This window comes from Mastigoproctus giganteus, chromosome 9 (assembly GCF_048544385.1).
Source record: "Mastigoproctus giganteus isolate SK-2022 chromosome 9, ASM4854438v1, whole genome shotgun sequence".
NCBI classification, from domain to species: domain Eukaryota; kingdom Metazoa; phylum Arthropoda; class Arachnida; order Uropygi; family Thelyphonidae; genus Mastigoproctus; species Mastigoproctus giganteus.
The window spans coordinates 204,197,891-204,258,838 of NC_143583.1; the positions used below are offsets into that span (position 1 = coordinate 204,197,891).

The 60,948-nt window shown below is 37.2% G+C and overlaps 1 long non-coding RNA gene across 1 annotated transcript; it reads left to right on the forward strand.

The window, feature by feature from the left end:
• The first annotated feature begins 15,623 nt into the window (after positions 1 to 15,623).
• Positions 15,624 to 55,998, forward strand: LOC150081049 (uncharacterized). Its single transcript, XR_016547356.1, has 4 exons — positions 15,624 to 15,707; positions 26,382 to 26,477; positions 36,761 to 36,824; positions 55,806 to 55,998. It is a non-coding gene; the product is annotated as an uncharacterized LOC150081049 (long non-coding RNA).
• Positions 55,999 to 60,948: the final 4,950 nt, after the last annotated feature.

The following is a 60,948-nucleotide window of genomic DNA, read 5'->3' on the forward strand; positions in this document are numbered from 1 at the left end:
TATGTCAGTCTGCGCAGATAGCGCAGTGGTATCGTCACCAACCTCCCCATGCTGGGTGGAAAAGGTCCGGGTTCAAATCCCGTCGATGACGCGAGGAACTTTTTATGGGCTTTTTTCACTCTGTGGCTGAGTTAGTCAGTTTCAAGCATAGTTAGAATGGTTTTTTTCCCAGCTAAACTGGCAAATCGACCAGAGAACACATACAATTTATTGACACATGGGTAGTTGAAAATGAATTTCTTTTTGACCCTAATATTTAGTTTAGTTTAGTGCGCGTGGACACCATTAACAGACAGCTATCTGGCTCTAACAGCAAGACTGAACCCTTCGACGTCCTGTCATCAGCTATCTCCTAAGGTTGCTGCGACCACATGTGAAAACATTTCCAACCGAACTGTGTTAAGAAAGCTCAATTCAACTGAACTCTACTCAAAGAAGCCAGTGTTATGTATCCCATTAACCCCCGGGTTCCAATCCCGTCGATGGCGCGAGAAACTTTAATGGGCTTTTTTCACTCCGTGGCTGAGTTAATCGGTCTCAAGCATAGATAACAAGGTTTTTCCCCAAGAAACGGGTTTTTTCGTCCAGCAAAACAGGCAAATCGACCAGAGAACATACACAATTTTCAGACATAAGACACAGCACGGCAGATGAATTTAATTATTCGGGTGGCTTAAATATAATAGTTTGTGTTTTTTTTTTGTGCAAAAAGGATAGGTGGCACAGGATCAGGGTATATCTGCCAGGGGCAAAGGTTGATGACGTTGTAGACCAGATATAATCTTTTTAGGGCACAAAAGGTGATATTGTTGTACACGTTACCGCTAATGATACTAAGAGTAGGAGACCAGCGGAATTACTAAACAAGTACAGGTCACTGTTGAAAAAAAGCCGTGAATTCGGGTTGAATTTGAAAGTGTTTGCAATTCTGTCCAGACACGATAGGAGGGAGTATATGATGAGAACCTTGTCGATCAATTTGACTCTGGAGAGTTTGTGCAAGGTTCAAGGGGTAGAATTTTTCTCAGCCTGGTCTGTGCTTGTTAACAGGAGAAAACGCTTCTACAGGGATGGGATACACTTAAATAGAAAGGGTGCAAGAATATTTGCTGATGCCATCGAGGGCGTGTTAGGTGGGTCGGAAAACTGCTAGCTTCGGGGGATACACGGACTAATAGATTAACAGTAGCTGCTGGCAGAGGTGAAAGTTTCTTGCACTGCTTCTATTGGAATGAGCAGCAGCCTGGAAAACAAGATGCAGGGGATTTCAGAGACTGCTGGGAGTCACTGTGGTACAAGTAAACACATGGGCTGTGTTAGGGTAGTTAAGAATAGGAACAGGTTCATGTAGACCAATGCTAGAAGTTTAGTAAATAAATTTGATGAATTTGGGGTGTTGTTCAAAACATCAAAGGCAGATATTGTTCGGATATCAGAGACGTGGTGTCACACAGGTATAAGGAATGCAGAAATAGAATTTGGGGAGTACAATGTGTACAAGAAGGATAGATAGTATAGGAAGGGAGGAGGAGGGGTTATGCAATTAGTTAAGAAACATAAAATCCAAGGAAGTACAGCCAGTAGACAGGGCTGGATAGTGCAGTGTCGAGTCAGTTTGGTGTGACATAAGCATTGGGAAAGCAAAAACGAGGGTAGGAGTTTGTTATAGGCCTAATGACTCTGATGAGTACAATGAACATTTATACAGAGAAATAGCGTTAGCCAGTAAACCAGAGTCTCTTATAATGGGGGAATTTAACTTCCCAGATATAGACTGGAACTCGCACACTATCAAGGCTTTTGTGGATTTAATGGATGATTTGTTTTCTACAGCAGCATTTTAGAGAGGCAACAAGGAGTAACACTCTTGATCTGATTATCACAGATAAAGGAACCACTAGATGGCAGTGATCAGAGTGTGCTGAAGTGGGATTTACTCAAAGAGGTAACTACCATCAGGGGTAAAGGGAAGGGTTTTTGCTTTCGTAAAGGCGACTACGGTGGTCTGAGACAGTATTTAAATTCTATACGGTGGGACCAACTAATGATGTTACCAACAGCAAATTCAAAATGGGAAGCATTCAAAGAATTTATCTTGGCAGCTACTAGGCTTTACATACCAACTAAGAAATATTGTTCAAGATTTAGGCCTAAATGGATGTCAGATGAACTAATGAGACATATGGCAGAGAAGAAAAATGCATGGGATACATATAAATTAATTGGTGACACGGAAGCCTATGATAGATATAAGCTAGTCCGTAACTAAGTCACAAAGGAGGTTAGGCAGATTATGAGAAATCTTTGGCAAAGGATGCAAAGAAAAACAGCAAAGAGTTCTTTACTTATGTAAACTCTAGAAGGAAGGGGATGAATCAGATTGGTCAACTGGATATCGATGGTTCAACTGTGGATGATCCTGCACAGGTAGCTAACAAACTAAATGAGTATTTTGCATCTACATTCACACATGAGGAGTTATTCAATGAGGGGAGTGCCAGAAGTTTATCAAACTAACAGGGAACTAAGTGATTTTGTAATAACTCAGAGCAAAGTGAAGGAGAAATTGTTGAAGATAAACATAAGAAAGGCACCTGGGGTGGATGGGATCTATCCAATTATATTAAAGGATGCAGCAAAGGAAGTATGCAAACCCTTAGCCATAATTATGAGAGCTTCCTTGGACTCAGGGGAGGTACCCATGGACTGGAGATGTGCAAATGTGATCCCAATTCACAAAGGAGGATTAAAGGGCGACACAAGTAATTATAGACCTGTTAGTTTAACTTCTGTTTCAGGGAAATTAATGGAGGTACTGGTTAAAGAAGCACTGCAGGATCATCTAGAAAAGACTTCAGTTATAGCTCGGACACAGCATGCTTTTGTTAAGGGAAAGTCTTATCTGACCAATTTGATTGGATACTATGTTGTGGTTACAAAGGAACTGTATGCACGGAATAACTTTGATATTATATATTTAAATCTTAGAAAGGTTTTTTGAAAATGTTGCACATGGAAGGCTGCTGCACAAATTGGAGCAGTGTGGAATTGGAGGCAAATTTCTGCTATCGATCTTCATGGACTAATGTTATTATTGTAGTCCTGCAGGGTTCAGGGTTGGGTACATTATTGTTTTCTCTATTTATTAATGATATTGATGATGGTATATCAGGCTTAATGTCCAAGTTTGTAGACGATACGAAGGTTGGCAGGGTTGTTAAGGACACTAATGACAGTATGCTGCTGCAACAGGATCTAGAAAAGTTGAGCACATAGGCCGAGAGGTGGCAAATGAAGTTTAACATTGACAAATGTAAAGTACTACATATGGGAAGCAGTAACCCTATAGTAACGTATCAACTGTGTGGTACTACACTGACAGTGATAGAGAATGTAAAGGACCTGGGGGAAATTGTGCAGACAGATATGAAATTTTCTGAACAGTGCAGACAGTCCGCAAGAGGAACTCATGGTCTTGTCAATGATATACAGGAATTTTTCTAGAAGGGATAAGGAGGTGATTATACGGTGGGACAATGTCATAAGGCAATGGTCAGGCCAAACTTTGACTACTATATACAGGTCTGGGGGCCTCATTTTAGGAAGGATGTAGAATTGCTGGAGCGAGTGCAGAAAACGGCAACAAGGTTCGTGAATGGAACAAAGGGTTGCTGTTATGAAGAAAGGCTTAAGTTTTGCAAATTACAGTACCTGAAGACTACTCACGTTCGAAGTGATCTGATTGAGGTGTATAAAGCCTTGAATGGTTTTAGCATACTCAATGCTGATGGGATTCTTCCTCTTGCTCAGAATAATCGCCTGAGAGGGTGAAAATTCAAATTGAGGAAAGACAGCTGTAGGGTAGATGTGCGGAAGTTTGCCTTTAACCAGCGTGTGGTTGAAATGCCTGAACAAATTTCCATCTTTTGTTGTAGAAGTTGATAGCTTAAATAGATTCAAGGCAGAACTAGACAAACATTTGGAGCTAGTGGGTGGGTGAAATTAGAAAATTTTTTTTTTTTTTTGGCTGATGCTATATAAACTTTTTTTATTGCATCATGTGCCTTTACTAATGCTAATGCTAAATCATGGGATACTTTCCCAGTAAATAGAATGCCAAAGATGCTCTACAGCGGTCATGTCCGGTGAATGAGGACATGGTGGTAAAATCTACGGAATGCGCTTCGAACTATGATCTATTCATCACAGCTCTCTGGGGAGACGTATTATTCTGCTGGAAGGGTCCAATACCCTGTAGGTGCATGATAACCATGAAAGGATGCAGATGGTATGCAATGATGGACATGTAACCGGGAACGTTCAGCGATGCGTCTGGAGTCACTAGAGGTCCAACGTGTGCCAGTTGAACACACTCCAGCTCATTACCCACCGTCCACCTGCCTGAACCTTCCGTGTTGATGACGGGTGCATAGCTTTGGCGGTATCCGCCAGATATGCATCCTCCTGTCCGCTCGAAATAACTGGAAGCGGGACTCATTGGACGAGGAGACCCGCCTCCAATCAACCTAAGGTCCAATGCCGATGCTCTTTCGCTCAGTTGAGGCGAAAAAACATCGTTGACCAAATTTGAGTCCTGCGTCGTGGTGTTAGCAATAAGACACTGGTGCGTCGGTGGCTCCTGTATCGTTAATGGCACCTCCCTCGTTGAAGTTGGCAGTGATTTGTGCCACTGTCGCTCTCCGGTTGGCTGAAGCAGTGCGATACAGAAGTCGACGGCCACGTTCATCCACCACCTCTCTTCGCCCGCAGCGGTGTCCTCGATGACCTGTTATTCCGAAAATATCGTATTGTCGATACACCCTTGATACTGTCGATCGAGGAGAGTGCAATTCCTGTACCACCTCCACGATAGAGTAACCCGTGCGTTGGGCACCCAATATCATCCCTCTTTCAAAGTCGGTTAACTCACGATGTTTATCTATGCTGACGTCGAATTACCGTCTATATGAATGCAGTGATGCAATGTACCTATATACCTGCTATGCGGTGGGTTCATCCACTAGCTAGAGCGTTGACAGCGTCGCGTTGCCCAGGAGCCAGGAGTATCATGAATTTTGTCCTTTCAGTGTATATCCCATTTGTGTGGGCTCCAAACATGAGGCACCAGCTTCGACAAGCCTCCTGTACTTCATGGTTAATTGGTTATAAACCACTGGCTTTCTTGTATAGAATCCACTTGAATTTAGCCTTCTTAACACAGTCCGATCGGTTCTGTTTTCACCTGTGGCCGCAGCTACCGCAAGAGACAGTTGATGACAGAACATCTTAGGGTCCCGTCTTGCTGTTATAGCTATATAAAAATTAAATTTTCTGTTTATACTCCGGCACGACAACCAAGTCAATAGAGTTTACAATAAATCGTCAATACAAATATTTATCGTATTTAGTATTTACGGGCTTGAACCCCGGTCCACTCAAGGAACGCGTGCTATACACACTCGCTCCTGACCACTCGGCTACGTCATAGCAGTCTGTTCTGATTGTATCCCTCTGGCGACCTTGGCCAGCCCTTCTTGTAAGTTTGTGTCCTTAAATTTCTTCCATAGTGCCGAGAGACTACACTGCATAACACTTTAAGGCAACATGCCACCTCCGCCTCGACTGCCAGGCTTCAAGTCGTTTAACGGTTCGTTATCTCAAAGCATCATCTAAACGGCGATAACTTACTATCCTGAGTACTGTAGATGTGGCTATCCCACTGAGCTAACCAAAAAAAAAAAAAAAAAAAAAAATGGGAATAAAGTGATTGGTCGTAACCGTTGTTCTTATAGTCATGTATAATTTGCATAACGTGCGGCTCCATAAGGTTGTAGATTGATTTGTATTGGATACTCGGAATTTGCATTCCAAGATGCCTATTACTTCAAATATTCACCTTCATCGATACTGTTAGCAATAAAATATTTATGAAAAACCATTTTGTTTTGTTAAGTATACCTAAAAATATATGCCCCTCGGCCTTCGAAGAGAGTCTGTGCGGTAGCACAGTGTTATCGTCACTTCCTCCCTACACCGTCTGGAAAAGGCACGGGTTCGAATCCCGTCAATAACACGAGGAACTTTTATGGTCTTTTTTTACTCTATGGCTGAATTAGTCGGTTTCAGGCATAAACAGCAATGTTTTTGCCCCTGGAAACTTTTCGTACAGCAAAACAGGCAAATCGACCATTGAACACACGCAATTTACGGACCACAATGCACGGCAAATGAATTTAATTATTTGGGTGGCCAAAAAATAATAGTAGGAAATAATAGCAGGAAGTCTATTAACACAGTCGCGATCGACTGTGTTAATAGACTTCCTGCGTGGAATGATTATAGAGTGCTACATAAGCAATCGGTCTTTATCTGATTGTCATGTTTCCATGTCACTGAAGAGCCCTAGGTCGACAATTTGTGATTTTATTTGATAACGAAACTGGACTGGTTTTTAAACCGTCTCGAAATGACCTGGAAAACTTCCAAAGCTGGTGGAACAGGACAAGAGAGCCTTGCAAAGAATCGTCTCGTGGGTATGCAGGTCATCTTAATCGCAGCTCACACACATACCCTCAATGAGACGATTGCGACACATTTTGCAAATTTCAGTGTCTGGAGACTAGGCACCTGCGAGGTGATCTGATTGTGGTGTATAAGGTCTTGAATGGGTTGAGCAGGCTCAATACTGATGGGATTCGTCCTCTTGCTCAAATTGCAAACTTGAGGGGCATAAATTCAAATTGAGGAAGGACAGTTGTAGAATTGATGTTCGGAAATTTGCCTTTAGTCAGCGGGTGGTTGATTGCTGGAAAAAACTTCCACCTGTTGTGGAAGTTGATTGCTTAAATAAATTCAAGGAAGAACTGGATAAATCTTTAGAGCGAATGGTTGTGTGAAATGTGGCCATGTGGTTTTGTAAAGGGCTGCACCTAAAATGTCTGCTCAACTCCGACTCGTATCTCTTTGGAAAAAAAGTATCACTACAAATGGGCCAGATATGTGTGTGACGTAGGTTTGTGTGAATTATGTGTGTGTTCTGTTGTTATGTCTGGCCGCTTGGGTACCCAGAAGCATCAATCACCTGGAGAGAGAGATGATTCTGGGTACTCTTCCACCCCACGGAAAGGTGGGCCAGTCCCAGTAATACATGTACTGTCTCAAAAGAGACTCTGACCCACTTGACGTTGCCAGCAGGTGGGCCAGAATCCTCTGGGGGCCCATTCCAGAGGGACAGACAAAATATAGAGAAAAAAAAACTACCCGTGATGCAGGTTATGGAAAAAAAAATAATAATAATAATGATAAAAAATATAAAAAGGTAATAATAAAATAAAAAGATAATAATAAAATAAAATAATAATAAAAAATAAATAAATAAAACAAAAATAAATAATAATAATAATAATAATAATAATAAAAAAATAATAAATAAATAAAACAAAAATAAATAATAATAATAATAATAATAAAATAATAAATAAATAAATAAAAATAAAATAAAAAAATAATAAATAATTTAGTAAAAAAATAAAAATAAGTCTGAAGTGGCTGACTCCACAGAAAACGCAAGGAAAAAAAATTTTTAAAAATAATAAAATAAATAAATAAAAAATTAAAAATAATAATAAAAAAATAAATAAAAAATAAAATAAAATAAAATTTACCCGAGAGAGAGAGAGAGAATATTGGCATAGGTACACTAGAGAGAGAGAAAAAAAAACAGAAAAATACAAGAAATAATTAAATAAAAAGAAAAAAATATACATTGTATATATAAAATAAAATAACATAGCTACACTTGAGGGAGAAAATAAATATAATAAAAAATAAAGGAAGAAACAGAGGGAAAAAAAACCTTTATCTAATTCACTTCAGACACAATGCCAGGGGTGTTGACCGCTCTATATGATCGCATCTTCGAGCAAAGACGTCCGTAGCAAAGTTGTGAAGAGCAGATAAACGTTCAGGAGTTAGGAGTAACTTGTCTAATTGATTTTAAAATATTGGGATGGTGTATATTAAAACCTTGCCTCAAATCTTCGTACAGAATACAATGCAAATGAATACACAGAAATACAATGCAAAAACGTACAGAAATATGTTTTTGCATTGTATTTCTGTGTTTTGCATTGTAAAACAACGTACAGAAATACAATGCAATGAATGCAAAATAGGATGACCTGCGAGATTTCTTTTCTTCTTTTCCTTGGTCGGATTACTCTTTCAAAACTTCTGATGTCAACGTTTGCTCAGATCGTCTCAATGAAATTATTCTTGCAGGAATGGAATCCTTTATCCAACACTCCACTTTAAAATCTCATTCTTTATCTAAACCTTGGTTTTCTAATAAATGTGCTAAGGCTGGTCAAGAGAAGCATGTTGCATATCGTAATTGGCTTGTTTCTAATTCTTCAGTTTCATTTTCTGCCTAGACCAAAGCTCGCAATAATTGTAAAGCAGTTATTAAACAGTCAAAACTAGAGTTTGAACAGGCTAAGAGTAGAAAACTTGCTTCTTGCCCTAATGGTAGCCGAGCATTCTGGTCCCTTTGCCAAAGCCGAAACTTTTGCCCATCTCTGCTCCCACCTCTGTCCAAACCAGATGGTTCTGTTGTCACTTCAGCCAAAGATAAAGCTGACCTGCTAGCATCACATTTTTCTTCCAACTCATATATTAATGATCTTGGTAAAACATCTCCCACCATTCCCAACACGCTCCAATCCTGTGGTCTTCCGTCAAAAGGATGTCAGAAGGATTTTGACGAATCTTGATGCTAAGAAAGCTCCAGGTCCCGATGGTATTTCTCCACTTGTTCTCAAAACTTCTGCTCCCGAACTTACTCCGATTCTTTGCCGCCTTTTCTCACTTTGTTATTCCAAAGATGTTTTTCCTTCTGCTTGGAAATTTGCTCATATCCAGCCAGTAACTAAAAAGGGTGACAAATCGCTCCCAACCAATTATCGTCCCATTGCAATTACTTCTACACTTTCTAAAGTAATGGATAAATCAATTAACCGCCAACTCTTGAACTACCTAGAAACCTTCCGTCTGATCAACGATCGCCAGTATCGATTCCGTCAGTGTCACTCCACTGGTGATGTTCTGGCTTATGTTACCCATTTATGGACTAATTCAATGGAAAGGTTCAGTGAAATTCAAGTAGTTGCTCTTGACATCTTAAAGGCTTTCGATCGTGTTTGGCATAAAGGTCTTCTAAACAAGCTTCCATCTTATGGTTTGCCAACTGTTTTTAGTAATTGGTTATCCAGTTTTCTCTCTGATCGCTCACTGAGGGTGATGGTAGATGGCTCTCTGTCTTCTAACTTCTCCACTAATGCCGGTGTCCCCCAAGGTTCAGTTCTTTCCCCCCCCCACTCTTTTCCTCTTGTATATTAATGACTTTCTTCCATTGACTGGAAATTCTATCCATAGTTTTGCCGATGATAGCACTTTCCATTTTGAGAAACCTTGCCCTGTTCAATCAGCTTCAAGTTCTCGAAAATCTGCTACCAATTCCTTAAATGCCGATCTTCAGGTAATTCTCCAGTGGGGCAAAGACAACTTAGTTGATTTCAACCGTTCTAAAATTCAGTCTTGTCTTATATCTCCTTGTTTGTTTTTGTTGTTTGTTATTTGGTTTTTAGGAGCATTAGCAACCAAGGCCATATTACTCCGGGAAATGCGGTGGCCATTCCTTGACCTTTCCGCATCCTCCGTATTTGGTGGTGACGGGCTCGAACCCCGGTCTAATCAAGAAGCGTGTGCTACGCACTGCTGCTGCTCCTTCCCACCTGGCTACGGAGGCGCCCTTATATCTCACAAAAGGGATTCTTCTGCTCCTATGCTTATCTTTAGTGACACTCCGATTTCTAGGCAAAATGATATATCTCTTTTGGGATTACCCTGACTTCTAATCTCTCTTGGCACAAGCACATTACACATATTGCTTCCTCTGCATCTAGAAAACTTGGTTTTCTCTTTCGCTCTCGGCATTACTTTTCTTCCGGAAAGCTGCTCACTCTGTATAAATTGCAAAAATCTGCCCTGACATGGAATATTGTTCCCACATCTGGAGTGGTGCCCCCAAAACCTATCTCAGGCTTCTTGATTCCATTCAGAAGAGGGCAGTTAGGTTAATTAATGATTCATCTCTAACAGAGTCTCTCCACTCGCTGTCTCATAGACGTACTGTTTCTGCTGCATGCCTCTTCTACAGATACTTACATGGGCACTGTTCTTCTGAATTGGCTTCTATAATTCCCGTTCTCTCTTTCAAAACAGTCCGAACACGTGCCGCCACCAGCCAACATCCATTTACTGTCCAACTTCAAACTCACAGAACCAACTTTTCATCTTCCTCGTTTATTCTTTCAACTGTCGTTTTCTTGAACAATCTTCCTTCATACGTATTTCCTGAAAATTACAGTCTACAGAAGTTCAAGTGCAATGTCAACAAATATCTTCTTTCGTTTCTCAACCTCCAACCCAAGAACGGTACTAAGTACTATAGGTTCTAATACCTCTCGTGTCTGGGGTTTACATAAAAAAAAAAAAAAGAATGCAGTCAAAAAGGAGGTGCCTCTAGTTTTCCTTAGCTCCACAGTAGCACAGGTCAGTCGTGCAGAGGCCTAGTTGGTGCAGTTTTTCATTAAGAGAACCATGTCCTGTAACCAGGAAGGAAGTCTCCATGGTGAATGAAAGCCAGGATTGGAAAGAATTAGAGGATATAAAGGTGGCATCAGGAAGGAATCTTCTAGTAACCACCCCAAGCTGGGATGTATCCCAGCGGGTCTGCCATATGGAACTCAATCTGTCTCTCATCTTGACCAAGCCAACTCGGTGAAATCAGGCACCAGCTGCATATATGACGATCGCCAGGAAGACTGCTTTATAGTAGAGACGAAGTGTCCTCTTGGAAAGGCCCCAGTCATTCCTGGAGATACGAATAATGGAGCCAGAGAGCTTCTTGACTTTTGATCTGAGATGGGTGAGGTGTGACAGGAAGCTCAGTTTGTGGTCAATTACCACTCCGAGAATGGTAGCTTTAGTAACTATGGGTAGCGGGATTCCAGAGATTTTAACCTATGGTGGATGCCTGAGGTCTAGCTTGTGCTTAAAAAAGCATCATTGTGGATTTACTTGGGTTAATGTGGAGTTTGTTCAAGCTGCCTAGGAGGAGAGATCAGACAAGACCAGATTGGCTTTCTGTTCAATGGCGCTTCTAGATTTTCCAGACAGAACGATCGTAAGGTCATCGGCAAAGGCTACAACTTTGGTGTTCTCAAAAGAGTGGGAGAGCCAATCCTGTAGAACCATGTTCCACACCATAGGCCCCGAGAATTTTCCCGAGTTTTGCCAAGAGTGTAATGGGACGGAAGGGGCGAGGATCTGAAGGTGGCTTATTTAGTTTCTCTATCAGGCGCAGAAGAGCAGTTTTCGAGACCTTGGAAAAGCAACCGCCCTGGAGGCATTTATTATACAACAGGAGAAGGTATAGCAGTCTTAGTTTAAACAGACGAAAGATGAAGATATACTCTATCAGGTCTAGGCCAGGGCATTTGTTGGGGTTTAATTTCTGTAATACTGCCGTCTGCTCTTCCAGGGTGAAAGGATCCGTTGTACTTTCCGTGGTGTAGCTTAGATTTGCTTTTCTCATTGCTGTATGCTCTGGGAGATCCTTAGAAACGTCATCTGAAGGAAAGAACTTGTCAAGGATTAGGTTGGCAGTTGGAGGTTTCCTGGGAGTTAGCCTGTACAGTGTTGAAAATTTCAGTGGTGACGGTTTCATCTCGTGATTTTATATACTAAACCCCAGGGTTTGCAGTTCCCAGTTTCCGTAACAAAGCTCACCCAGGTTGCTTTCTTCCTGGCTGCTATGGCTTTAGTATAATCGTTTTTCTTTTGGATGTAGTCACTGTAGAGCCGCTCAACTTCTGGGGGCGACAGTCCCGGTGCCGCTGATAGTAGTGACCTGCTCGCAGTGCCAATCTCCGAGGTCTATTGAGATCATTGGTCCACCAAGTGGAGACAACAGGTCGGAATATTTTCTTTTTGGCAGATATATAGGATGCTTTGAGAATTGCTTGCTGGAGAGCAGTTACCAGTTCATTGTCTTGCGTGGATTCATATAGATTTGGCTCACTTTCGGGGAAGTCTCCTTTAATAGAACATTCAAAGGATTGCTAGTCAATATTTCTGGTGGAGTACCTCACAAGTGCAGGCAGTCTTATCTGGTTGTCATTTTTCAGTGGGGTAAATTTATGAGGAAAAGTATGACTCTTTGGTCGCTGAAGGTACAGTCTGGGATAACCTTCCAGTCGGAGACCAGAGAGCCAAGGTCCCTAGTGGAGATGGTGACTTTGATGATCGATTCACCTGTAGAGCTGCTATATGTGGTGTAAAAATTGGGTTGATTTTGTTTAGTTAGGATTCTATTCAGGACAAGGTAGAAATGTTTTTTTTTGGGATGATGCTTACTTTCTTACATCATATGCCTCTACTAATAATAATTTCAACACTTGTACAGGGCGAAGATACTACAGTATGTGGCTGTCCACGATTAATTAATGAACCCAGCTGAAACCAGGGTTCATTATGTGGGTTGCAGAGTTTGGAAACTAGACACCTTAGAGGAGATTCGATTGAGGTGTTTAAGGCTCTGAGAGGCATCAGTAAAATGAATGAGGACAAAATTTTCAAGATTATAAATAATGCTAGAACTAGGGGACATAAATTCAAGTTACGGGGGGAAATGTTTAGATTGGACTGCAGGAAGTTTTATTTTAGCCAGCGAATTATAAATTACTGGAATAAGTTGCCTTCATGGGTGGTAGAGGCCGACGGTTTGAGGAAATTCAAAGGTCATCTGGATAGTACTTTCGGGTAAGGGAAGCGCATAGGATGATAGGTTTAATTTCCTTTTTATTTATATATATTTTTTATTTATTAATTATTATTATTTAGTTATTTATTTTATTTATTTGTTTATTTTTTGTTTTTATCATTGTTTTTTTCGGGTTTTTTTTTTTTTTTTTTGGCTGGTGCAGCATAAGCCATAGGCTTTCTTGCACCATGCGGCCGTTACTAATACTAATACTAATACTAACCAGAAGTTGTCCAGCTTTGTGGAAGCCCATTTGTCCTTAGACCTTAGGCCAATGGAACGTTGTGCTTTCAAGTGTCGAGTCATGGTACATGGCCTACCAGTCTGACAGTGGACCTGGGTGTGGTTGATGCTCGGAGAAAGCTATTTTCTGGACTGTGTTGTCCCAACAAGGAAGTTTGGGGGAGGCAGCATGATGGGTTTCCGGCTGTTTTTCATAGGTTTTCCTGATAACATTAATTGTTTTGGACAAACATTAATGCTGAGGTCTATATCTAAGTCCTGGACAATATTGTGTTACCTGCCTTGTGGCAGCACATTGGGGAAGGCTCATAGTTGTATCACTAGGACGATGATCTATGTCATGATGTTCACGTTATGATGACTGGTTGAGGACATGGTAAATTGAATTTAAATTGCACACATAGAACAAGTGACTAATGGAATGAACGCATTCAGCGTATACTTTTTTAAATTGAGAAGTGTGACTGATCACTTAGCTGATTGTGCATGAATACCAGTCACGTATGATTAACATTTAATTGTCTACATAAGTTATCATCCCTTTGTATGAGGCAATGGTCAGACCACGCCTTGAGTATTGTGTACAGGTCTGGAGGCCTCATTTTAGGAAGAATATAGAGTTGCTTGAGCGTGTACAGAGAAGGGAAGCAAGACTGGTGAGGGAACAAAAGGGTTCTGTTACCAAGAAAGGGTTAAGTTCTGCAAATTGCAGCATCTGGAGACACGGCACCTGCGAGGTGATCTGATTGAGGTGTATAAGGCCTTGAACGGGTTGAGCACTTTGCGTTCTGATGGGATCTTTCCGCTTGCTGAGATTACGAACCTGAGGGGGGGGGCATAAATTCAAATTGAGGAAAGACAGTTCTAGAATAGATGTGCGGAAATTTTCCTTTAGCCTGCGGGTGGTTATTCCATCCGTCGTTATGGAAATTGATAGCTTAAATAAATTTAAGGAAGAACTGGACAAAATTTTAGAGGGAATGGATGTTGAATTTTTTTTTTTTTTGCATGACATGCCTCCATTACTACTACCACTATTACCACATCATATGAGTGATTTGTTGGAGATATGCAGAGCCATAAGCCGGATGGAAGAGAGTGAATCTCGGGTGGTAACAGGAAAGGTTTTGGATATCTATCTAAAGGTCACTATTCTATTGTGAAAATAGTTCTAGGAAACAAGTCGTCTCCTGAAGAGTGAAATGCAGCTGGCGTAGTTCACCCAGTCCCAGAGCGAAAAGACCCTCAAATTTCCGTGGAGTGGAGATTCAATTCACACAATCAATACTCATTGTATGCTTTTCCTAAATATTGTCTCGCACCCTGACTGAAACTTGAACCCAGCCCTGCACAGCAAGAGTCTGTTGAATGTAATGAATTTGTAAATCTCCTCACCCCCTCAAGAACAGCTACCAAGAAGGCTCAGCATGACACTAAAGGGGAAATTTTACAGAATGGAATGATTATCAGAATGATACATGAAGAATACAGTTAACATGACATTACCAGCGTATGTCGAACTGGAACAGTATTACGGCATCCATTCTGAGCAGTGCTCGAAGGAATTTGCTATAGCATAAGTTTTACAAAAGGTCAGCCCAAAAAAAAATTTTTTTCCCATTTCACCCATCCATTTGCTACAAATGTTTGTCTAGTTCTGCCTTGAATTTATTTAAGCTGTCAACTTCTGACAACGACAACGGCAGATGGAAGTTTGTTCCAGCAATCAACCACCCGCTGGCTAAAGGCAAAATTCCTGACATCTATTCTACAACTGTCTTTCCTCAATTTTAATTTATGTCCCTCAGGCTATTAATCTGGGCAAGAGGAGGAATCCCATCAGTATTGAGCTTGCTCAAACCATTCAAGGCCGTATACACCTCAATCAGATCACCTCGCAGGTGCCTAATCTCCAGACACTGCAATTTGCAAAACTTGTACCTTTCTACACCCTAATCGGTTATATTTATTGACACTGGTGAATAAATATTTCTGTTGATAAAAAAAACTAACGAATATTTGATAAAAATGTATTTTTTAATTAATTAATTATTTATTTATTTGTTATTATTATTATTATTATTATTATTATTATTATTATTATTATTATTATTATTATTATTATTTTGCATTTGTAGAATTTAGATTAGTTTTTATTCCTGGAATGTAAATTTATTTGCCTTTTTGGTATTTTTATTTTTTAATTATTGCAAGGTTTATTAAAAAAATACGAACATAAATTAATTCCATTTGATTTTTCAGATTTTGGTTAGTAATAAATATTATTTTCACCCTTACCACTAGAGGATGTTCATTCGCTGTACTTACTTTCTACACATAGAGAAGTAAGGTACTACTCTGTATTTAAACTGCGATAAGTGTAGTTTATTTTGTACATTTTTGTTGCATAAATAAAAGATACGATAGCTCTGTTTAATTCTTTTTAGTTATATTTTTTCCAGCAATCGATTGCATTTTTTCCTGAACATCAGAAGATGTTCATTTGTTGTGTTTATATTTTTTATGCATAAATATTCGAACTACGATAGATTGGTATCTTGTGTGTATATCACGATGTGAGGTAGGTGCGAAATTGAGTTTTGATTTCGCAGAACATATAAGAGAATCTGTAAACTTGTATTACGATAAAGAACGTTTCATTCATGCTTCAAAGAATTTTTGGAGGGTTAAACTTTATACGAAAGGTCTGATAAAAGAGTTTTAAGCTTTTATTTACCCCCAGAGTAGTAACGTACGTGGACGCAGGAATGTACATCGCGTGATTGAGCGAAAAAAAAAAAAAAAAAAAGGCAATCCATTGGTAACCTGGTTGTATCAGCCGCAGTAGAGAGTCTTAGTTTGAAACTCCTCTTAAATATCCTTGGTGTTATGTAGAGTATATACGGCAATGAAAAAAAAAAAAAAAACAAGTTTTCAAAACTGTTTTACGATCTTTACATGTTTTTTTTTTTTTTTAATCTCAAAAATGATGATATTAGAACTTGTCACCGTCGGTTGAAGACTGAGAAATTAGAAAACACGTAATGACATATTGGAATTTCTGTGGATTGCAATTTCCACAAAATATGTACAAAGGTGTGTTTCTAAAAAACAAGTAAAGATATAAATGAGAAATAGGAAAATTTAGTTCAGTGAGTTGGCAGTTAGAAACTGTGAATGGGTGTTAACTAGTTGAGCATATGTTTTGAAAAGATGAAATTTGATCTTAATTCAGAAGAAGAGTGTCCATAGAAATATTTGTAGAAAAGGCATGTAGAAGAAACTGTAAATGTCTGTGTGATAAGGAGTAAAGTGAGTTTGTTAGTGAGGAATCATTAATTAACCCGACTGCCCTTTTTTGCAAGAGGTGTGTGTTCTGGGGGAGGGGATTTCTGACGTACAAAGTGATTGGAAGAAAAGTAATGCCAAGGGTGAATGAGAAAACCTAGTTTTTCTGAGTGTTTTCAAAGATGCACATATAGTAGTCTGTTTTTTTGTGAAAAATGGAACTATTTTAAAAGGATTGAAAGTAAGTTTTCTCTGCTCCGTTGGAGAATTTCCAGAAGATTGGCATTTAAGAAATTAGTGGTGAATATTTAAAGAGTTGAAGGTATTTGTGCAGAGCAAAGTTTGCCAAACTGAAAGGTGGAATGTAATATACTACTAGCAACAGAACTATGGAAAAGATTTCTGGCAAGTAGAAGAAGGGCATTAATATATATTGATGAATTGAACAGGTACTTTACGTTGATCTTTACAAAAATGGTGTAGTTCCAAAGTTGCTAACATAAATTCTGTATATATACCTGGGATGTCATTAAGGTAAGGTATACAGGGTGTTTCAGTTAAACGTTTCAGAACTTCTAAGAGGGGTAGGGTACATCCTGACAACTCGAAATCATATAGCAATGTGGGGTCGGAAATGCTTTCCTGAAGCGGTGTTGTACACAGAAGCACCAAAGAAAGAAAAGAGACCGTAAGTGAGAAATCGTTTTAATAATACATGAAAAGAAGCAAAAGGTACATGGATTAAAGTAAGTGTTCGAAGTTTCTTCCACGGGCTACAATGCACGCCTCACATCTCCGACGCATGGACATCCGAACATTCGGGAATACTCCAGGCGAATTTCGAATTTCTTCGGCAGCTACTGCGATTCTTGCAACCAGCTCCTCAGCATTGTCAACAGGGGTGTCATAAACTAGCGATTTCATATGACCCCAGAAATAAAAATCAAGACATGATAGGTCGGGTGACCGAGCAGGCCAACGCACGGGACCACCACGTCCGATCCACTGTTGACCAAATGTGACATCCAGGTAGTTACGAACATCTCCGCTATAATGGGCAGGGGCTCCATCGTGTTGGAACCACATTGTCTGTTGCGTCGATGCAGAAATCTGTTCATCTCAAAAGTTGTGGCAATACTTGCTGCAGAAAGATCAAGTAGATAGGTCCGGTTAGACGACACGGTAACAGGTAAGGTCCGATGAGGTGATCTCCCATAATACCGGCCCATACATTGACTGAAAATCGAATCTGTGTTGCACGACGTCGTATTGCATGCGGGTTCTCGACCGCCCAGATATGGTCGTTATGCGTGTTGAAAATTCCTTCCCTTGTGAAGGATGCCTCATCGGAAAACAACACTTCAGCAGGAAAAAGGGGATTTGTAGCACATTTTCCAAGGTACCACTGTGCGAAAGCAATACGAGGTTGAAGAAACTTCGAACACTTACTTTAATCCATGTACCTTTTGCTTCTTTTCATGTATTATTAAAACGATTTCTCACTTACGGTCTCTTTTCTTTTTATGGTGCTTCTGTGTACAACACCGCTTCAGGAAAGCATTTCCGACCCCACATTGCTATATGATTTCGAGTTGTCAGGATGTACCCTACCCCTCTTAGAAGTTCTGAAACGTTTAACTGAAACACCCTGTATAAATAACAAACAAAACAGATCAGGAGAAGGCAGATACTTCGATTAGGAAAAATGGAGGGTGAGAATGAGAGACAATGTGTCTGGCTCAACAGAACTAAAAAAAAAAAAAAAAAAACACTATTACACACTCAAAAATTTCATTTTGAGGATATACTTTAGCAATTTGAGTGAAAATGCCATAATGTACAATCCTTAAATCATGTTTAAGTTTAAACTTCAGCAGTTTGAATTTGATAAGCAGTCATTAGGTTATTGCAGAACTGTCAAAGATTTAACTTTGAAATTATTTATTTAGACTTTAAGTCTCATATTTTATGATAGTTGCCTAACAATTATTCTAATGATATCTTTCTGATTATACTGAAATACACTGTGCTGCCACTTTATTAGGTACACCTACCTAGTAGTGTGTTGAACCTCCTTTAGCCTTCAAAACAGCCTGAATTCGTCTAGGCATGGATTGAACAAGATGCTAAAAACGTTGTGCAGGAATGGAGTACCATGCAGACATGAGGTGTAGGCCTGCAGCGAACAGCCCTTTCCAGCTCATCCCAAAGATGTTCAATAGGATTGAGATCCACGGACTTGAACGGGCCACTGCAGCAAAGAAAAGTCATTGTCATGTTCCTGGAACCATTCCATAGTGATTCGAGCTTTGTGCACCGGTGCATTATCTTGCTGGAAGTAACCATCTGACTGAGGATAAACTGTCAACATGAACTGATGCACTTGGTCAGCAACGATGTTTAGGTACGATGTGGCATTCAGACGTGAATCTATGGGTATCAATGGACCCAACGTGTGCCAAGAAAACATTTCCCACACCATAACAATGCCTCCCCACCACCTTGCACAGTAGTCATAAGACATTACGGATCCATGTTGTTTTCACCAAATTCTGAGCCTTCCATCAACATGATGCACCAGGAACTTTGACTCATCAGACCAAGCAACTGTTTTCCAATCCTTGATAGTCCAGTGCTGGTGTTGCTGTGCCCACAGGAGGTGTGCTCTCTTGTTCTTCATTGATAACAAAGGTACATGATGTAGCCATCAGCTGTTGTAGCCCATTTGCAACAAAGTGCGACTAGTGGTCCATTGCAATATTTTGTTCTGCACACCAAGGTTGTATTCTGACGTGATGTGCTACATTGCGGCCCATCTGTTTGCTTGCACAATTCTAGCCATCCTCCTCTGACCTCTCTCAACAAGTGATTTTCTTCCACAGGAGTGCCATTGAGAGGATGTTTTCTGTTCATTGCACCATTCTCAATACACCCTTGAGACTGTGGTGCGTGAAAAGTTCAAGAGAACTGCCATTTCAGAGATGCTTTGTCCTGCACCTACTATACCATGCCACGTTCAAAGTCCATTAGATCACTCCCATTCTTGCTACGGATTGTACGCTTAACTGATACTAGAAAGGTTGTTCTTCTGCATTTATATCCACAATTGTGGTCATGTGACTGCAACATTGTGGGACAAACCATTTGTGTGCACAGCAGGGGTGTACCTAATAAACTGGCAGTACAATGTATGTAGTTAAGGAGGCCAAGGAACCCTTATTTGCAATAATGAAAGTTCTTGGGTGAAGATTATAAACTGGCAAATCTCTCTCTCTCCCCCCCTCTTTCTCCTGTAGATAACAGGGGATATGAGAGTAATCTGTGGAACTATAAGTCTGTAAGCCTATGGTGCAGTAAGAGAAAGTATGAAAAATATGATTAAAGATGCCATGCAGGTAAAAATAATATTATAACAGAGTCACAGTGCAATTTTGTAAAGTTCATATCTTTATAAACCAGTAAACTGGAAAAGCTCTCTTTCCCCAGAGATAACAGGGGATATGAGTAATCTGTGTAACTATAGGCCTGTAAGCCCTATAGTGCAGCAAGAAAAAATATGAAAAATATAATTAAGAATTCAGTGTTGTTGTTGTTGTTTGGTTTTTAGGAGCATTAGCAACTAAGGCCATATTGCTCCGGTGCGGTGGTCATTCCCTGACCTTTCCGCATCCTCCGTATTTGGTGGTGACGGGCTCGAACCCCGGTCTAATCAAGAAGCGTGTGCTACGCACTGCTGCTCCTTCCCACCTGGCTACGGAGGCGCCTAATTCAGTGCAGTTAATAATAATATTATAGTAGTCACAACGTTTTTTTTTTTTTTTTTTTTATGAAAACCCCAAACACGAAAGGTATCAAAACCTATAGTACTTAGTACCGTGCATGGGTTGAAGGAGAAGTATGGGGGAGGGGGGGGTGCTGGAAACTTTGCTCTAGAGACTAAACATGGGTTTCACCACTTCAAGCCTCCAATAAGCAAAGTGGTGGTATTTCACCGGTTGATGAAAGTCATCAACCACCTGGTTCTGTAAAGGTATGATCTTGACAAAATCACTTAAATTGTAACTTTGATATAATTTATATTGTTTTTATGAAAGCTTTTAACATAACTCTACATACAATATATGTTTTTGTGCATAAGTTAGAGAAGTATGCTATTTTGGGAGATTTCTGCAGTGGATAAAAAGATAGTTAACTGGTAGAAGACAGAGTGGTTATAAAAGGACAATGCTCTGAGTATACAAGTGTTACAAGTTAGGATATTGACTGTCACAGAAGGTGGCAGCATTAGAGCCATTCTTGGCATCCCAACTAATTTCCAGCCCTATACTGACAATTTAAAACTCTATATCATATTGTCTGATTCAACACAGGTGCCATATGTTATGCAACTGACCAAACAAATAACCCAGCAACTTGAAAATTATCTAGCCTCAACTGGTCTTGAAGTAAACCAAACGAAGACTGCCCAAAATCTGTCACCTGGAAAGGGCTCCACACCAAAATCATGGTAAAAAATTAATGGTGCAACTATTATAAAATTTACATCTCGTGCAGCTTTAGGCCTGATGTGGGATGAAGGTCAAACCTTCAGCCAGCATTTGCAATATGGGCCATTCAACAGGTGTTATTTGGCAAGCACAGTGCACAGCTAATCAAAATGTATTCTTCTGAACCAGTTCCACTTTTTTCATGTACCATGTGGTTATCTGCATCAAAATATATTTTAGCAAATTAATGAGCCCAAAATATTAGTTCCTGAAATGGTTCAACAAGCTCTCATGCGTAATGAATACTTTATTTCAAGGCTGGTAATATGTGTAAAGCTCGAAGTAACTCCTTGGAAACAGCAGATAGTGGCTGTCAATGTAATAACACTAGCTAGACTTATCAGTGGAAGACTTGATGTATCCAACATAATGGAAGTTACTGAAAGGCAACGGATTCATTGAAGAAATCATTCTGATCTGAACTGTAGCATAGACTGGATTAGGTAGGGTACCTGTAGGTTATCTGCAATGTGGGTTGGGTCTTAGGTAAATTTGGTTCAGGTGGATCAGGTGCATTTCTAGTTTTTGAATGTAAGATTTCTTACATTCAAATTCGAGTAGAAGTAACCCGAGAGAAAAGTACCAACTGTGTGGTACTACACGTAAGGTGGTAGAAAATGAAAAAGACCTGAGAGTAATTGTGCAATCAGATATGAAGTTTTCTGAGTAATGCAGACAGGCTGCCAGGGCAGGTCATGGGGTTTTGTCAATGATATATAGGAATTTTGCTAGCAGGGAAAAGGAGGTGATTGTCCCTCTGTATAAGGCAATGGTCAGGCCACACCTTGAGTACTGCGTACAGGTCTGGAGGCCTCATTTTAGGAAGGATGTAGATTTGCTTGAGCATGTACAGAGAAGGGCAACAAGATTGGTGAGGGGAATGAAGGGATCCTCTTACCAAGAGAAGCTTAAGTTCTGCAAATTGCAGTGGCTGGAGACTAGGCACCTGCACGGTGATCCGATTGAGGTGTATAAGGCCTTGAATGGGTTGAGCACGCTGAATTCTGATGGGATCCTTCCACTTGTTCAGATTATGAACCTAAGGGGGTATAAATTCAAATTAAGAAAAGACATGTAGAATAGATGTGCGGAAATTTGCCTTTAGCCAGCGGGTGGTTAATTGCTGGAACAAATTTCCATCTGTCGTTGTGGAAGTTGATAGGTTGAATAAATTTAAGGAGGAATTGGACAGGCATTTGGAGGGAATTGTGTGATTTTTTTTTTGGCTGATGCTGCATAAGCTCATACACTTGTTTTCTTACATCACATGCCACTACTACTACTACAACCAAAAATTAATATATTAACTCGTAATAACTGTTTTTATTATTATTTTTTTCTAAGTAACACTATTTGACAAATTATCAATATTTGTATTGTGTAATTTGAATTATACACAAAATTACTCCACTACTGATATTTATAAATTGTGTACATTAAATTAAAAAGTACAAATAGTTTTCTAGATTTATGACTATTTTTTATCTCCCCCTCTCACCCAGTTTTGCATTTCCTGATGTGATAAGTAGGAAAAAAAATGTAATTTTTTGATTTCTGAATTCTCTGATTATTATGTTATTGTTGTTACTATTATTATATAGTGCATCAGTATCCAAAGCCATATTGTGCTTCTAATTATGAAGTTTGCACTCAGTGCTGTAGAATTAGAAATTAAACTGACACTAAAAATTAAAATTTTTAGTACAAAACTGAAAGGGCATCATGTAACATTTCCTAAGAACTGCAGATTAAAAGAACTTTTTAGGATTACATTCATCATGGGAAATTTAAAATTACTGTATAATCAGTTTAAGGCTTGTAGTCATATATACAAAATTGAATTTTCATTTTTTCCTGTTTAGTAAAATTTTTACAAAGTATATATTCATATCCAGACACCTTTGGGTTAATAAAGGTATAAATACAGATATAAAGATTTGATTTCATTTGACGTTTTATGCTACATGGGCAAGTTAGGTCATGATGCACTGTCCAAGGATGTCAAAGATCGTAAAGAAGATGCAAGTTATATTAAGATGTAAAATAATAAGCTTCAGTTGTTTGAAATATATGAACAGGTTAAGTGAGCAAAATGTTGATGGCATCCTTACTCTTGCTCAGACAACATACATAAAGGGGAGGCATAAATTAAATCAAGGAGGGCTGGCTTGCAGGATAGTCATTCAGCAATTTACTTTCAGCCAGGACAGTTGGTAGTTGATTATTGGAACAAACTTCCATCTAGTGTTGTGGAAGTGAGTAGTTTGAATAAATTTAAGCAAGAATTATCCAAATTATGAGAATTGTTTTTTGGATGATGTTGTATAAGCTTGTTTCCTTGCATTATTTTCCAGTACTAATAGTAATTACTTTATAATTAAGGAAAATTAATAGTTATATAATTAAGAAAAATAATGAATGTTCTTAGAGTTTGAAATAAGGGCTGGAAATTGAGGGATATGGGTGGACTTTTCCCCTTTGTGAGTGGTAATTATAGTTTTGGCCAGTTAAGTGATCAGTGAAAATTACATTGAATCAACCATGTCAATATGGCAAATATCATTTTAGGGTATGCCATTTCATCTGATCTTTGTCAGATACATTTCTTCCTTCTTTTGAAGAACAAGAGAGATTTAATTCTTGCCAACCAAGAAAACAAATTTTCTGCATGTGTATTTCTAGTCGAAGAAAGAAGAATACAACCAAACTCAGAAACTGCTGATTTCCTGCTTCAGATTTTATTATATTATTAATGATTCATACATTTCTTTCCATTTTATGTTTTTTTTTTATATATTAGCAGTGGCAAATTATGCAAACAAAGCAAGCTTATACAGCATCAGCCAAAGAAAAAGAAAAACAAAAAGCCGCCTCCCATTTCACCTATTCATTCCATCCAATAGTTTATCTAGTTCTTCTTTGAATTTATTCAAACTATCCACTTCTACAACAGATGCAAGTTTGTTTCAACAGTCAATCACCTGCTTGCTGAAGGCAAACTTTTGCACATCTATCCTGCAACCATCTTTCCTCAATTTGAATTTATGCCCTCTCCTGTGTGTAGTCTCAGCATGAGGAAGAATGCCATCAGCATTGAGCCTGCTCAATCCATTCGAAACCTTAAACACCTCAATCAGATCACCCTGCAGGTGCCTAGTCTCCAGATGCTGCAGTTTGCAGAACTGAAGCCTTTCTTGGTAAGACCACCCTTTTATTCCTTTCCCCAATCTCATCACCCTTCTCTGCATCTGTTTGTTTCAACAGTCAATCACCTGCTTGCTGAAGGCAAACTTTTGCACATCTATCCTGCAACCATCTTTCCTCAATTTGAATTTATGCCCTCTCCTGTGTGTAGTCTCAGCATGAGGAAGAATGCCATCAGCATTGAGCCTGCTCAATCCATTCGAAACCTTAAACACCTCAATCAGATCACCCTGCAGGTGCCTAGTCTCCAGATGCTGCAGTTTGCAGAACTGAAGCCTTTCTTGGTAAGACCACCCTTTTATTCCTTTCCCCAATCTCATCACCCTTCTCTGCATCTGTTTAAGCAGATCTACATCTTTCTAAAATGAGGCCTCCAGATCTGTATGCAGTACTCAAGATGCAGCCTAACCATTGCTTTGTACAATGGGATAATCACTTCCTTATCCTTGCTATCAAAGTTCCTGTGTATCATTGACAAAACCCCATCAGCTGTAATTACCCCCAGGTCTTTTTCATTCTCCACTACCCTGAGTATAGTATCACATGGTTTGTTGTTGTTGTTATTTGGTTTTTAGGAGCATTAGCAACTAAGGCCATATTGCTCCGACATGGTTTGTACATTAATGTGGGATTACTGCTACCCATATGCAGTGCCTTGCATTTCTCAATTTTAAACTTCATATGCCATTTCTCAGCCCATCAGCTTAAATTTTCTAGATCTTGTTGCAGTAGCTTACCTTGATTACTGTCATTAACCACCCTGCCAACCTTTGTATCATCTTCCAACTTAGACAATAAGCCTAATACATTTTCATCAATATCATTAATAAATATTGATAACAAGTCCAGCACTGAAGCCTGGGGAACTCCACTAATAACATTAGTCTACGAAGGGCAGTGCCCATTAAAACCACACTGTTTTCTCCCACTCAGCTATCCCTTTATCCATAACAATAACTTCCCCTTAAGGCCACAATGCTCCAGTTTGTATTCAGTTAAACTTAATAATATGCATATGTTGATTAGCATCTTTCACCTATGGTTTTTAATAGCAAGCTGGCTTCGCTGCCATACACTTTCCTCCAATTAGTAATGCTCTCTGGCTTTGTGACTCTGAAGCATTACCTACAATCAAGCTGTTGACATGCACACTTTCATGCAGCCTGTCAGCAAATAAAATTGTCAACATGCCAGCCTGTCAGCAAATAAAATTGTCAACATGCAGCCTGTCAGTAATGTGAGCACCTACTGTGCTTGCATTACTGGCAGGCTAGCATCCAGTTGTAGGCATTTGTTGAAGTGTGCAGCTTATTCAGTTTGCATTTCGTTCACAGATTGGTGTAAAGGGAATTTTAATTTCAAAAATTAGTTAAAAATATGTTTTTATTTAAAAATGGATTCTTCACAGTTGTGTTCAGAAAATATTTAAAATAAAGGTGGCCTCAAAAAAAGTGAACAATTTTGAATTATTTTTTGCTGATTTTTCAAATGTAGGCATGTGGGGTCTAAGTGACCCTTGCATGCTTAGCGAAAAAACAATCTTCGTGTGCCTGATACTGGGTTAAAAAAGGCTGCAGCGAATTCGGCACTAGTTAGTTTTAAGGCAATGATTTATTTCTGTGTTTAGGAATAAGCTGGATATGAGCAAAATTTACAAGAATAATAGTTAACTTGATAGCACAAATCAAGTAATCATAGTTAACTTGATAGCACAAATCTTAATGGAAACTAGAAATACCAATAGGAAAAAAAAGCTATTTTAAGATTTGTATTTCTATGCATGATATTGCAGGGAGAGATTGGCCAAAACTGTCAGTTTCAGAGTTGAATTAAGATTAGGATGTTTATGGGTGGCCATTGGTATGTGGATGTGAAGAGGGTAAAGTGTGAAGCCAACAGAAATTGTGACCAATAGCTTAGTATGAACTAGAATGCATGACTGCTATTTGAATGAGTGGCAGGTTTTGATATAAATTGGCCTAGCAGTTATGTTAAGAACAACTTGGCTTTCACTCTACAGAAATGATCAAGGATATTTGAATATCTTAATTTTGAATGTATCTTAATTTTTTGAATATCTTAATTTTGAATGTCTTTTTTCTTAGACTTTGAATTAGTTATTGGGCACCTTAGAAAGTTATTATTCACATATTTTTGTAGACTATTTTTCTGTAGCAAAGTAGTAATTTAAAATTTTTTTAAAATATTCTTTCCAGCATAATAAAGGATGTACTTGAACTCTTTTGTATAGTTCATAACACTTCATGCAGAACATTAACTTGCATGATAAATGGATAGAGAGGATGGAGACAGTAAGTATTATTTCAGTGAGAACTGTATTAATGACATTTAACTTTCTTTTCTTTTTTTTTTTTTTTGTTTTTGCCTGTGAGAGTTAATCTGTTTATGTACCATCATTTTCTTCAGTTCAGTATGAAGAAGTGCCTCTTTGTTTTTTACTTTGGTTGACAGGCAAAAAATAATAATAATAAATAAATATTAGCCTTATTTCTTGACCCCCCCCCCCTCCAAATATTCTTGTCATTGTTCATCAATCAATCAATCAATAAATAAATAAATTAGTGAAACAATATGTAAACACACACAAGGGATATTTGAAAAGTGTTTCTGGTCACCCATATATTTCATTATTTAAAAATAAAATAAACATGTATGACAATATTAAATTAAAAATATTTATATACACTATTTAACTCATTTTTAGAGTAATATTTAAATTTAATTTTTTTATTTTTAAAGTTAAAAATGTCTTGTCCTCTAAAACCAATAATTTCACAAAAGAAAAGAGAGCTAAACAGTAATAAAATACCATTTTTGAAATAATTGCCTTTACAGGTAATCATTTGAAAAAAAATTAATCCACATGTGATCTGATCAGTACCTCCTATAACAAAGCTGGTTTATGTTTTGATGCTGTTGAACTTACAGTAGTAAATGTTTCCCTCCTGAATTTCACAAAATGCAGGAGGGTGAAAAAACTACAGCTGATAACAAATAATGAAACAAAAATAGTTTCCTTTCAATATATATATACTATTAAATTAAGTAATATAGCTACTTAACTACAGTGAAGTTCAACTCTAAGTTTAACTCTAGTTTTAGGCCTCAGGAAGTTAGAAAAATGTATGAAGCTATGTATTAGTCAATATTAAAAAATGTGCTTTGAGGGGATAAGTGATGCTGCCAGACTTTGTGTATTTCAGTACATACAACAAAATGGATGAAGTGTGTGAAACTATTTGATTTTGATCCAAAGTGTTTTTTGATAGTAAAGGAATGGAATATTTAGTTGCAGAGGCCACAATCATTTGTAGCCCCTCTGCAAAGCCAGCTTCACTGACACTTGTTTTTGATTTATTTCAGAAATACTTTAATTTTTTATGAAAGAATTAATAAATCTATTTTATGTGATTACGAGTACTGTTGACTGCACTTCTGATTAAGAAAAGAGCTGCGGAATTTAATACCAAAACAAACTGCATTATATAGCAACTGTGCAGTTGACTAGTGTACAGTAATTTTTTTCAAATACAGTCACTCCCCAACTTATGTAAGGGTTTCATTCCACGGAACTCTATATAAGTCAGAATTTCCCTAAATGCTTATGCAGCACTCATGAATTTGAGTGAAGCAAAAAGGAAATGTTTGACAAACATGTAAATTTATTCAATTTATTGAACGGTCCTCGTAATTTTTATTAAATAGTCCTCATAATTTTTTTAGCTCATGCACAGGAAAAATAAAAGTGTACAAAATTACAAAAATTTCAAAATTATAAAATTACAAAAAGAGAGAGGAGACAGGCATAACGTCAGCAAGTTTTACCTTTCAAGCATCGTTGTAAGAATTAACTCTCCAGCTGATAAGCACTGCTGTGGAAGTTGAGGGCTGTGGAGATTTAGAAGGTTTTTTTCCCAACACATCACAAAATTTCTCTGCTGCTGCAGGATCAGCACTGGCGACTTCACCACATACTTTAATGTTTTGGAAACCAGTGCAAAACTTGAACCTATTAAACCACCTGTTACTTGCCACTAACTTGGCTTGGGGTCTGCCGTACTTATCCTTAATATCTTCATAAATACTTCTTGCTTTTGCTTGAATGGCCATTGGACTCAGGGGCACTTGCTTCTGAATCTGATTTCCATCCATATTATTAATAGCTTTTTCATCTTCGATATAGCACCTGAATGCTGTTTTGTGATCACCGTTGATCTGAAATGCATTGATCCTTTAATATGTTCTTTTATATGTGCTGTCCTTTAAAATAGTATTCACTGTTGAAGCAGCGAGACCTAATTCCATGCAGTAGATGACAAACTTTGCCCTGCTTCATACTTCTTAATAATTTTCATCTTCATTTCTAAATCAATTTTGTTTGGTTTCCTAGCACTGCCACCACATGCACTCTACATTGGTCACTTTCCCTTCATCAAGTAAATAGGAATGAAGAGAAGATTCTGAAATTTTATTTATGTTTTTTATATGATTGAAGATTTCAGTGAAGGGGAACACATTTCACCATAATAACGTAAAAACCCAAACAATTCCAGCTATCGATATTATCGCAAATGCAATAAGATCGAGTTTACTACCCGTTTATAATAGATTGCACTAACAGAAAAGCCCAATAAACGGAAAATGGAAATTCTTTTTATTGTTTTATGGTCGTTGCCTCCAGAAATTTTCTTTAGAAAAATATCAACAAAGGCATTCAAAATTGATTCTTATAACGGAACATATGATAACGATGAAAGTGTAGCACTCCATTATAAAAATGTTTTTTTAGAGAGATAAATAGCTTAGTTATATAGTGAAAATTTCAACTTCCAAGATCTTGGAACAAATTACCAAAAAAAAAAAAAACATGTTATTTGGTTCACATTACGATATTTTCACGATACCTCCATTTATTCCTATGAGATGCAAAATACATTTCCACAATTTTAAGTTTGCACCGGTCGGCAAAAACTTTACATAAATTTGAATTTCCATAAGTCGAGTATTATGTAAGCCAGGGAGTGGCTGTAATTGCCTTTATGGCAATCATTTGAAAAAAATTAATCCACATGTGATCTGATCAGTACTTCCTATAACAAAGCTGGTTGACGTTTGGATGTTGTTGAACTTACAGTAGTAAATATGATTCCCTCCTGAATTTCACAAAATGTAGCAACTGTGCAGTTGACCAGTGCACAGTAATTTTTTTCAAATAATTGTGCAGTTGCAGGTTCTGCAAGAAAGGTTATGGTCATCTCTTTTTCTCTGAATGTCAAAAAAAAAAGACATTCAAAGAATGGTTTACCAGCATATTGTGCCACATCATACAACTGCTATGGGACCTTACTACAGAACTGTATTGCACACTTTGTGGGATTATGTTTGTCACAAACAACCACAACTGCATGGATGTTGCTCACATTGCTCATACTGTCATTGAATACTTAGCCAGTATTAAAGTCAAATCTGTTCCTTATCAACCCTACAGCTCTGACCTTGCAGTCTGTGCTTTTTTTTATTTTTTTTATTTCCAAAGTTAAAGAAGGAGCTGTGAGGAAAACATTTCCAGTCATTAGAAAAAGTTGTAAAGGCAGTTTTCAAATGCACCTCAAAATATAACTTCCATCATGTTTTTGAAGAATGGCCGAAACATTGGAGTAAGTGCATTTCATCAAATGGGGACGAGTTTGAAAAGGAAGATCATCAAAATATGGATGATTAATAAAGGTATGTGGTAAAAAAAAAATATGATTTCTTTATTGAACAGTCCTCATATATATGTATATATCTGTATACACACATAAATATGCACAGTTTTATTTTGTTAAATATATACTGTTCTAATATTTACTAAGAAATACTGTTCGAAGTTTAGGCCCAAATGGATGTCAGATGAACTAATGAGACTCTTGACAGAGAAGAAAAATGCATGGGATGCATATAAATTGTCATGTGACACAGAGGCCTATGGTAGTCTGTAAGCTTTTCCGTAATCAAGTCACAAAGGAGGTTAGGCAAGTGAAGGCAGATTATGAGAAATCTCTGGCAAAGGATGCAAAGACTTCTTTAATTATATAAACTCTAAAAGGAAGGGTATGAATCAGATTGTTCCGCTTGATATCGATGGCTTGACTATAAATGATCCTGCTCAGATAGCTGCCAAACTGAATGAGTATTTTGCATCTACATTCACACAAGGAATTCTGTAGAGAAGTGGAGAACAGAAGCATATTAAACTCTAACAGGGAGCTAAATGATTTTGTAATAGCTGAGAGCAAAGTGGAGGAGAAATTGTTGAAGTTAAACATAAGAAAGGCGCCTGGGCTGGATAGGATCTATCCAATTATATTAAAGGAGGCAGCAAAGGAAGTAAGCAAACTCTTAGCCATAATTTTGAGAGCATCGTTGGACTCAGGGGAGGTTTCCACAAAGTGGTTAAAGATGCATTGCAGGATCATCTAGACAAGACTGCGGTAATAATTCAGCCACAGCCTGTGTTTGTTAAGGGAAAGTCTTGTCTGACCAATTTGATTGGATACTATGATGTGGTCACAAAGGAACTGGATGCAAAATATAATTTTGATGTCATATACTTGGATTTCAGGAAAGCTTTTGATACTGTTGCATATGGTAGACTTCTGTACAAATTGGAGAAGTATGGCATTAAGGGCAAGTTGCTACAATGGATAAAAGGATGGTTGAGTGGGAGGAGACAGAGTGGTAATCAATGGACACTGCTCTTCATGGACTAATGTTATTAGTGGAGTTCCCCAGGGTTTGGTGTTTGGTCCATTGTTGTTCTGGTTATCAGTGATGTTGATGAAGGTATATCAGGCTTAGTGTTGAAGTTTGCAGATGATATAAAGGTTGGCAGGGTTGTTAATGACAGTATGCTACAGCAACAGGATCTAGAAAAGTTGGGCAGATGTGCTGAAAAGTGGCAACTGAAGTTTAACATTGACAAATGCAAAGTATTGCATATGGGTAGCAGTAACCCCAGAGAAATGTACCAATTATGTGGTGTTACACTTGGGGTAGTGGAGAATGAAAGAGACCTGGGGGTAATTGTACAGTTAGATATGAAGTTTTCTGAACAGTGCAGGCAGGCTGCCAGAGCAGGTCATGGGGTATTGTCAATGATATACAGGAATTTTGCTAGCAGGGATAAGGAGGTGATTATCTTTAATCTTTAATCTTTATTGTATACAAACATGGTATATACAATAGACCCTTCACAGCAGCAATGCCAGGGGTTTTACATTGGTTGGTGGACAATAGCTTTGGGGGAAGGGAGCCCACATCGAAGTTCGGGCTCATCCCCCAGTGCCAACAATAAAATAGAATCAATGTCAGATTATTTACAGAATATATGCTTTTGACAGTATTTACAATGAAATAATAAAGGTATTCATATTTACCTTATGTTATATTAATATTTATATTCATAAAGATATTGTTGACTTTATTTACAACATATTATCCCCTTGTATAAGGCAATGGTCAGGTCACACCTTGAGTACTGCGTACAGGTCTGGAAGCCTCATTTCATGAAGGATGTAGGGTTGCTAGAACGAGTACAAAGAAGGGCAACAAGACTGGTGAGGGGAACAAAAGGGTGCCCTTGCGAAGAAAGGCTTAAGTTCTGCAAACTGCAGCATCTAGAGACTAGACATCTGCGAGGTGATCTGATTGAGGTGTATAAGGCCTTGAAAGGATTGAGCAGGCTCAATGCTTATGGGATTTTTCCTCTTGCTCAGGTTACAACCCTGAGGGGCCATAAACTGAAATTGAGGAAAGAGTTGTTGCAAGAGATGTGTAGAAATTTGCCTTTAGTAGCCAGCGAGTAGTTGATTGCTGGAACACACTTCCATCTGTCGTTGTGCAAGTTGATAACCTAAATAAATTCAAGGAAGAAGTGGATAAACGTTTGGAGCAAATGGATGGGTGAAATGGGAAGTTTTTTTTTTTTTTGAGAAATGGGATTTTTTTTTTTTTTTTTTTTTTTTTGCCTGATGCTGTATAAGCTTGCTTTCTTGCATAATATGCCTCTACTAATGCTAATATGTATATTATTAATTTATGGTGAAGAGTATCATAAAAGATATACCTAGATAAATCTATGGAAAACACATAGGTAAATTATGTCACATAGACACAGAGGATAATATACAAAAATGTATTGCTGTATACCTACAAAAACTTATCAGTATAGGTATACAGCAATAAGTTTTTGTATATTAAGATGTGTCTTTTACAATACTCTTCCCCATAAACTAATACCTATATTTATGAAAATAATACTGTATATAAATTACATTATGGATGTAGTGTATATATTGCCACTGCAATGGCACTAGCCCATAAATTCTGTATATGAATGATTATCAACATGCTATATACCTTATATAACACATATACTATGTATATACAGACTAACATACATACACAGTGGGCCGTGCATTAGTTTATCAAAAAGAGATGTAATTTACCAAAAGGCATATTACTGAAAACAGAAAAATTTGTTTAAATGCCATAAATGTCATGTAAATGTTCATAAAAGTAATACGGACATAAAACTGACTTCAAGATTTAAAATATATAGATTATTTCTCAGTAAACTGACATAATGGCCCACCTTGTATATTAACCATGGTGTTTCTTGGTTGTAGTCAATCAGATATACTATCCTGAAATTTGTAAAACTGCTTTTAATTTAGTTGATAAAAATGAAGATTGAGTTATTAAATATGTCTCCTGCTTCACCATTTAATGTGTAACACATGAGTGACCAGATATTCCCTTTAAAGTGTTTTTTCTTATACATGATTAAGGGAAAAAAAATTCAGTATACCACTAAAGTTATTGAAAGGATCGTTGCAGATCATAGCACTCATTATCTGTGAATAGCTTCTTCTGTTATATTAAACTGCTATAAACATGCATACTTAAATCTGAAGTGAGAGGATAATATTCATAGAGTTAATGCATTAGGCTTGTAGCAAATTCAGCAAGCTCTTTTCACCCAGCTCCTTTTTGTTTTAATAATGAAAACACAAAAGCACAAAAGCTAAGTGCTATAGATTAATACCTTTCGTGTTTGGTGTTTTCATTATTAAAGAAAAGAGGGGAAAAAGAACTTACTGAATTTGCTACAAGCGTACAAATGCATTAACTATGCATGGGGTTGAGGTTGAGAAGTTAAAAAGATACTTGTTGACATTAGACTTGAATTTCTATAGACTGTAATTTTTGGGAAATTTGTGTAAAGGAAGATTTCTGTTATTTGTTTTCAATTGGTCTTCTGTTATCTGTCATTCCAGATAACTTTATTTTTTATTTAGGATGTGAGCAAAAGGATTGAAAACAGATAACAGAAGCAGAAAGCATAAATGAGGAAGAGAAAAAGTTCAGTTCTGAGATTGACATTGGACATTGAATGGATGCTGACTGGTTCTACTTTTATTTGCATTTTCAGTCACCTTATCACAATATGCTTTAGCATGCCTAACCCTTTTAGCAACTTGGTTGCAGAATAGTTTATGCTTACTGTAGGCTTCTTGTCTCCTGATAATTAGTAATCATCCAATGCATTTTTCTTTTCTGCTACTAGTCTCGGCAGTTCAAATGACATCCATTTAGGTCTGAATCTCAAACAGTATCTCTTAATTGGTATGAAAAGCTTTGTAGCCTCCACAATTACTTCCCCAAACACTTCCCATTTAGCATTTGCAGTTGTCATCAACATCAGTGTGTCCACTGAAAAGAATTTATAAGCTGTCTAAGACCATTGCAATCAACTGTGCAAAAGTGTGTAACTCTTTACCCTTTATATCAGTTCTATCTTTAAATAAATCCACATTGATACATTATGATCACTGCCATACCTAGTGGCTCCTTTACCAGAAGACTATTAATACATAAAGGGTCACTGCTAATAATCAGATCAAGAGTATTTCTTTCTCTTGTTCCCCCCGCCCCTTAGCATGTTGGTATAGAAAACATTCATCCAGTAAATCCATATCCAGAAATGCTCTGCTGAGTGAACTAACAAATCAAGTTCCAATCAATATCTGGAAAGTTAAAATTCTCCATGAAGATATTCTGATTTGCTAGCCCACTCTATTTGCTTTTACAGTTGTTCATGATACTGATCACAGTAATTTAGCCTATGACATATTCCCACTCTTGTTTTTGTTTTTCCAGTTTTTATGTCATGCCACACTGTCAACATTACGCTGGCATCTCTCATGTGAATTGGGTTTATTGTTTTAGAATCTGTGCACTTCTTAACCAAGAGCATAACTTCTACTTTCTGTCCTTTTCCTTTTTGTACATGTAGTACTCATTGTATCGAGATTCTTCATCCCCTGTGTTAGACCGGCACCATGTTTCTGATTTTCCTATAATGTTTGCATTGGTGACTTAATCAATACTTCAGATTCATCCAATCTGTTTACTATACTCCTAGCATTTGTGTATAAGCATATATATATGTATGTGTGCATGCCTGTTCATGCTTTTAGTAACCCTGACTCAGTCCATACATTTGATTCTCCCAAGAAGACTCCTAGCTGGCTTTGTAATCCCCTGCTCTTGTTTTCATTGCTGCATGCACCAATAGAGGCACCACAGCAAGAAAAAGTGGCACTGAGTCCACTAGTTCACAAAAGCATTCTACAGGTATTTCCATCCATGCATGCTTGCACTGCTGTCCATAATTCAGTCGCATTCCTGGGTGGAGGATCCAAAGCTCAAACGGACCTTTTTGCAGCATTCCAGAGATGCTCTATGGGATTCATGTCTGGTGAACGGGGAGGCCATTCCATGGTAGTAAAATCTGTGGAATGCTCTTCGAACCATGTTCTAGTTACCACAGCTCTGTGGGGAGGCGCATTGTCCTGCTGGAAGAGTCCATTGCCACGGGTGTGCACGATGACTATGAAGGGATACAGATGGACACGTAACCTGGACCATTCAGAGATCCCTTGTGTGCCAGTTGAACCACCTGCCTGAACATTTCCTTATTGATGTGACCGGTGCATGATTTGTGCAGTATCCGCAAGATATACACCCTCCCATCTGCTCAAAATAACTGGAAACAGGACTCATCGAACCAGGAGACTCATCTCCAATCATCTAAGGTCCAGTGCTGATGTTCTTTTGCCCAGTTGAGGTGTAGAGTCCTGTGTCATGGTGTCAGCAATGGGACTCTGGTGGGTCAGCGGCTCCCATAACCTATTGCAGCTATTGATTGCCTGATGGTCTTGGTGGAGACGTTCTGGCACCTCCCTTTTTGAAGTTGGTGGTGATTTGTGCTGCTGTCACTCCCCAGTTGGCTGAAACAATGCGAGATAGATGTCAACGACCACGTTCATCCACCAGCTTTCTCCCATAGTGCTGTCCTTGATGAGATGTTATTCCGGAAATGGCGTATTCCTGATACACTCTTGATATTGTTGAATGAGGACAGTGCAATTTCTGTACTAATCCGCGATAGAGTGACCCATGCCTTGGACACCCACTGTCAAAGTCAGTTAACACACGACATTTATCCCTACTGACTTCGAATTACTGTCTACGTGAATGCAGTGTACCTATATACCTGCCAATCAGTGTGTTTGTCCACTAATGAGTGGAGTGACAGTGTCGCCTTTCCCAGGACCAGGTATCTCATGAATTCTATCCTTTCAGTGTATTAACTATAGGTTAAGAAGAGAGAGAGGTTTGTTTATTATACTAATAAAATTAAGGAGAGCCACTCCCGCTTTAATTATAATCTTTTAATTTTATTATATTAAACTTATCTATTTCTTCCTTAACCTCTGGCTAAACTTTTAAAGTTATCATGTCTAGTGGTACCCATTTGTAATAAAAAATTTTTGAACCTACGGTAGATGTGCCAAAGACGTTTCATTGAGAGGTTGTGTCACAGCTGAATTTGATCAGTCTCTCTCTCTCTCATCATCTTAAACGTGTAATAGATCTGATCGACAGTTCAATAACCTCCCAGACATTGCATCATCTAGACCAGTGGTTCCCAACCGATGTGTAGCAACCCTTTTCAAATATGCCACGGATTAGGAAAATTGCCATTGAATTCAATGGCAATATCTATTTCGGTGTGTCATTAATATTCACCTTTTAACTTAAAGTGTGACTTGAGTGACAAAAGATTGGGAATCACTGATCTAGACCATCACTGTTATGATGGATTTCAAGCAGTCACTTCTTTCCTGAAGGGATATCATTTAACTGGTTCACCATATCCTGATATATGTCGTTTGGGTGTTAGCTCTTTAATATGAAGATATTCAGTGACTACAATTCTGGATTTTTTTGTTTTGAGCTTTTCATTTGATATCACTTTGGACACATGTTAAAAAATAGTTAATTGTACTTGCAGAACTTTTAAATTTGGTGGTTGAGCATAATGGCATTATGCACACACCTTCTAGAGATTATAGTCCTTTTTTTTTTTTTATTTTAGTCAGGCCCAAAATGTTTCATGTTACTTCTTGTTTGTAGAATATACTTTTATTGTATTTTTATACATTAAGATCCCTTTTTTATTTAGGATGTGAACAAAAGGGATTGAAAACACAACATTCTGATGTTGAAGCAGATGTGGCTGTGACAAGGTATGTAAAAAAAAAAAAGTGAATATATTTTCTGGTCCTAGCCAAGCTCTATATGTATATGCATTATTTTCCCATATTTAGTGAATTTTGATTTTGTAAATAGCTTGCATTTTCACATGTAATATAAGAAATTTTTTAGCTTGTAGAACCTGCACCTAAGTTTAGTTTAATTGGGGTCAAAATAACAGTTGATATTCACATTTTCTCTTGGCTAGAAATCATTACAACATAACTGTAATCTTTGGCAAGTGACATCACATGTTGAACATGCACTGAAACCACATTGCATGTGGCATGGCAGTTACTTTCATTGTTGTTTAAGGTAGTTGGACCCTGTGCAAGGTCAACTGCATCATTAGTGTTTTTTTATTAAGTTTTTTAGTCTTTCTAAATTCTTTTAAATCCTAATTATGGCCACTAAAACATGGAGCTGACTATAATGAAAAGGTAAAATTATGCAAAAAGCAGGGGTGGGGACCTAAACATCCTAGAAATAGAGATGGCATTAAAATTTTACCTTATACTGTCATCTTTATGCTGGATAACGAAAAGTTGAAAAGTGGAGCAAATAAGACAATGAAATAAAAGCATTTTTCACATGTAATGTAGAACGTGTTGACAAAGTGGATGCAAAAAATAATTTTGACATCATATACGTAGATATCAATAAATCTTTGGCTCTGTTCCACGTGAAAGACTGTTGCACAATTTGGCAGTAGGGGCAAGTTATTGCTATGGATAAAGGGGTAGTTGAGTGGCAAGAGACAGAGTGGTTAGTTTAATTGGGGTCAAAATAACAGTCGATATTCACATTTTCTCTTGGCTAGAAATCATTACAACATAACTGTAATCTTTGTAAAACAGCACTGCTTGCCTTGGACTAATATTAATTAATTAATTTTTTCTGTTTATACTCCGGCATGACAACCAGGTCAGTAGAGTTTACAATAAATCGTCAATACAAATATTTATTGTATTTAGTAGTCACGGGCTTGAACCCCGGTCCACTCAAGGAACACGTGCTGTGCACTCTCGCCCCTGACCACTCAGCTACCTGGAGCCCCTTGGGGTTCAGTGCTAGGCCCCTTACTGTTTTCAGTATTTATTAATGATATTGATGAAGGCATATTAAAGCTAAAGTCTAAGTTTGTAGGATAGTTAAAGGTTGACAGGATAGTTAATGACAAATCAAAGTGTACTCCTGTAAGAGGCCTAGAAAAATTAGGCAGATGGACTGATGAATAGTAATTGAGGTTTAACATTGGTAAACTGCAAGGTACTGCATATGAGCAGTAGCAATCCTAGAATAACATACCATTTGGACAGTATGTTATTCTGGTGAGGAATGAAAGAGACTTCTCAGTAATTGCAAAGTACAACATGAAGTTCTCTGAGCAATGCAAACAGACTGATAGTGCACAGCTCATGGATTTCTGTCAATGATATTACAGGAATTTTGCCAGCAGGGACAAGGAGGTGATTATCCTGTTGTATAAGGCAATGGTTATAGCACATCTTGTGTACTGCATGCAGGTCTGGAAGCCTCATTTTAAGAAGGATGTGGAACTGTTGGAGCATGTGCTGAGAACAGCAACATGATTTCCAGATGCTTCAATTTACAGAACTGAAGTCTTTCTTAGTTGAAGCATCTGGAAACCAGCCACCTTGTGAAGAAACCTGATTGAGGTGTTTAAGGCTTGAAATGGATTGGGAAACTAAATGCTGATGGCATCCTTACTCTTTTTCAGGTGACACACAAGGGCATTTTTTTTTTTTTTATGTAAATTTAAATTGACAAAGGATGGTGCAGGATAGATGTGCAAAATTTTATTTCAGCTAGAGAACAATACCAGACTTCCACCTGGTATTGTGGAGGTAAATTTAAGTAAAAATTAGACTAATTTTTAGAAGGGATAGATTGATAAGGTGTGTATACTAATACTACCTGATGATCTTGGTAATACATTCAGTCCACTGCCTCCGTTGGTTTTCTGACACAGATGAGAAGAATCTCAAACAATCTCAGTATCTTCAAGTATTGATGCCTTCATCCTTGTCTTGAAAACCTTGAGAATGAGAGAGTTGAAAAGTGGAGCAAATAAGACAATGAAATAAAAAGATTTTCCACATGTAATGTAGAAAGTGTTGACAAAGTGGTTTTAACTGGATGCAAAAAATTATTTTGTCATCATATACTTAGATAAACCTTTGGCTCTGTTCCATGTGAAAGACTGTTGCACAATTTCGAGCAGTGTGGCAGTAGGGGACAGTATGGAGTAAGAGCAAATTACTGCATGAGAACGAGAAACCTCTTGAAAATGTTTTACTGGGACTGTTTGAGATTCTTCTCATCTCTGTGTCAGAAAACCAAAGGAGGCAGTGGACTGAATGTTTGTGCTCCAGAGTTAACTCCTACTTTTGTGTTAACTTTTTACAGGTGTTTTTTCTTATGCTCATATGCAACCAATTCTTGGGAAGAGTGACAAATCACTCTTCAATTATCATCTTCCACGGCATGGCTCAGTTAGTCAGTCTTGGACAAGGATTGTTTGGTTTTTTGGTTTATGCTTCCAGAAACATGTATTTTCACAAAATACATGTAATTTGCAAACAGTGGCATTGATGCTAATTTCAAAAACAATAAATCCATCAACTGCCAACTCAAAATTTTCCATCTCGTGGAAGAAAGTTTCCACAGTAGTCTGCTTTTAAAGTTCTGCACGTTTCCTCTTGCTGCTCACTGGATGTGATGATAGATAGTTATATTCAAACTCCTCAGCTAATACAGAAGTCTCCCCCTCCCCAGATTCTGTTCTTTTATCCACTTTTTTCCTTGCGTATGTTAGTGACTTTCTTTCATTGCCTGTAAATCCTCTCCATAGTTTTGCAGATGATAGTACTGTTCAAGATTTTACAATGTTTTACATTATGTTAAATTGATTGAGGCAATATTGTGCTGTAATAGGCTCCTGTAATGCTAAATATGGTGGACTATGAAGGATCCCAACATACATTATGGTACAAAATGCATCCAAATTGTTTTGGTTTCGAACAAATGGTCTGTAGAATTAAATGCACATTAATTTTGTTAGGAATAACATAAGAGGTTCTATCTTGCTTTTTTAACCAATGACTTTTGTACATACACACCATAATTTATCTTAATCCATTACAAATTAACACCATGGTAGTTGGCAGAGTGTTATTAGAATCTTCAAAGAATCGGTTAGTATAAAAGACAAAAAATGCAGTATAATTCTGAGGATAAATTTTTATTCAAGTGTGAAGCATCACTAACTAAATCAAATTGTTCTACACACAAACCAATACATCTGTTGCAGAGGAGCTTTGTTAAATTAACACTGGTAATGAATTTAATAATTACTTTTTCTGTTTTATTCTATGCATGGGAAGGAATGTTTCTAGTCCTTTAAATGTGAAAACTGAAACAAAAAAGAGAACATAGTCTTTTGGCAGTGTGAATGTTTAAACTGTTTGAATTTGGGAGAGACCAAAATGGAAAAGTTAAGAGGTTGTACTTAAAGATCTGATGATCTGCTGCATTTTGTGTATGTATTTTTGATTTGATTTGCATGATTTGAATATCTTTGTATACATCTCGTTAGAAGAAACTGAGTAGTGAAATAAAAATATCCATATTTTTATTATGGATATTAATAAAATTTTGGATATTTTATAAAAATATCCAAAAGGTGTTGTTATAATTGTTTGTGCATCTGCTTGAGGGTTAAATACAAGTCATGCCAGAGGTTTAGTTTAATTGTCTAGTTGTGAAAGGATACAGTTTTGCAATTGTTATGGAGTGAATATTCAAGTGCAACACACTGCTTGTTACAATACAATTTATTCACTTTTCAGTTTGACAAACCCTGTTTTTCAGAAACTGCTGTCAAATACACACCTCTGTTCCATAAATGGTGATCTCCAGGTAATTCTTCAAAGGGGAGGGGAAAAAAGCTTCAATCTTTTTAAAACTCAGTAAAACAATACATCAGAATCAGTGTATTAATACAAACCCTGCTTTGCACAAACAGCTACAACTCAAATATTCATCTCCTGAAATATCAACACACACACACACTCTGATAAATCTCATGGTAGGAGCACACTGGCATTGATAATGATTAATGTGATAACATCACTATATATGAAATTAGCCATCAACACATCAATTCACATAGATTACTTTACTCTGCATTTTGAAAAAAAATTCACTAATGTTTTCTCAGAAAAAGGTGTTTCTGAATCATTTTGTAATGATGATTTCAAAAATGACTTCCATTTGTTTCCATCCCGTCAAGTTATCTTAAAAAAATCCCAAAAGAAAGTTTGATTTTTCACAAATTTTTATTAATTTTGGCAGAATTTGTGCACTGAAGTTATAACAAAATGCTATTTTTACCAGACTTTTATATTTAAATACATGTTGAAAACACTATTAAAAAGGGCAGCGTAGTAAAAAGTCCACTAAACACTTACCTCTCATTTTAAAAATTGATCTATCATGGGTTAAATTTTTGTTTCTTTGATTTTCTTGCAGATCTTTCTACTTTTCGTCTCTTGTCAGCATCCAGCAATAGTCAGCCATTATGTTGACATTCCACCTCCCCTGGTATCTCATTTCCATGTTTTAATGTCCTGGTGAAACCTCTCACCCAGTTCTTTAATAACACTTTCGTTTCTTTCATTTTCTTGCAGATCCTCTTACTTTACAGTCTCTTGTCAGCATCCAACAATAGTTGGCCATCATGTTTACATTCCACCCTTCCTAGATTTTCTGGAAAGTAGTCTATGTGGGAGTGTAAAAAATGTACCTTAATACTCATGTTGCAGCCCAGCTTCTTGAAGTTGGGTAATGTATTCTTGTAGTCTGGATCCTTCTTGTTCCCTAAGAAGTTCTCAACACAGACCTGAAGCTAATCCATGCCTGTTTTTCTCTTTTATTTGTAGTTCTCTCAAAATCTCGGTCCCTCATCAGTTTGTGAATTTGAGGTCCAACAAAAATACCTTGTTTTAGCTTCTCTTGGGTGAACAATGGGAATTTAGTACAAAGGTCGTTGAAGCAGGAACCTTCCTAAGGTAAAGCTTTCACAAACTGTTTTGTCAAACCCAGTTTGATGTGCAGGGGTAGAAGGAGGACAGTTTTGGAGTCTACCAGTGGTTTGTGAATTATGTTCTTTGATCCAAGCAACAAAGTGCTCTTTTCTGGCCAGACCTTGAAATCCCAGTGCTAACTCCTTGCCCGACTGTTCCACTCATACAAAAAGCAAGGCATTTTTTGTAGCCAGATTGCTGTCCAAATAACATGCCTATCATTTTAAAGTCAGCACAGACCAACCAACCATGTTCTTAATGTTTAATATTTGTTAACAATTTCAAGTTCTCATATGTTTCTTTCAAATGCACAGAATGAGCTACTGGAATTGCCCAACATTTATTTCCATTGTGGAATAACACACCATTGAGCCTCCTCTTTGGTGAGACAATAAAAGTCTCCATTATGTATAATTGTAACTAATTCCTAAATAGTTCATTAAGTCATTTATATTACTGCAAAAAAACTATGGAATTGTCCTCAGAACAGTAGGGGACTAGTTCTTGTTCTCTGTGTCTGTACCATGAGAAAAACACCCCATGTGCTAAAAGATTTTCTGACTTGAGTCTAAAACAAAGGAGTTCTGGAGATTCCTTTGGTAAATTTTAACCTCTTACTAGATCATTGAGTTCATGCTGTGAAAACAGTTGAAGGCTGGGCTCAATGTCTCCAGGTATGTGTAGACTTCAGTTTCATCTTCAGAAGCTTCACTTTCAGCATTCTCTGCTGCTACATTCTCCAATATAAGTGGAGGACATGGAATTGGCAGGTTATCTCCATGTGGGACTGGTCTAATGGCAAATAGAATATTAGGATACACAATGCCCTTATTCTTTGCATTGTATCCTACTACTTTAACTAAGCAAAAGTAAGTCATCACAGTGGTTTGTAGGCTCCTGCCAAATCATGAGAATTGCAAATAGCATAGCCTTCTTTTTTACCATTTTTCCAGTATCTTAATGCTATAACACAAATTTGGCAAACTTTATGTGAAGCCCATTGTTTATCTTGATCACTGAATTTCACTCCAAATTAAGCACAAATACAATTTTTTTACAAATTCTGTAATATCTTGTCTTTGCTTGAGGACTACATAACTTCCACAAATATAACAAAATAAGTTTGGATTGTTCAAACACTTGCATGAAGACATTTTACTCACTTTTCAGCACAATTTTGAAACAATAACCTCAAAAATAAATTGAGCTCACACTGATAAACACTGCTGCATGGAGCTCTCAAGGTCAAAAAACAAATGACTGAGGCAGTGTTGCCAATGTATGAAGATTTAGTTAACAACTCATGATATCAACTTAAGTGATTTGTGAAAAAATGGTACATGATAGAAAAAAAATAAATAAAATTTCTGAAATCAGCATAAGAAAACTGAGTTAAAAACAGCTATTAGTTTACAAACATTGAAACCATGCAGAGTGGTGTTACCTAAAGATTTTCTTTCTGCATTGAACATAGTGTAAAGTAGCACAGAAGCAAAAAAGCAGTGGGACAGAGTAGAACCTCCAAGAGAGAAAATTAAAGCATTATATGTAGGATTAATTAATATATTAGTATGACTAATCACAAGAGCCATGTGAATTAATTTGGCTTATTGAATCAACTCCAACACCTAGTATATTCAAAGGATCAAACCAATTAATTACTTTTAGAGATCTCATAACCGTTAAATGTACAGTTTAGTTAGTGATTTGGGGGGCAGAATCTTAAACCCAGTAAATTGTGACTCAGAGTGCCAAGCAATTTCTCTATGGTTTCTATTGTGAGTGTATTAGTGACTCAGGTTTTGCTTGTTGAGCCTTGACGTTACAATTCCATATCTATAATATAGTAAGGAAGAAGTTTCTGGAAAGGGAATGGAAGGAAAGTAACCTTTCATTTTTTTGTATCTAATTACTAATCTTACCAGCTTGACCATTTGGTGACACTACTCATGCTTCTCTGTGCAGGGGCAGAGCTTGAATAAAAGATATTACTCAAGACTAAGAAGGAGTCTAAAATAGATCAGCCTAATCATATAATAATGGAATACAAGTAGACTCCAATGCAGCTTTAAATGACACACATAATGCAAGCTTAAAAGAATGAAAATCAGCTCCTTTCAACCTGTTGTGCTTCCACTTTTGGTAATGTGTTCTTTAACAACTCAGCCAATTAGGAAATTTTCATTTGTCTAGAAAATGGAAGTCTTAGTAATGTCACCAAAAATGATTAAGTGGTTACAACAAGTGATCTTTTAGTAGAGACATCAAAATATCATTAATTAGGGAAGCTGTTAAAGACAAAGATCTTTACAGGATTATGAGTTGAAATAACCCTCATAATACCCTGAATACATCAAATGGTGTTATTGCAAAGTGGGATTGGTTATACATTTCAGAGGAAGAACTGCTGTGTGAACTGAAAGATCAACAAGTGATATGGGTTAGAATAATAATGACAAAAATTACTTTGTCCCTCCGGCATGATCTGGAATTCTTACATTTAATACCACTTTTCTACGTATACCACTTTTCTACATCAATCAATAAAAGCAGGATATTTAAATTGCAAAATTAGTCTGTGTATACTAAATCTGATATGTTGTTATAACTTCTAGCAGTATAGACACTCTAAGGCAACATGTAAGGGAGATCCCATTTGCCCATGCTGTGCATGAAAAGAACATGATCAAGCAATTTGTACTTCCACTTCATTCATCTGTTCTAACTACAAGGTAAATCACTTTTTTTTTTTTTTTTTTTTTTGAAGATGTGGATAGTGGGAAAAACAAATAAAGTACAAGATAAAAATAGTGTTCTACCGAGAATTGAGATACAGTGACAATACAGTGGATGCTGCTTATTATGATCACTTCAGGACACAGCTTAATTAATAACAATAACTGAAGAAACAAGAATGCAGCTGTTCAGCATTGTTTATTGATGCAGGTTGAAAATGTGTACATAAAAATGTGGAAAGCCAGAAAGAAAACATTAAAATCGAGCAATATATAAAATACTTTAATTTGACTGTCTACTACTTCTTTGAAAAAGCCATCAATAAAAATTAAACCGGCATTTTCTTGGAAATTATAAACCATTGAAAACAAAGAAAATATTAAAATAAAGAATTAGAAAAAGTTAATGCTCTGTTGTGAGTCACATTGATAGTACAGATATAGTATTTTCTTTCACAGAGTAATGACACCAACAGCTACACAAACCATACAAAGCAATAGCAGTATGTTGTTTTTTTCTGTGTATTAGTATATGTCTGATTGGAACTTTATAACAGCGAAACATTGAGCAAATGATAACATTATTGATGAATGCAATAAGCAGCATACACTGTATTTGCAACTAAGCCTTCACATTCTTATGTAAATTGTAGCCAAGGAAACAGAGGTAGCTGTACTTCCAAATCAGATAGATTGGAGAAAAAGAACTGGTACTGGCAAAACTAGTATTAGCAAGCTGAATCAATGTCCTCAAAAGCAAAGATGCAGTTATAACTCAATATAAGAAGAAAAACAAGAATATAGGTGAAATGATATAAATGGTGCCGATGTTCAAGAAGAAAATGTGCTAAACTTAATACTGAAGAGGATATTAATACACCTTGTTCCGTTTATCCAAAGAAAGAAAGAAAGATATTAAAAAATTTTTACACAAAAAAAAGCTATCAGAATAAACAAACACATGAAGAAGATCTAAATAATGCAGCATATGGAACTAAAAAAAAAAAAAAGGTAAACTGTAGCCATTATCAACCCAATGCAGGATGTAAGCCTCCTCAACAATTCATGCATGAGGGAAATGGATCTGCCATAATCTGCCACGCTGGTCCAGTGCGGGTTGGCAGATCGACCGTATTTAGCAGTCAGGGGCTTGAACCCCTGTCTACTCAAAGAGCGTGTGCTACTGCACTCCACTCAGCTAACTACCATGGTCTAAATGAGAAATCAGTTGAAATAAAAGACATTATCCAGTTGGCATATGTCTTCAAGAAACTCATCTAACATCCCAGTCCAGGACCTCAGGTTTAGTGTGGAAAAGAATTCAGATATTGAATGACATGTATCCTAGCATACAATGGCCATACCTTCATTGGAAAGGGGGCATAATCTGCTCAGCAAATAAGATCTCAAAAATTTCAGCTGATTTCTTTTAGAATTATATCAGTAGTTGCAGAATAGAGTATAGATTTTCAAATATTTAAAGTGCAAATTGATATAGTGAATTGAACTTCTCAACTAATATATCTCACTTGTAATTTATTATTTATAAAAGAAATTGCAACCATAACAAATGTATCCAATCTTTCAGCATTCTTATACTCTAGGACTGGATGGGTTATATTATACCATGATACAACATCTGAGCTTTGAAGTTTTTGGAACTTTTATACATCTACATGGTAACATGTAATTGTCCTTGCATTTCCTAAACCTGGAAGTAGTTTTTTGTACATAACTTATTAGCTCATTTCCAATAGTTAATTAACCAGCTGCTTAAAATCACTGAGTGAATAGTATATAGGAGGAAACTAATATGATTGTTGGAAGAGAATACTTTATCACCTCACCATTTTGGATTTAGACAGAATAGATCAACCTTTGATTTACATGTAGTATTAATATTGGCAACATGATACAAAAAAAAAAAAAAAAAACTATTTACCCATTCCTTCCAGTAATTTGTCCAAGTTTTTCTGAAATTTATTTAAACTACCCACCAAAGACCCATTTAATAAACTTTAGGAAGTTTATTCCAAAATTTATTACTTTTCGGTTGAATGTGAATTTGAACACATCTGTACTGCAACTATCCTTTCCTGATTTAAATTTATTAGCATTAGCATTAGTAGAGGCATTTGATGCAAGAAAGCAAGCTTATGCAGCATCAGCCAAAAAAAAAAAAAAACCCACTTCCACTTCACCCCTCTGTTCGTTCAAAATACCTGTCCAGATGAGCCTTAAACTTATTTAGGCTATCAACCTCCACCACAAGGGATGGCAGTCTGTTCCACCAACCGACCACCCGCTGGCTAAGGGCAAATTTCCGCACGTCTATCCTACATCTGTCTTTCCTCAATTTGAATTTATGCCCTCTCAGGTGATTTTTCTGAGCTAGAGGAAGAATCCCATCAGCATTGAGCATGCTTAAACCATTCAAGGCTTTATACACCTCTATCAGATCACCTCGCTGGTGCCTAGTCTCCAGACACTGTAATTTGCAAAACTTAAGCCTTTCCTCGTAAGAGCACCCCTTTGTTCCATTCACTAATCTTGTTGCCCTTCTCTGTACTCGTTCCAGCAGCTCTACATCCTTCTTGAAATGAGGCCTCCAGACCTGTATACAGTACTCTAGGTGTGGCCTGACCATTGCCTTATACAATGGAATAATCACCTCCTTATCCCTGCTGGAAAAATTCCTGTATATCATTGACAATACTCCATGAGCTACTCTTGCAGCCCGTCTGCACTGCTCAGAGAACTTCATATCTGCCTGCACAATCACCCCCAAGTCCCTTTCATTCTCTACCACTGTCAGTGTAGTACCACAGAGTTGATACGTTGCCCTGGGGTTGCTGTTTCCCATGTGTAGTACTTTACATTTGTCAATGTTAAACTTCATTTGCCACCTCTCAGCCCATCTGCTCAACCTTTCCAGATCCTGTTGCAGCAGTGTAGTGTCAGTAGTGTCCTTGACAACCCTGCCAACCTTTGTATCATCTGCAAACTTGGACATTAAGCTTGATATACCATCATCAATATCATTTATAAATACAGAAAACAATAATGGACCCAACACTGAGCCCTGAGGGACTCCACTAATAACATTAGTCCATGATGAGCAGTGTCCATTGATTACCACTCTCTGTCTTCTCTCACTCAACCACCCCTTTATCCATAGCAGCAATTTGCCTCCAATGTCACACTGCTCCAATTTGTGTAGCAGTCTTCCATGTGCAACAGTATCAAAAGCCTTTCTAAGATCCAAGTATATAATATCAAAGTTATTCCCTGCATCCAGTTCTTTTGTGACTGCATCATAGTATCCAATCAAGTTGGTCAGGCAAGACTTCCCCTTAACAAAACCATGCTGTGTCTGAGCTATAACTGAAGTCTTGTCTAAATGATCCTGCAGTGCTTCTTTAACTAGTGCCTCCATTAATTTTCCTGGAACAGAAGTTAAGCTCACAGGTCTATAGTTACTTGTGTCAGCCTTTGATCCTCCTTTGTGAATTGGGGTCACATTTGCACATTTCCAGTCTATGGGTACCTCCCCTGAGTCCAAGGAAGCTCTCATAATTATGGCTAAGGGTTTGCTGACTTCCTTTGCTGCCTCCTTTAATATAACTGGATAGATCCCATCCACCCCGGGTGCCTTTCTTGTGTTTATCTTCAACAGTTTCTCCTCCACTTTAGTCCCAGTTATTTCAAGATTCTCTAGCTTACTGCTAGAGTTGAATACACCTCTGGCATTCCCCTCGCTGAATAACTCCTCATGTGTGAATGTCGATGCAAAATATTCATTTAGTTTGTTAGCTACCTGAGCAGGATCATCACAGTTGACCCATCAATATCAAGTGGACCAATCTGATTCATCCCCTTCCTTCTAGAGTTTACATAAGTAAAGAACTCTTTGCTGTTTTTCTTTGCATCCCTTGCCAAGGATTTCTCGTAATCCGCCTTCGCCTGCCTAACCTCCTTTGTAACTTGGTTGCATATCAACTTGTATCTATCATAGGCTTCTGTGTGTTATGCTCCCTTCTTGTGTTATGCTCCCTTCTTGTGTTATGCTCCCTTCTGTGTTATGCTCCCTTGTGTGTTTCATTTGAGAAAAGGTAAGAATTCTTGTTAAATATTCTTGGTAAGAATATCCTTTTGCACCCTCTCCAACTATCTTTTTGCTTTTCTCTGCACCCTTTCCAACAGACCTAATCCTTCCTTAAACATTTCCAAATGCATATGCAGTATTGCAGATGTGGCCTAACCACTACCTTGAGCAACAGGATTATTAATCATCCTTTTGTCCCTGCTGGCATAGTTCTTTAGATAAGATCATTTTATATTTATTATGACATACTATATGTATTAACCCTGTCATGAGTGTGCATGTTTATACGTTTTTATATTGTTTTGGAATTTTTTTTCGGAATACAATATCAAGAAATTACACTTGTATATGTACAAGTTGCCATCTCTTAATGAGTAATAGCAGCAGCTTTTATTTTTACATTAGTTTCGAAAATCATTGTAGTAAGGTGCAACATCACTTTTGAGATTTAAACAGTGGACAAAGTGCATATTGTTTAAATGTTACTGAAATCTGCTGTCAATCTGTTGTAATTAACTCAGATCCAGAACTTGATGAAACTGAATCAAATAATTTACAAATGTGAAGAATATTACTGCATCAAAAAAAAAAAAAAGTAATGGAGTTAAGTTTTTAATTTTTTTAAAAAAATTACATTTATAAACTTTATCATTGCAAATTTTAATTCTGTTTTTGAAAATCATTCTCTAATGTTTGGCCCCAAGGTCAAAATACTAAAAAATTAATATTTATTTATTTTTATTATTATTTTTTTTATTATTAAGCCATTTGTGTAAATCATCATCATCAGCCATTTTCAATCCACTGCAGGATGAAGGCCTCTCCAGCAACTTTCCAGTTCCTTCTGTTTTGAGCACTGGCCATCCATTTACTACCCACAAACTCATGAATTTCATCTATCCATTTCCGCCTTTGTCTTCCAGGTTTTCTTCTAGCTCCTCTTTGGTACCATTCTGTTATTTTCTTAATCCATCTGTCATCATGTCTTCGAGCTATGTGTCCTGCCCAAGACCATTTTAGTTCTTTAGTTTTGATAAGAATGTTCTTTACTTGAGTTTGCTGCCTAAGCCATGTGTTTCTCTTCTTATCTGACAGTCTGATTCCCAATATAATTCGTTCCATTCTTCGCTGTGTAGTTCTCAGCTTCTCTTCCATTCTTTTGGTGAGTGCCCAAGTTTCACTTCCATAAGTCATGGTGGGGAGTATACATTTGTTCATTATTTTACGTTTTAGACAAACTGGGATATTGCTGTTCAGTATGTGACTATATTTCCTGAATGCTATCCATCCAAAATTTATTCTTCTCTTGACTTCCAGCCATTTATCATTATTACAGCTAATAACTTGTCCCAGATAAGTATATGACTCCACCTTTTCAATTACTGCTCCTTCAATCATTATTTCCCTTTCTGTGGCATACTTGTTCATCATTAGTTTTGTTTTAGCCATATTCATCTTTAGTCCAAAATCCTTACTAACTGTGCATAACTGATTAAGATTTTCCTCTAATTCTTTGGGATCGTGGCTTATGACCACAATGTCATCTGCAAATCGTAAATGGTTTAGGTACTCTCCGTTCACATTGACTCCTTTCTGCGACCAGTCTAATCTTCTGAAAGCTTCCTCAAGGGCAGCAGTAAACAGCTTCGGAGATATTGTGTCTCCTTGTTGAACTCCTTTCTCGATTTTAAATTTCCTACTGTCTTTGTCTAGTCTAATAAAGGAGGTAGCACTCTCATATATTTTCATTTATGTAAATAGTGTAAATTTATGTAAATAGTTTTCATTAACTACCAAATTCCTCAGAAAATTTGGAATGTATATACACCATGTGGTGTATATACTTTTTTTGTGGTGTATATATACATGTGGTCATACAAAAAACAATACTTACACTTTCAACAAGAACTGTTACAACACATCTGTATATGCTGAACAGTGAAGTAGTTTTGATAGTAGTGGATCAGTTTTAATAAGAATGCATTAAACAAATATGACTAATACAGGGCAGGCAGTCAGGCTGATGAATTTTAAGATTGGTGTTAGTGTTTTATCTCCCTGATTTTTGCTAGCTGAGTTTGTACTGCTCTACTGAGTAGTATCATATCTTTCAGTGAGAAGCTTACAATGAATGGAGCCAAGTGCTGTTTTGGTTGTATGATAAGCACATTCATTTCCTGAGATTTCAGAACGTATAGGGACCAACAAAACTGGAATGAATCCTTTTTATATTCTTACCAACTCTTGTTAGAATGTCAAGAGGTTATCAAGTATGAGGTGAAAAGGATGTACAAAAAGAATAAAATCATAATGGGTAATCCATGATGGTGAATACAGGACTGATAGTAGTAGTAGTAGTAGTAGTAGTGGCATGTGATGCAAGAAAGCAAATGTATGAGCTTATGCATCATCAGCCAAAAAAAAAAAAAAAAAAAAAATCACACCATTCCCTCCAAATGCCTGTCCAGTTCCTCCTTAAATTTATTCAACCTATCAACTTCCACAACGACAGATGGAAGTTTGTTCCAGCAATTAACCACCCGCTGGCTAAAGGCAAATTTCCGCACGTCCAATCTACATCTGTCTTTTCTTAATTTGAATTTATGCCCCCTTAGGTTCGTAATCTGAACAAGTGGAAGGATCCCATCAGAATTCAGCGTGCTCAACCCATTCAAGGCCTTATACACCTCAATCAGATCACTGGGCAAGTGCCTAGTCTCCAGCCACTGCAATTTGCAGAACTTAAGCCTCTCTTGATAAGAGGATCCCTTCATTCCCCTCACTAATCTTGTTGCCCTTCTCTGTACACGCTCAAGTAAATCTACATCCTTCCTAAAATGAGGCCTCCAGACCTGTTCGCAGTACTCAAGGTGTGGCCTGACCATTGCCTTATACAGAGGGACAATCACCTCCTTTTCCCTGCTAGCAAAATTCCTATATATCATTGACAAAACCCCATGACCTGCCCTGGCAGCCTGTCTGCATTGCTCAGAAAACTTCATATCTGCCTGCACAATTACTCCCAGGTCTTTTTCATTTTCTACCACCTTAAGTGTAGTACCACACAGTTGGTATGTTTCTCTGGGGTTACTTCTACCCATATGCAGTACTTTGCATTTGTCAAGGTTAAACTTCAGCTGCCACTTCTTAGCCCATCTGCCCAAATTATCTAGATCCTGTTGCTGTAGCACACTGCCATTACTGTCATTAACAACCCTGCCAAACTTTGTATCATCTGCAAACTTCAACACTAAGCCTGATATTCCTTCATCAATATCATTGATAAATATACAAAACAACAGTGGATCCAACACCGAACCCTGTGGGACTCCACTAATAACATTAGTCCAAGAAGAGCAGCACTCATTGATTACTACCCTCTGTCTTCTCCCACTTAACCATCCTTTTATCCATTGTAGCAACTTACCCTTAATACCATTCTGCTCCAATTTGTACAATAGTCTTCCATGCGCAACAGTGTCAAAAGCTTTCCTGAAATCCAAATATATGATATCAAAATTATTTTTTGCATCCAGTTCCTTTGTAACCACATCATTATATCCTATCAAATTTGTCAGACAAGACTTTCCCTTAACAAACCCATGCTGTGTCTGAATTATTGCTGCAGTCTTGTCTAGATGATCCTGCAATGCATTTAACCAGCGACTCCATTATTTTACCTGGAACAGAAATTAAACTAACTGGTCTGTAATTACCGGTGTCACCCTTCGATCCCCCTTTGTGAATTGGGGATACATTTGCACATCTCCAGTCTGTGGGGACCTCCCCTGAGTCCAAGGATGCTCTCATAATTATGGGTAACGGTTTGCTTAGTTGCTTTGCCGCCTCCTTTAATATAACTGGATAGATCCCATCCACCCCAGGTGCTTTTCTTACGTTTAACTTCAACAATTTCTCTTCCACTTTGCTCTCAGTTATTACAAAATCATTAAGTATCCTGCTACAATTTGATAACCTTCTGCCATTTTCAAACCTTAATAATTCCTCATGTGTGAATGTAGATGCAAAATACTCATTCAGTTTGTTTGCTATCTGAGCAGGATCATCAACAGTCGAACCATCGATGTCAAGTGGACCAATAAGATTCATCCCCTTCCTTTTAGAGTTTATATAAGTAAAGAAATCCTTGCTGTTTTTCTTAGCATCTTTTGCCAAGGATTTCTCGTAATCTGCCTTCGCCTGCCTAACCTCCTTTGTAACTTGGTTACAGATCAACTTGTAGCTATCAAAGGCTTCTGTGTCACGTGTTAATTTGTATGCATCCCATGCATTTTTCTTCTCTGTTACGAGTCTCATTCGTTAATTTGACAACCATTTAGGCCTAAACCTTGAACAATATTTCTTAATAGGTATGAAACTTTTAGTAGCATCCACGATTAATTCCTTGAATGCTTCCCACTTAGAATTTACTGTTGGTAACATCGTCAGTTGATCCCACTGTACAGAATTTAAAAACTGTCGGAGACCACTGTACTCGCCTTTACGGAAGCAAAATCCCTTTCCTTTACCCCTGATGGTAATTAAATCTTTAAGTAAATCCCACGTCAGTACACTGTGATCACTGCCACCTAGTGGTTCTTTTATCTGCAAATTCCTAATACATGAATGATCACTGCTGATAACCAGATCAAGAGTATTACTTTCTCTGGTTGCCTCTTGAACATGCTGCTGCAGAAAACCATCATCCAATAAATCCACAAAAGTCTGACTAGTGTGTGAGTGACCAACCCACAAGTTCCAGTCAATATCTGGGAAGTCGAAATCCCCATTATAAGACATTCTGATTTACTAGCCCACTATTTCTCTGTACAATTGTTCATTGTACTCATTCGAGTCATTAGGCCTATAACACACTCCTACTCTTATTTTTGCTTTCGCAGTGCTTATGTCACACCAAACTGACTCAACAGTGCACTGTTCATCTATATCAACTGGATGCACTTCTTTTGATTTTATGTTTTTCTTAATTAACAGCATAACACCTCCTCCTTCCTATCCTTTCTGTACACATTGTACTCCCCAAATTCCAGTTCGGCATTCCTTATATCAGTGTGACACCATGTCTCTGATATTCCAACAATATCCGCCTTTGATGTCTTGACCAATACTTCAAATTCATCAAATTTATTTACTATACTTCTAGCATTTATATACATCCCATATACCCACCCGTTCCACGATGACCACCACCCGTCCCTGAAACCCCCAACACCCCACGCTCCAGGTCGCTACTTATTCTAATAGAAGTTGTGCAAGAATCATCTTCACCTCTGCCTACAGCTACCGTTAAACTATTAGTCCTTGTATCCCCCCAAGCTATCAGTTTTCCGACCCACCTAACACTGCCTCGATAGCATCAGCAAATATTCTTGCACCCTTTCTATTTAAGTGTATCCCATCCCTGTAGAAGCAGTCTCTCCTGTTAACAAGTACAGTCCAGGCTGAAAAAAATTCTATCCCTTGAGCCTTGCACAATCTTTTCAGGGCCGAATTGATCGACAAGGCTCTCATCATATACTCCCTCCTATCTTATCTGGGCAGAATTGCAGACACTTTCAAATTCAACCCTATTTCACGGCTTTTTTTCAACAGTGACCTGTACTTGTTAAGCAATTCTGCCGGTCTCCTACTCTTGATATCATTAGTGCCAACGTGTACAACTATATCACCTTTTGTGCCCTTAAAAGATGATATCTGCTCTACAACGTCACCAACCTTTGCCCCTGGCAGACATACTCTGGTCCTGTTCCACCTATCCTTTTTACAAAGCATGTTCCCCGTTTCCCTGACAATAGAGTCACCAACAGCTACTAGTTCCTGAGGGACCGCGCATTCTGCCTTGGGGGTTGCCGCTGTATTGCGTGATGACCAAGTGCAAGCTCTGGCGTTGATGTGGGCAGCTGAGAGCCTGATGGGCCCCTCAATTTAGATCTTTCGAGGGCATCCACCCTGTCCTTCGAACTCTCATATAGGCCCATAACAACGCTGAGTTGCCGCCTGATTTCCTTACACTCCTTACATCGTGCACACACAAAGACATCCCCCATGGCAATATCATGTTTCGTTCCAGATAGTTCGGCAAACATTTCACAAGTTGCACATTTTTTTAGGCTGTGATGCGTTGGAGAATTGCCCCCCTCAGTTCTCCCCCGAGTCACAGCAGTCCTGCCACTTTGTGCCCGTTGCTTTGCTGCTCTAGTTTGGGGCATGATACTTTAAATTAATAAAATCAATAAATTAAATTAATTAAATGTCAATACTACGCTATCTAATAGAAACAGTGAAGCGTATTACTGTTTCTATAATTATACGTTTTAGCTACCTAGCTACCTCAATTAAAAATTTGAATTCCCTATCACTATATACAAAAACAATGCCTGCAATATTCGAACGAATAACGGTTTTATAAAGTATTATGTATATCTACAAAAACTGTTTATATAAATTAAAATAAAAATAACCAGCGTAATTAAAACTATAAGACTACGTATTAAGTACAATATAAAATAACAATTATGCAAATAAAAAGCAAACACTTATCGTTTTTTTCAGAGCCTGTAACTCGCAGCTGTATTTTCTGATGTCTGACCATGGGTAAATGCAGGTTATTCTGAGGATGTGTACTTGGCATATAATCAGATTTAGCATTTAGGATTTTTTAACATGCAGTTCTACAAAAGTATAGTTCTAAAAATATTTCTGTAGCATAGTTTACATGATTATAACAGTTCCTTTAAATAAAATTTTAAAGGTGGTATGACTACTGATTTGTGTTAGATCGAAAATATATTTTGAAAAATTATTACATTAACTCAAGGGATATGTCATGATTTTTTTTACACTGTATATAGTTGATTCTGTTGAAAGTTGTTGCACTTTCACTCTATATATTGGGATGAAGTATTTCAATTTAGCTTTGAAGAAGTAAGGCTATAATGAACAATTAATAAATAATTGCATCAATGTTTTTTTTTTTTATATGAAAGTTGATTTTGATATTTCCAGAAAAGGAAGATGTTCAGTGTTTCGTGACATCCCTGAAATTGATATTAAGCATTCTAAAGAAGACAATTCTAGAACAGAAAAACCAAGTGAAGATAATGGACCTAAGAAATGCAGTGATAATTTAGAAGAGACTACTACTTCTAAATCTAACCAAAAACCACAGAAAAAAAAGTTCTTTTCTTGGTTTAAGTAGTAATAAAAGCATGTTTTAACTATTCCGAAAGCTTGCTTTTAACCTGGTAATAACCTCAATTACTATTGATGATAATGTGTTAACTCTTTTTTCTAAAAGAATTTGTGGCAGCTGTATAGTTTTTTTATTAGGTTTAACAAAACTCAGTTGGGTTTAACTCATTTTTTTCTCTTATCGTATTGCATATATAGTTTTTATATTTTAATTAATTTTTTTTGTACATTAATTAATAACAGGGGTTATGCCCTTTTGCTATAATAAATGGAAGCAAACAGAAATTTGTACAAGGAAACATTTTTTCTGTAGTGGCATTGCTCATTCATGTACAGTATCATCAGCCAAGTTGCCTTAATACTGCATTACAAAGAAAAGGTACTTAACTTTCAAGAGGTATTGCCTTTATTTGTAATTCAGTACTGCTCATCTCATTTGAATATTTGGTACAGATTTGGCAATATGTGATACTAAGTGGTAGAACTCAAAATTAAAATAAGAACTTAAGAAAAAAAATCCTAGAAAAAATTAAGAACATTAATCTGCAGAAGTTTTTTTCATTGCTTGAAGGTTCTTAAACTTGATATTTTCATTGCTTATAGAGAGAGGATGATTATAATGGTACTTTGCACTACAGATTTAAATATCTTAGTGAGGGATGGAATAATTATATTTAAAAAATTAGAGTGGGCCACCATTTTTTTTTTTTTTTCCAAAAGTATAATTTTAGCATGCCAGGACCTATCAAAAATAAAATATATAGATGAAACCATTATCATATTTGGGTTTCCCACACCATCTAGATTTATATTAAAGAATATACCATCTTTGATGCTAACCAGCTAAATTTAGTGTGTGCCACTACTATTGACCAGTTATAGGTTACAAAATTTTTAATTGATATTTATTTTTATTACTGATGTGACTGTTATTTTTCATATAATTATATGTGCCAATTGCAGTTATAAAAATTTGCATAAAATGCTAATGGGTGAAAGATAAATATGTTTTTTTTTTTTTTTTTGGGTAGTTGTTGGTGCATCGGCTTCTGTGGCCATAATTCACCTCCCAAGGTTTTTGCAGTACTTTGATCCAAGCTCGAGGCGGGATTCAAACCCGCGACCTTTGGGTTGCCAGGCAGGCACTTTACCCACCCGGCTGGCAGATAAATATGTAATGTACTTGACATTTTTATATGTTCAAATGGTACAGTATTCAATCATACAGTTCAAATGGTATGGTAATTAGGTAGAAGCTGTTTCTTCCAGTTCTTTCTCCAAAATTGGAGAAAGCTTGCAAGATACCAGTCATATGTAAGCATAGGATTCCTTACATTAATTGGCATTTTCAGCTCTTTCTATCAGGAGGGCAAAAGTTTTGAGTGAATGCAGTATTATAATATGTAAGCTTGCATTTCTGTTACTTAAAATACTGAGGGAGGGAAAAAATTTCTCAGCTTAAGTTTATTATTTTTTTTTCCTGAAATTTATTGCAATTAACTTGTACATCATTTTTATTTATCCAAATAATTTACTGTACCCGGTAAGAATAACATGAACATCCAATCAGGCAGACTGACATAATTTGTTTTGCCAAATTGGAAGAGGTGAAGCCAACTGTGATTTGATAAGGATTATTACATAAACTTCTTCACTCTTTAATAGTGGTAAGAAAAACTGCTATGCTATCAGTTAATGTATGAGGTGCAAAAGCAAAATATTTTATTTTGCTGTTTCATACACATTGTGTTACAAAAAATTGGTCTTTCAAAATTAATCAGAGAGACCCTTGATTTGTGTGTAATTATATATTTTATGGAATTATTCTTAAAAAGCTGTAGTGGTAGATGTATGAAATTCAGCAGGAAAACATTGAAAAAAAAAAAATATATATATATATATATTTTTTTTTTTAAATTTTATTATTATTATTTTTGTTTTTTTGTTACTAAGCCACAGGGAGTGGAGTGCCTTGCTCAGTAAAATACTGATAGAACCCAGCAACCCACAAAGAAGATGCTCACCCTATTGAGTGACGCTCTTGTTTTGGTAATAAAAAGATTCTGCTTGGGCATTAATACCCAGAGAATAATAAATAAAAGCTAATGGCTAAAATATTGCAATCTCATTTTCCTTCAATACCTAAAAGTGATTTGTTCAAATTTTTTAAAGTAGACACTTTCAGAAGTGGGCATGACATCACATCATATTGCAAAGGGCATCATCAGATCAGCATTGTTTTCACTCTGATTTCCTTTCACTGCATATACTGTAATTGATTGATTAAAATACAATTATTGTGTAACATATTAAAAATTTAGGAATTTATTTATATGCTTCATACTCAACAGCCAGGGAGCTTTGGCCACTTTCTTTCTCTTGAAAGCTGTCAACTGACAATTGATATCAGATGACCTTAGTTAAGCTTGTGTTTAGTACCATATATCTTCCCTGAAACAGAGGAATTTGCTGTACCATTGCATTTACAGTCAGCTGATGTATAAGTTAGTGCAAGTGAGTCATTTCTACACACAGAGAGCTAATAAATAACTAGGACTTGGCATCATTTAAGTACATATCATATTGTGAATACCTCCACAACCAGTTATTGCACTACTTTGAATAAGTAATGCTTCACCAATGGAGAAGACTACTGTTACTTATTCTCGCAGATACCACCACCCAGACGGCACTATGATCTATTTACTGTCAGCTTAAAAAATGAGGAACAAACGTGGTTGGGGGAGTGTTGAAAATTTTTTATTATTTTTTTTTTTTTTGAAATATATAGTATGTGATCATCAAAAAAGCTTGGAAAGCATTGTGCTAAACAAACAACTAAAATGAATTTGGACATTATTCATGTCCAGATTCATTTAGTGTAATGCTGTATAAGCAAGCTTATATAGCATCAGCCAAAAAAAAAAACCCATTTCACCCATCCATTCACTCCAAATGTTTGTCTAGTTCTGCCTCGAACTTATTTAAATTGATCTCTACTACAACAGATGGAAGTTTGTTCCAACTATCAACCACCCACTGGCTAAAGGTATATTTCTGCACATCTAGAATTCTACAATTGTCTTTCCTCAATTTGAATTTATGTCCCCTCAGGTGTGTCCCCTCATCTGAGCAAGAAAAGAATCCCATTAGCATTGTATTGCTCAAAACCGTTCAAGGCTTTATACTCAGTGACCTTACTCAGATCACTTCGCAGGTGATCTGAGTAAGGTCACCTAGTCTCCAGACACTGCAATTTGCAGAACATAAGCTTTTCTTCATAAGAGCAATCCTTTGTTTCATTCACCAATCTTGTTGCCATACTCATTCCAGCAGCTCTTCATCCTTCCTAAAATGAGGCCTCCAGACCTGTATACAGTACTCAAGGTGTGGCCTGACCATTGCTTTATACAAAGGGATAATCACCCCCTCATCCCTGCTAGAAACATTCCTGTATATGATTGACAAGACACCATGACTACTCTTGCAGACTGTTTGCACTGCTCAGAAAACTTCATATCTGACTGCACAATTACCCCCAGGTCCTTTTCATTCTCTACCACCCTGAGTATAGTGCCACACAGTTGATACATTACTCTGGGGTTACTACCACCCATATACTTTACATTTGTGAATGTTAAAACTTCAGTTGCCACCTCTCAGCCCATCTGCTCAACTTTTCTAGATCCTGTTGCAGTAGTGTAATGTCATTAGTGTTATTAACAACCCTGCCAACCTTCATATCGTCTGCAAACTTAGACATTAAGCCTGATATACCTTCATCAATATAATCAATTAATAAATACAGGAAACAATGGACCTAACACCGAACCCTGGGTGACTCCACTAATAACATTAGTCCACGAAGAGCAGTGTCCATTTATTACCACTTTGTCTTCTCTCACTCAACCATCCACTTATTATATATAACATAAATAATATATATATATATATATATAAAATATAAGAAAACGAAGAAGAGGAAGGGAGAAGAAAAGAAAAAGAAAAGTATGTGTACCTGTGTGTGCCAAGCAGCAAAACAGGGTACAAGTATATAAATAAGTATTACAAAAAATAAAATGAAATAGAAGAAAATATAGATGGAGAAGTTATTAACCACAAAATGCCAGGCCTAGATGAAGAAAATAAGAAAGAAAGAATGTTAAGAACCTAATAAAAAATAATAATAATAAAAAAAAAATCATCAAGTAGAATTAAAGCTGAATTAACAGGCCAGTCATATGTACTTATTCTACTTGATGTTTTTTTTTTTTTTTAAGGTTCTTAACATTCTTTCTCTCTTATTTTCTTCATCTAGGCCTAGCATTTTCCCTTCTCCCTTCCTCTTCTTCGTTTTCATATATTTTATGTATATCATTTAATTTTAGCTATCTGCAGCTTTGCGCGTGGCTACTTTTAAATGCAATCCCCCACTCTTCCCCTCCTTTCTTCACTTCTATATTTCCTCCTTTCTCAGAATCAGATTTTTTAACACCTTTAGATGGATTCGTTGCTAACACAACTTGCCCTATTTAATTTTATCCTCTTTTTCATGCACGTTACTTTGAATAATACGGCAAGTCAGCACTGTGTTGCCCCTAGTTCGGCTAGAAAACGTGTTGCGCTACATCCCACTCCTGAGGATGTAGTGTTAAATACTAAACAGGAGAATCATTCCCTTAACCCTAACCAACCTGATTCTAATTCCATATACAATACACAACATATCTTGAACCAAAATTTATTTTTTCAAAAATGTTTAGATAAACGATGTCCTACTTGTCCCATGATGGATAACTCCGAATCCTACGCTAATTCAGAATCTAACTCTGTTTATCCCGCTTTTTGTAAAACTAAAAACGTCATATATTTGCTCACATGTAATATTTGCAATACTAAATACGTTGGCCAAACCACAAATTCTCTTAATATCAGAATTAACGGACACAATAACGTT